Source organism: Hippichthys cyanospilos, chromosome 1, assembly GCF_059441005.1.
Source record: "Hippichthys cyanospilos isolate Australia breed blue-spotted pipefish chromosome 1, RoL_Hcya_1.0, whole genome shotgun sequence".
NCBI classification, from domain to species: domain Eukaryota; kingdom Metazoa; phylum Chordata; class Actinopteri; order Syngnathiformes; family Syngnathidae; genus Hippichthys; species Hippichthys cyanospilos.
Genome location: NC_142369.1, coordinates 34,134,294 through 34,206,382, shown reverse-complemented (window position 1 = coordinate 34,206,382; position 72,089 = coordinate 34,134,294). Strand labels below are relative to the sequence as shown.

The 72,089-nt window shown below is 38.7% G+C and overlaps 1 protein-coding gene across 1 annotated transcript; it reads right to left on the bottom strand.

Moving 5' to 3' along the window:
- Positions 1–25,542: 25,542 nt before the first annotated feature.
- Positions 25,543–56,581, bottom strand: LOC148430195 (protein crumbs homolog 2-like). The gene is made up of 13 exons (XM_088427316.1): positions 56,444–56,581; positions 46,624–47,319; positions 45,535–45,730; positions 41,957–42,096; positions 41,083–41,268; positions 40,869–40,982; positions 36,380–37,333; positions 35,621–36,159; positions 35,149–35,314; positions 33,965–34,826; positions 32,227–32,343; positions 31,884–32,010; positions 25,543–30,743 (listed from the first exon to the last, which is right to left on the bottom strand). Exons 1-13 carry the CDS (start codon positions 56,511–56,513, stop codon positions 30,522–30,524), a joined length of 4,389 nt encoding a protein of 1,462 aa, XP_088283442.1. The 5' UTR covers positions 56,514–56,581; the 3' UTR covers positions 25,543–30,521.
- Positions 56,582–72,089: the final 15,508 nt, after the last annotated feature.

The following is a 72,089-nucleotide window of genomic DNA, read 5'->3' as shown; positions in this document are numbered from 1 at the left end:
GGCGTTTTTTGGTCCCCTCTTTATATCATTTTTTTCGCATTACATCAAAAATCCTCCTCAAACATGGCGGTCTGTGTGCGTGCGTGACTGCAAGTCACTTCACGCTCATACGTCTATGCATGCATCACCACCTACGTCTATAGAATGCTGGTCTGCAATTGGTCCGCCTCACGACTCCCTGAGATACTGGTCTGCTATTGGTCGGCGTCACAGAAGCAGTAAGAAGCTGGTAAGCTATTGGTCAGCGTCACGGTTTCCAAAATGGCGAAAGGTTAAAGCTTTGTTTGCCCGTGAGTGCTTACAAAAACGTATTTATAGTGCATTTAGTGCTTAATTCAAACTTGAATTGGTTAGCCATGTGTTCCAAGATTGCTAGTGATGTTAAATAGAGAAGTAAGAAAATGATTAATATGGAAAGGAAGATGGAGATAATCAAGAAATACGAAGAAGGCTACACTAAGCTATCCGCACTATGGTATATGGCTATAACAAGTTCTCACAATCCTCAAAGGTAAACATTTTCTTGTTCTTCTTAAAAATATTTAGGTTATGTAATTGTGTATATTATATATCATATATAAGTACCACTCACTATACTATTTCGATAACAATTCTTAATATGTATTTACCATTTTTTAAAATTCTACCTGGGGTTTTACACGCATTTGCTGTTTTACATAAGTTTGGATTGTCCGCCATGCGACAAATTTGCATTACAATCCCAACTGCAGAGCGGATTAATCTCATAAACTGGGGGCCCACTGTGTGTGTGTGTGTGTGTGTGTGTATATATATATATATATATATATATATATATATATATATATATATATATATATATATATATATATATATATATATATATATATATATATATATATTGTACACAACCCCAGATTATCGAGGAAAGTCAAGCCATGCCATACTCGTTAAGGCAGATTTCTATGGTGAAGAGCATTTTTGACAGAGTAGATTTTTTTGCTATTCTCTCTTGGTTGTGGCTACCGGTATGGTCAGTGGCTAATGGCCAGGTGCCCTGACATTTTTATGGAATGAAACACCATCTCTGAGCTTTTTGTGCCATTTTCAGGTCAAACCTTTAGGTCATTTCCTCCTAGTTTTTACCAGTCATTTTTTTTTAGCAAGTTGATGGAAGGTAATGACTTAGGAGGATGGCTGTGTGTGCAAGTGACCATGTCATCTCAACTCAGTGACAGCATCTGTAGTGGTCGGCCTATACTGCCAGTTAACAGGCAGCAGCCAAATACGTGGTTCAGGAGTCAATGTGAGGTGGTCTCTGCACTGACTGGCAGGACACGTTGGTTTGTTAGGGAGATTTGTCCGTGCCACAGATCTCCTGTCTGCCTGTTCGTGGCACTCGTGTCAATTTGCACACCGTGCATATCTCTCGTCTAGCTGACAGGTGAGCAATGGAATGATGCTCCTTCCCCCTAATTGTATCCCGCAGTCCAACTTGTATATTGCACAGATGCAGAGTGGTAGGGCACTGTTAGCCTACCGGCCAGGCCCAGAGCATCCTCCCCAACATGGAAGTAATGCAAGGTGAGAGGGTCAGTCGCTCTGTCATCTGGTTGTCTCCATATTGTGAAGAATGACAGAAAACAAAACCAGGTATATATTTTGAGCATTCTGCAAACATACATGTAAACAGAAACACCATACATAACAAACAATAAATCAAACTGTGATTCCATTAAATCCACAGAGAGGTACATAGATGCCCATGCATTTATGTCAGGGTAGCTTTATTCTTTGGGGAATCTGAGGATCTGCTTGAGCATGCGTGTGTGTTTTCGTGGGGGTAATTGTCAAATTGTCCATCACTGAATTCCCCATAGAACTGTTTATGTAAATATGGTCCACACAATTTTCAAACAGTATGCATGATGAATGGATAAAAATAAATGCTACAAGATTCGAAATGCTCTCCTTATTCAACAAACAGGGTTATCCAGTGTACGTGCATGTGTGCGCGTGGGTTTGGGGGGTAGATGAGAAGTAGCTGTTGAGGTGTGCCATTTCCTGGCTCATGGAGGCCTTGGTGCCAGATGCATGGGGCTGGAGCTGCTTCCTGCGGGCAGATGCCTGCAGTGCTGCCTCCATGATCCCAGCTCTGTTCCTGTACCAGCCCTACAGTCTGCTTCATGCCTCTGGGGGGTGTGGTGTCACAAGTAGGGGGGTCGCTGAAGGGAGGGGGTATGGGATAATATACTCATGAACACAAATCTCTCCAATGTATCACACAAAGCACATATTACCGAATGAACAAAGATGCACATCCGGTGCGTTATATTCACATAACAACTCAGAGGTTCTAAAATATTCATTAGAGCTCAGCCACACATCTTCAAATACAGTATTACATACCACCAATACCCCCCCGCAAAAAGTCAAGGCCATAAGGTGCTATGCTGTCAATCTTGCATATTTGTGCATATTATGGAGGCTTGAGGAAGTATAGCTCGACCCAACAGGAAGGGAATGCCTATTTCTTCACATCAGCTCTTCCTTGGTGTGAGTAGTACTGCTTTCATGACACGCGTTCTTAGCCCTGGTCTCTTCCATCATATTTACCAGCACCACACTGGCATCCAGAGGCCATCTTGAGTACTGCGTGCCTTCAGCTATCGCGTCAGCCCTCTGGATCACTCTGCTATCAAGTCTAATAATATTAGACCAGTAATTAGTCACAGCATAGCACAATAAGATATGTTGGAAAAACCAGAGTCCGACGGTGCGCTGTCTTTTATCATCATAGTATGTGTCTGCACCCCAATTTGGAAACCTGGAATAGTGGAGGTGTTTTAACTAAAGTACAAGGTACAGTGGTACCTCTACTTACGAGGTAGTCATTCCAGAAGTAATTTCAAAACGTGAATCTTTCATAATTAGAGGCACTTTTTACCCAACCTAATCCGTTCCAAGGCCTCCCCAAATGCTCCTAAACCCTTTAAATAAATATTATTAAATTATAAAAATGCATTGTAAACTGTAACAAATACATTTTAGAACTCTATTACTGCATAATAATCTAAATATATCATGTAAAGAATAATTATTTTGAAAAAAGTGATTCAGTGATTCAGGAATCATTTACAAGCCCATAGGAGCATATATATTAATATATATTTTTTGAGCATGTAAATTTACTTAAGCGTAGTGCTTCCTGTGTGATGTCATTACTAAAGTGCTAATGATGTTACTATAGACAAAATTTTTCCGCCCAGGCTTTTTGTAATTTTTTGGAACAAGAGGCGTTCATAAGCAGAGGTACCACTGTACAAGATATATTAGTTTTGAATGTAGTCTTGAGGATGAGAATTAACCACTTAGAAAGTATGGGTTCAAATTCAAAAGCAGGAATCAATTTTGTTGGTGTGAATTGTATAATGTTATTTTATTTTGTCGTGTTACTTGTATAAAGTTTGACAACCATATTTGTGTAATTAAGAAGATGATAATTAAATAACAAACACATAAATAAATAAATTACACACTCAAAAAAAGCTATACAATGGGTTCGAAACAAAAAATTCCATAATGTTTACGTAACTATAAAATTGTGGTGAAATGGTGAATGTTGTTATTAAAATTACAATGACTTGAGTGGCATTTATTGTTACTTTAAATCAATGCTTAGTCTTATTTCTTCAAAGAGGAAAAAAAAGTCACATTGATTCCAAAGTCAGTGACACTACATCTTGGTTGTTGCTGCTAGTCTCAAGAGGCTGTCCACCCACTTGATTGCAACCAACATTGCCAAAGTCTCCCTCATAAAATCTGTAGGCCTGAATACATACACCATCCCCACCATTTACGCAAGGGATGCGTCTGAGGTCGTTTTTGAGAGCCACTTCCTCAGGCTTGGCTAACCAAAAACTCCCATATAGTCTCTTGATAATTTTGTTGCTTCAAATGAAATATTACCAAATGATCTGCACATTATTATACTGTATGAAACATGATTGAGTTGTTATACTGCTTAATGAACTCATAATTCTCTAAAAAACTAAGGTTGGGCAATAAATTAGCAGAGGTGGGCGCTTCGTCAGCAATGATGGACTGTCCGTCAGTCTGTCAGTCGGTCTGTTAGTCTGTCAGTCAGACTGACGCCTGTTTTGCAGACGGACTGAAAAATGACAAGAATGCTAAAAAAAAAAAAAAAAAGCAAAACAAATAAAAACGGCGACTTAAAAATGTCGAAATTGCAATTTTCATCCACCATTGTAATAGTTGGAAAAGGTATTTCATCAGATGTCTATCAGACGTCCGTCATATGTTCGTGAGCCTGCCACACCTCTTTTTGGTTACTGAAATGTAGTCAATGTGACAATAGTCACTTTACAGTATGAACAAACAGTGTAGAAATACAGTATGTTCAGATGAGTAAATAGACTAGATTGGTTCAATTTACGACCTATCATTTACAGTTATAACACAACTAATTTTACCTGAGATTTATTTGTAATTGATCCCTTTCTTAATGCTGATTTCATAAACCAAAACTCATACTTTGCACAATCTGGCTGACCAAAAGTTAAAAGTAATGTTTAGAATTAAGTCTTGAGATTTGTTGTGCTATTTTGCTTTTTAAATATTTTTTCCATAAAGATATTTCTTGCTGAAAAGAGCATTCTGGGATGCATTTCCAGTGCAACGTGGTCATTCTTTCAAGTAACCAATGGGTGCAGAACAAATTTGCATTATTTCTCTGATTGGCTCTTGACCAGGAAATGCAAGATAGAAGTTTTTAAATTTCCTAATTAAAGATGTTTCTTTTTAGTAAATTCAAACTCAGCAATACTTTGTTTTACTTGTATTTGACATATGAAATTTAGATAAGTTCAAATGAAAATAATATATTTAAATTAATTTAGCGCATTTAAGCAAGTTATTCACAAAGTTGGAATGCTGTAGCTAGTTTTCGCACAAGCTTTGAAGTTTACATTAGAACTTATTTACAGTTACGATACATTATTGGGCGGCATGGTGGAAGAGTGGTTGGCACATTTGCCTCACATGCAGAAAACCTACAATTTCTGGCACCAGCATACCTGTGTGGCGTTTGCATGTTCTCCCCGTGTCTACGCATGTTTTTCTGGGTATTCCAGTTTTTTTCCCACATACATGCTAGGTATTATGAACACCAAATTCCCCCTAGGTATGTTTGAGAGAATGAATGATTGTTCATCTTTGTGTGCCAGGCAATTTGCTGGCAACCAGTTCAGGGTATACCCCACCCACTACCCGAAGAAGGCTCGAATAGGTTCCTGCATGCCCGTAGCTGATGAAATTGAAGGATACCATATGTTATACTTGTGTGGACATTTTACATGTGATTTATTTTTGAAAAATAAGAATAAATTGGATTAAAATCATAATTGTCCAGAGTGAGTGGATAAAAATGAAGAGGTTTTATTTTTGGGCCATATCCCCCAACAATGCACTATGTAAAATACAAAAATACAACCCAAGATTATTTACAGAGCTCTTTAAAACACAATGATAGATTTATTAATGTGTCATACATATGCTATAACATTATATATTTATTGAGTATGCGCTCTTCATTCAAATATAAGAGAAAAGCTCCCTTTTACGTTGGCATTTGGCATAGAGGCACACTTTTATTCCTGCTTTTTGCACAGTCTACACAGGTGAACACAATCTACACTCAAAAAATGATGACTGAAGCATTCACAGTTGAACTGTTGGCGATGACTGCCTCATCGCTAAATTGAGTTTAAAGAAATCATTTTGGTTGGACTGCTGTTTTTTTGGATTGCTAATTACCATATTCTGTGCTCAAAATTAAGTACAATACAAGCTACATAAGCAATGTATGAACATTAAACAATGAATGAGACATATATATATATATATATATATATATATATATATATATATATATATATACAATTAAATAACATAAATAAAAAATATAGAAAGAATTTATTTACCATTGAGTGCCGTGACAGCTTCTTATGACCATATTCCATCGTGAGGGTAGCTAGGCTAGCTTAGCCTTATTCATTTTTCTTGATTATCTCCAGCTTCATTTTTATATAAATCGTCTTATTACTTCTCCCTTTGACATCACTAGCAATCTTGGGGCCCATGGCTGACCAATTCAAATTTGAATTAAGCACTTAAATGCTCTATAACAGTGGTCGCCAACCCCTGGTCCGCGGACTGGTACCAGTCCGTGGATCAACTGGTAACGGGCCGCGTGGGCTGCACCCGAAATAATGTTTTGGAGATGATTTAGTTTAATGCTACGTGCACACTGAAAGCGAACGAGGCGAAAAAGCGGAGAGTTTTGTATTGTAGTCAATGGAGTTTGTGCTACTGGGCACGAATGTGCGTCGGGCGATGTGATGGACGTGAATGGAGCGACGCGAATGGCCGCGCAAGGGTACAAGAATCTAAATTTCGCCTTTCGCGTGAAGTTATAATTTTTTTTTACTTTTTTCGCGTTTCGCGTCACCGCAGCCAATCAACTTCGGGAACATTCATCAGCTCACGCAGGGGGCAGGAATGAATCATGGCGGCCACTTTGCGATCACCGGGAGCGATCCAACACGGCCAGCTGAGCTTTCAATACAAAACAGCCAAGCAAGAGCACTCACCTGGCTTGTTGAAAGGCAGAAGCGAGAACTTGTGACAACTGGTATGTGCAGCGTTTGCTTCACTTAACAGCTGTTGAACCGTAGTTACTGTGCTAAGCTAACGATAGCGCAGCATTGTCAGCACAATATTTAGCACGGTCTCAGCCACTTGATTGCAACATTGAAACTTTTGGTGCCGCCTCCTGGCCGCTGTTGATATTATATACATAGTGAGAAGGATGATGTGTACTTTAGAGCAGCCAGCCCCCCCGGTCCGCAGTATAAGTCTAAGGCGTTGACCGGTCCATGGTGATTAAATGTTTGGGACCACTGCTCTATAATAACGGTTTGATAAGCACTCGCAGGTGCACAAAGCTTTAACGTTCCGCCATAGCAGACCAGTACTTTGGGCTTCCGTGAGGCTGACCAATAACAAACCAGCATAATAGTGACGTAAGCGGTTACGCGTGTATAGCCGTATGAGCCCGGAGCGACTTGCAGTCACGCACGCACACTGACCGACATGTTTGAGTTGTAGTTTTTATCATAATGCAAAAAATATGGCGTAAAGAGGGCACAAGAAAATGCTGCAGACAACATTGTAAGCTGAAAAAAAATGCAAACCAGGGACATCTTAAAACGAGGGTCCACTGTATATATAAATATATATAGCTCAGACATCCCTCACCCCTTGACATCGCCAGGCAGACTTCATTTGTGCCTGAGTCCGAAGGCGCTGGGCATTCGCTTGAACAGTTGGAGGCTTCTGTGCAGTGTGCAATGGCATATTTTGTACGGGCCCATATTTTTGTTCGACAGCTGCAATAGCCAATCCACCCATAAAAATGCCTTCAAGAAACCTCATGTAGAACGTGACGTAAGTGGACGCTTACTGCAGGAAGGCAGTGCTATACTGATCCACCATGTTTAAAGGTGGAAGTATTTAAAGGTATTAAAGGAAAAACATGTTGCTCAACCAGTTAACCTTTTAAAAAATAATAAAAATTAAGCCCACAATGGCTAAAGAAGAGCAAAACGAAAATTGGAGCGACACGACTTTCAGCATTGACGTCCATGTCAATACAAAAGGATTTATTATTGGAAATGAAACACGGAGACAAATTCTACAAGCAAGTCATAAAAGTCTTTCTGAGGAAAAAAAATATAAGAATGGATTTTGTATTGAAATAACTTCCGGACAGCCGTTTTGGGTGATTTAATATGTTTTTGTCATTTTATGTCATTCATATTCAATTGTCATTTTTGGTTAGCTTTTTGTTGTGGGGTTATGTTCGTGTTTCTGTTCCACTCGCACCTGCCTCCATCGTATGTGTTCTTGTTTATTTGATTTGGTCCATCTGTCTGGTGAAACTTTGTCCAGTTTTGCTCCTGGTTCGGTCCTCCCTCAACTTCCTTTTTTGAGCGACATATTTTGCAGTGTTCCTGTATTTTGGGGGTGTCCTTCCTGCCTCCTCGCAAATCACCATGCCCAGACATGACACTAAATGTTGTATTAAATATAAATATCTTATATTAAATTTATAATTTAGCGTCCAATCTTGTTAAAGCTTGCCTGCTCTTCATGGACTTCATAAAACCTTGTGGACAAATACTTTAAAATTATTACTTATTCTAAGTTTTGCCTCATAGAATGCTGTTTTAATTGTTGATGCGGGTTTATTGATGTTTAAATGCTGAGAAAAATAGCCTGCGCAGCCCAGTAATGCATAAGTGTGCGGGTATTGGGTCTATTCACTGAAGGCGTAAGTGTGAAATGTACATTTATTTTTTCAAATATATATATATATATATATATATATATATATATATATATATATATATATATATATATATATATATATATATATATGAAAAAATAAATGTTAGGCCAACAGAGAAGGCCTTGCTAGATCTGCCGGCCTATAATGGACAGCTCTACTGTTAACTCCTGGAATTCAGCCAGCCGCTGAAATTGACAGAATAGTACATACTTTCTGAATGCATCAATTGTGTGGTGAACTTGATTTCATTGTTCAGTCTGGTGTGATGCGCTGAGTAAACTAACTGAAAATAATTCTATGATCATTATTTCTGCAGGTTTTTATTGCATACCTTTATGCATTCTCCTGTTATTTCATGCTGCTGAGTGGCATTTTTGTGACTTCAACTTGGATGTTACCTGCGCAATTACATCATCATCTATTATATAGATGAGATGGTGTCACTGACAGCCCCATGGGTTTGGCACAAGTACAAAAATAAAACGTTGTCTTCGTATTCTTTGGATTTGTCTGGAAGAAGAGCAAAATTTTAAAAATCATTTCTTAGTATGTGATGAAAATAACAAATAGAAAATGAAGACCATAATGTCCACTAATTTAATATCATGGTAACATGCTTGTTGGCAATGGGACCGGTCTGCTTACGACTGTGGCGGCTGTCTGAACCTGTTTGCCCATGTGGGGGTGAAATGCTCATGATGAAGTGATTTCCAATAGGTCTTCACCTCCTCTGCTGTTGTTGGCCTGCGGCTCCTTCCGCTTTCTCCATCTCTGTGCTCAATCAATTGACTAATACTGCTGACCAGCTCCCACAGCACACCGCCAAGGGAGACATGTTATTGGATACGTGTGTGTGCGTGTGTTTATGTGTATTAGCCTATATAATATCTCCAATGGGGAAATCTCACACATTAGATGGAAAAATATGTAACAGACTTCAATTATCATGTTAGTTATGTGGTAAAACTTTGCTTGAACTGGACATTTTCTTTCTCCATCAACCTATGCAAAATCTGTTTACTGTACTACTTCACACAGCGCCCAAAGTGAATGCAAAACAATTTTGGATTACCCATCAGTCGATTTCAGGGCCCATTTAGGCAGCCATCCATGCCTATGGGCAATTTAGTTATCAGTTAGCCTCCAATGCATTTTTTCGGAATGTGTGAGGAAGCTGGAGTCCTCAGTGAAAACACAAATGGCCCAAACGAGGCCTGAGTTTGAATCGACCGAGGCAAACATACAGACTACCCACTGCTTTCTTCCCCAAAGCCTTTTGAGTGTAAGATGTCATTATTTAATTTGTTAGTCACAAAGCTAGAGCTGTATTTCCATTTTTTGATTTGTCATCATTCATCCACAGACTTGCTTCGATTGAATCGTTTTATTAATTGAAAAGTATTCAGTGTATGTTGCCTTTAACAATGCCTTTATTTACTTATTTAAGTTTGAACTGAACGCTGACACAATAAAAAATAAATAGCCGACTTTGGCTATGTCGAGGAGGTAATGTGTGTGTGTGTGTGTGTGTGCGTGTGTGTCTGTGTGTGTATCATAAGACTTCTAATTCTGACAGTGCTCATTGTTGCACCTGCACTCACTGAAGTGAATATTGCTTAAAGCTGGAATTATGCACTTTCGAAGAGGTCTTGTATTTAATCAATTTTTTGCTTGTAGTAGATTAGAATAAATGGCTGGTTGAAGAAAAAATGTGAAGGACTTTTCGCTGTCTAAGATTTCTTGTATATAATGTATGATTGCTTGTAGATTAGATTTAGCTTGTAGATTTAGAAAGCAATTTTTCCAAGGACCCCCATTGCACATGTTTGTGGAAACAAAACAAAAAAAAAAAAGTCAAAAATAAGTGCCCTTTTTTATCCAGCAACATATTCAATTTGACAACAAGTATATACCTTTCAGCTGTACAGAAGTTTAGAAAATAAAAATTGCAAATTCCACACCTCCTTTTAACAAACCGGGTCAATTTCCCCTTAAAGGTTGCTGCCAGTAATTTAGTCAATAACAGCATTCTAAAATAAAATGGCGCTTCAGTTTTGTTGGCTTTGTAGCCTCATTAGCAAGCAATAGTAGACACAAAATGCATTTTGACAAATTTAAAAATTATTATCTTTTTTAAAAATGTTAAACTGGTTGAATTGATTGCTTCATTAAAGAATCAGGAATACTTGCACATTTTAATACAAAATGAACTGAACACAAATACATATTTTTGAGCAGTAACCCAATGTTCTAGCCTTTCTCAATGTGACAATGGCTTCTAATTAGGTAGACTCAAATGAGTGTAACTCTTTTTTAATTTAGTTGTGTACAGCTCACTTGTTTCTTTTGTAAAACTGGAAAGAAAAGAAAATACACCAAACATAACCCTGGTAAGTCACTTAAGCAAGCATTATATATCTTACTAAATATACACGGATTGCGTGGATTATATTAATCCTATAACTGAATTACAAATTATATTCCTTTCAATACGAAATGTTAATTACATGCAAACGAGTATTATCAATGCAAAACATTTGCATACCATCCTTCCCTATCACAATGCACTATCAATAGCAGACAAAAAACAAAGACGAAACCAAACAAGGCACAAATCTGTAACTTTTGTAACTTAAAATTAAATTGGTTCGAAAACACCCAAATTATTTCCCTGACCCCACTTTGAGATCTACTGTATTAGAATACATGGCTAATTAAAGAATATAAAGATTTTTTTTTTTTTTTTTTTTCCTTTTGGCATTGTGATTCCTGAACATTTGCTGAAAAGTATTCCTGGCTTTTGGATCTTTTGCTGTTGTCAGATCCATGAGGAGAGCTTTCCTTGGAGACCAAAAGGTGCCTGCTGTTATGACCACAAGTACATGTGTAAGGTACCCACCCTCGGGAGTCCATCACCTGTTGTTTGATGCTGGAGATTAAATATCTTAATTAGGCAGTGAGTGCATATAATGGCACACACACACGCACACAAACACACACACACTTATTCAAACACCTCTTTTTACAACTACCTTGGCCTTGGTACCTGCCCCTTTCACCTTGAAACCCCGTGTTACGAACTTAATCCGTACAGCGGCTAGGCTCGTAACTCGAATTCGCGGTATGGCGGGCAATTCAAACCTATGTTAATTAGTGAATGCGTGCAACACGTGCAAAAACCTTAAGTAAAAACATCACGACTTTATACACATATTAAAAATTAATATCATAGTAACATAGGCTCGTGCCATCTAGCAAGATGAGGGAGTTTGGCCAATAGCATATCGGCATTTCTGTGATTGACGTGACGCCGGCCAATAGCATATCGGTATCTCCGTGACTGCCTTAATCGACCAATAGCATATCGGCATTTCCGTGACATGTGAGAAAAGTTGTTTTTGTCGATGGAGCAAAGTGAAAAAAATTGTGCGGACACACTGACCGGCATGTTGGATGGTTCGTAAGACGAAAGGTTTTTGCGTAAGAGGGGGACAAAAAAACGCCGCGGTTCACGCCGTAAGATGAAAAATACGTAAAACGGGGTTCGTAAACCAGGGGCCCACTGTACTCACTTTTAAATGAAGATATTTACAACAATTTGAATACTGTGAGCAGAGTACACATTTAAGATGTAGATTATTTGTCATGACAGTTGATACTCTCTTGTAATACAGCCTTAGTGTTATTTCTTTATTTTGGAAATCTGTATGTGCTCATATTGTCTTTAAAGCCACAGTGTGTAGAATTTAGAGCAGAGGTCACCAACGTGGTGCCCATGGAGACCCCAAAGATCACATGAGTAACCCGTTGGCCTGTTCTGCAAATAGCTTACAAGAGTTAGAACATTGGTGATTTTCTACGTTTTTACAAACAGTTATACATATATTACATTTATACTACATATTACACTTGATTTACACATTTACTACGACTGTCGCTTAATTATTGTGAAAAATCATTAACATGATTGGTGTCTTCACAGCCCTTTGTATTCCCCAGTACAAAAGAAGTAGCTTAATTTCAAAAAGGTTGGTGACCCCTGATTTAGAGAGATGCAGCTTGGGCAGCACATACGAGTATAGAGTAATAAGATCGCTGTCAAAAAGATGTATACTTGTTGCACCATTCGTACGAGTACAACACACGAGACACGACTTTGTGGATTTCATTCTTAGCATTCGTGGATCTAGATATGCAAATTAAGATGACGACACGCCAAGCTACCACGCAAAGTCAGTCAATCTGCGAGTTATTCGCTCCACATGTGCAGACAGCAGAAAAAAATGGTCAAATTGAATGTGAACTGAAGGCCAAACAGAAGCTTTCAATAGCTCATCAGGCTTCAATCTCAAGAATAATGGACACTCCTACAAGACACGTGATTGGCTCCCGGCGTGACCATCGACCAATGAGTGCAGGATAGATTACAACTCCTGCTCAGGAATTGTGAACACACGCCGAGTACCAATCACATGTCTTGTAGGAGTGCCTGTATCCCTCATGTATAGTAACTCACAGATGCTTGTTAGATAGACACGAAGGGAGACCAGGGGAGGAGTGTCTGTCCCCCTCATGAAATTTAGTTAGACGCAAAGGCATAGGAGTGCCCGTCTCCCTCATGAAACTTACAGTAGACGCAAAGGGAAACCAAGAGTGCCCGTCTCGCTCATGAAACGCTGCACCGGGGCGTTGTAAATTTCTTACCTAGATTTCTTTTGTAATGAATTTGAATTTCAAGTGTAAACTCCGATTGTTATAATGTTTGGTTAGCTACAGGCTCTTTTCTAATTAGACTTCTAGGGAATGCTGATAAACCACAGCTCACTGTGAGATTACAGCCAAAGGGATGGGATGGGAAGGGAAGGGATCAAGTCAAGTCAAATATATTTATAAAGCACATTTAAAAATATCATAGTCAACCAAAGTGTTGTACACAAAAACGTAAATAGAAACATAAAAACACACAAAACACACCTACAATCTAAGACACAGATGGGACAGCACTTGAGGGAAGTCCGCTTTCAAGGCATATTAAACAGTAGTTGCTGTGTAAGGTTGAATAATTTCAGATATTTGTCTTAAATATGTAAAGTATAAATACTTGTCACATTTAAAAAAAACTCAGATACCCAAATATACACATGCATGAAAATTTTGTGTGTGTGTGTGTAGGGATGAGGGGGTGATGGTATTTCACGGATTTTCACTTAGCACAGGAGGTTCTTGTCTCCATTGACCACGAAAAACAAGGGATTATTGTCCTCTAAATCTCACTCTTTTTAAAAAAAAAAAAATAGAAGCAGTGGTATGTAAGAAGACTCGAAAAGTCGTTTCTATTCAGTATTATAAAATAATCATGACTTAATTAGGAGCAGTTTGTAATTATTACTGTTCATAAAAGCAGAATGGATGAATGTAAAAAGTATTCATCAAGAGGCAAACATGGTTTGGTTATTTGTTGGACATTTATTGGAATTCTTCAATTTGGTTTGCACTCCACAGGTGGTTAGTCTTCATTGATATCAACCTGGCAAGACAAAAAACAAAAAATATGCACCTTCTTGTTTCTCTCATGTATACAACTATGATCTCAACAGCAAGACATGCCCCTCCACCTCTTTCCATTAACAATCTACATTACCAAGTGGAATTATTTTCAGTATTTTCAGGGAGGGTTTACTTTTAATACTTGGGCTGGACAGGTAAAATCATATGAAATATTTAAAAAAAACTGTTAGCAAAAAATCTGCACATTATTGACACTATGTGCACCAGCCTGGTCCCAATTCCTCACAGATAATGGGGGTCAACTGTCAATATATTGTTGAAAGTTAAATAGATACCATAAAATAGCTTACAAAGCTGTGGGGTAGTACCTCTGGTTTCTCTTGGAAACCACCTTTAAACTTACCTCAGAGTTTTTTCATCAGCTCACTGCACCTGTGTTTGCCGCTCCTGCGGTTCGAAGTAAACTAGCACCTGTGTGCGCGCAACCCTTATTCAGCTTCTGATTGGCTCATCAAGCACCATACCAAACGTTAGCCAGGGAGTACCAGCCACTTAGAGAGAGCATAGGGTGGGTCACGGCTTCACCAAACTTGAGGGAAAAGGCTCAGTCTGGCAGTTGCATATTACTGAAAGGTGAGCATTGGGAGAGGTTAGAAGGGGCTTTACGCAATGCTTCCTGAAAATAAAGTGGGTAGTATACCCTTCACTACACCACCGGGTGGCCGAACAGAGTATTTGCCGACGTTCAAATGTCTGTCAAATCGAAGCCACAAAATTTTCAACCTGTTATTTTTAAGGAGGAAATTAAGGAGTTGTAGAGAGAGGTTTTTAGCTATGGCACTATGTGGAGCAATGCCAACAATCTCTGCTTGCTTGTTCCGAGAGTTCCTGGGAGAGAGACTGCACCTCGCTCTCCTTCCATTGCGTTGTTTCTGCCTCGTCCGCTATTGCATTGTATTGTTTTCGTTTTTCTAACCTGTTTCTCCGTTTTTCAGAGCAGAATTGTGATCTTGGTAACTTGTTTGTCATGTGCAGGTTGGATAAATGCCACCCATCCGTTCAGACTAGTCGTTGAACAAAAGATTGGATATGGATCGTTTTCAGGTTTACATAAGCGGTCTGTGTCGTATTTGGATAAAAAATCGTATCGTTGTCATTCACACTGCTATTAAAAAATCAGATGAAGTTCCCATAAATGGAAATTGTGTTACTTCAGAATGCTGTGTGAACGTAGCCTTAGATGGAATTGATGACGGTTTTGGGGCCATTACCAGTGCATTACCATGGCATGTGTGTGTGTGTCTGTGGGGGAGCGTGTTTGCGTGTGTGTGCGTGTGAGTCCATGTGTGTGCATGTGTTGGGAGTTAGAGCTGAGAGGGTTTCCCCATTTCTGTTGTCATCAAGCTGGAAAGAATGTCTGGGCTCCAGTCAATCTCATCATCACCAAGCTGTCAGTTTACTCTAAAGTCTAAACACTCCACTCAAAAGTTTCTTTGCATGTCACACTGCTGAAGACTTTCTTTCGCCTTCTGTCAATTTGCCTTTTTAACCATTCATCTTTATCCTTACTGTCTTTATACTAAAAGGGAGTGTGTGAGCATCATGTGTATGTGTGTGGGAAGAGGAGGTCACCAAGGCTGGCAGTAAAGACCAATTTTTCCGGCTTTAATTGAGACATACTGTCAAGAGTGACAAACACATTTGCATTTGGTGTGTTTTTCAGGATGTATTTTATCCGACTTATCTTCACTCTGTTAATAAGCACTACAACTCTCGATGACATTTTTCCGCACGTACGCACACTTGAATAATGAGTTGTTCAGACTTCTTGTCTATCCAGACTAATTGGAAAATATATAAAACAAAGATGTGGAAAACCCTATATGAGGGACTTGCATATTGAACTGTCAGCTTGATATATTGACCAACCAACATTTTCACAACAGTGAGAGAAAATTAAGAAATGTTAGTGAACATTTATAAACCATTGCCCACCTGTATTCCATTTCTGCTGTCCTCACATTGTGACACATTGACTTTGTTAAGTAATACAGCCCGCAAATTAATGTAGAAAACAGGTATTTTGTACTCATAAGGTAAAGGAATGCATGTTAATGTAGTAAGTGAGATAAAATAAAGAAATATATTATTATATTACCAATTATATTGTACAATTGCTGACAGCATACAGCAGAATGTGGCGTTCACAAACGAACACATACTTTAAAATGGCTTTTCACACTGAACAATGGTAACCGGGGCTTTATAGGAAGCCATTCAATCACCCAGCCCCACACCCTCACTTCTTCTGTCGCTTCTGGAGGAGTGTCACCTCATTATAATGACATCATACATAAGTGGGGTTTTATCCCTGGAGTAAGCGTGAAAAAAAAGACTTCTTTTGTGCTCACTGCCATGGAAGGGAAGAAATTAGAACATCACAAATCAAGGAAGGATGGACTGAGCATAGTAGCAGGGAGGAGAAGTAAATGACAAAAGTTTGTCGGAAGAAAAAGGGGCAGAGGTGAAGAAGAGGAGCTACTGGCATCTTAAACTTGTGACCAAATAGAAATGAGTGGAGCCAAGCATGATTAAATATATGTTGATAGCTTTCGTCAAAACATCTCAGGTGCAGTCCACCCGTCTACTGGCGATATGTATGTGTATATGCATGTATAGAGTTCTTTTTATTTGCTTATGTTCTAAAAAAAAAAAAAGGAAACATAAAAAATACTGAATATGTGTTTTTAGAATCTTCTTTATGCTAAAATGAAGCAATTTTTGAAAATTACCAACATGACTAGCCCATGTCATTAGAACTTACACTGTGTGCACGAGAGGTGGGACTCTTTGAAAGTCTCATGATTCGCTCAATTCCAATTTGGGGGTTTTGAATTCAGAAGTGATTTTTGATTCAAAATGAATGTCCTTCAAAATGATTCAATTCAATCAAAAATGATTTCTGCATGGATGTATGCTTTTTTACACAAAAAAAAACATGTGGATGACTGCTTCTCTTTGTAGCGAGCTGTAGATTGTATAGCTTTTGTAGTAAAATGAGATAGGACACAAATAGTGTAATAAGATGTATTTAGATGTGAAGTTGAACTTTTTTCATAGAAACCAAATTTCATACATCTATAGTAACAGTCTTAATCCTACTTTCAAACAACTATCATTAGAAAGCTTCTGTCTAATTAATTGGCTAATTAAGTAGTTGCAGTCACTGCAACAAATGGGTAAATCTTACAATAAAATCATCATTAGACAACTACAATGAATATTTCATTGGAATTTACAGAAATTTATTAGAAGTTAAGAATTGAATTTCAGAAATTAATCAAGAAGAACTGAAATGATAGATGGGTGTAAGCTTGTTGATGATGGTACAGGTTTTTGCTGTTTATATTAAATATTATTTCCATGTTTCTTAAAGCTAATTCTTCCACCAATTATGATCCCTAAAAAGAGCACTTTCTCACCTTACCTTTGGATTTAACTATTCCAATACCGACTAATGACGCATCAGTGCGAGCATCTGCAGATTCAGTAATCTTTTCAAGCTCACTTCGACATGGTTGCAATGGACAGAGATCAAACCCGCAACCTCTGGATCACTTTACCACTGGTAGTTACGCTGCACCAAGTGTGTACATGCGCGCGTGCAACCACGCAAACGTCTGTGCATGTGTGTATTCTATTTTGGGCAGAGGGATCCTCGCCTGCAGGTCAAATTAGTTTCATGAGAGATAAAGCCTACTCAAGGGTACACATTATCATTCACTTGACATAGTCACAACAGTTCTCACATTAATCAGTAATTCATCAATAAAATACTGTATTTTTCGGACTATAAGCTGTGACTTTTTCCTCATGATTTGAGCCCTGCAGCTTATAGTCCAGTGCGGCTTATCAGTTGTTTTTTTTTGTTTTGTTTTTTTGATAGCCACCAGCAAGCAAATGTGTGTATCTATTCGTGGTTTCAATTTATGAAACAACTATGAAATAGAAAAAGAGTTTTAAAAATCTACTATTAAAAAAATATGTCGAAATTGAATAAGAGAATGTATGAAATTTTGGGTAAATTTGTGACGTGTACATTTTATATACAGCACATAGTATATATGATTTTATTTACGTAATATTGATTTCATGTAAGAATTATGTGCAATGTGTTTTTATATTCACTAAACTAATCTATCAAACAAAGGGAGATAAAAAAAATGCCCTTGAAGTATAGATTTTAATTTATTTAAATGACAGTATTCTGTTAATGTTGAAAATATCCATGCATCCATTTTGTATAAATATGGTGGGACTAAACATGCAGGCATGTTCAGTCTGTTAAAGAGAGGATATTGTCTGCTGTTGGCAGACAATTACAAAAAAATAACCAAAAAATATTATAAACTTCCATGTACAGTACTATCTTTTTTCAGGAATATCTTATTTTATTACCTGTACCACTTATCCATGCCAAAAATCATTTTTTTGCTCATATTTTGCCGCTGCGGCCTTTTTATCGGTGCGGCTTGTAGTGCGTAAAATACGGTATACTTGTTAATAATACTTGGTAATACTTGTTATATTTTAAATTGTGTAAATGGGCCATGGACAGTGACTGGGCCATGGCTTGGTGGTTGGCCTGCGCTGATCTAAAGAAAAGGATATTTTTGGAATGAATATGAACATGCTCAAAAATGTGGCTTTTGCTCTTATAATCTCCTTGCTTTGATATTAACTTTTCAATGTAATCATGTTACTTTTCTAAAACTTCGAAATTTGCTATTGGCATTGTCTTTAAATCTGGTGACTTACCTTCCCTGCATAACTACAGCCAACTAAGCACTCCTCAGGCTATTTCCAAAATCGCACAAAATCGCCCATCACACTATCTCCCCCTCTCTCCACACCTGCAGTTTGATTTTTGATCCAAGCATTTCACTGAAACAGCTACATTCCTCGCTGTTTAAGAAATAAAATACAATAAAATAATTTCTCAAGTTGATACTTTTGCTTAGCTTTGCCTTGTTTGAGATCCAGTAAACATCCACAAAAGGACACAAAAGGACAATTTAGAATGCTGAAATGGAAGGAGAAAGCCCACGCAGGTACGGGCAAAACATGCAAGCGACACACATGAAGCCGGAAGCGAACCTAGGACCTCTGAACAATGAGGCAGACGTGCTAACCCCTCTTCCACTGTTTTGCCCAGATCTTTTTTCAAGTCCAGTAATAACTCAGTATAATGGTTGTTCATAGTTGTTATTCTACTTTTGCCACTGAGGAGTGAACGCTATTGTTCAACACTGTACATCTAGAAGAAGGGAACAAGAACCTATGATTTTTCACACTGCAAGTTTTCACTCATTAGGCTTGCCCAACTTGAATACATTGATTTCTACTTGGCATTTTCACATTTCATCTGTCTCGACTGCAAACATGTCAATGTGTGGTGTATGCTCGAACCATTAAGTCTGGAAGAAGCTCTAACACACCAGCTATCATTCCATATTGTATATAGCCGCTCATCCTCACTAGGGTAGCTGGCTTGCTGGTGCCTAGCCCAGTTGTCTACGGGCAGTAAGCGGGGAACAACCTCAAGTGGTTGCCAGCCAATTGCAGGGCAGTTCTAATTCAATATTATCATAATCACACATTTTGTCTTATGAGGTGTATCTCCAAGTGCAACATAAAGATTTGTTTGTATCACCCTGTTAAACTTTATCCACCGCTTGTTTTGCCTTTATGTACTCGCAGGAGGAGATATACAATGTTAAAACCGCTGCTTTTAAACCCATCCAGAAAAAGATGCAAAATGTAAAACTAACTTCTGTAAGTCACGATTCACTAAACTGCAATAATATTCTTTAAATATAATATACTCAAAATATACAGCAGTGTCTCTATTTACACTCATCTTTTGAAATGAAAAATTCTATGGAGTAAGATCGCTGTCAAAAAGACGTACAGTAGTATGTGTGTTTAACCATTCCAAGTATGACTAAATTGTGTTGAGTTTACCAATAGAAAACTGGAGAGTGCATAGTATTATGAATACATCTTTTGTTTGCACTGTGAGACACCACCAAATTCAAAGTAGACTTTGAATTCATGCATGAGATCCTTTGCATTTGTGGATCTGGATATGCAAGTTATGAAGACGTCACGGGAAGCTGCCGGGCAAAGTAAGTTGATCTGTGCATCGAGACTGGCGCTTATATGAGCTTTCAATAGTCAGGCTGCAGTGTAAAGACAAATGTATCCACATTAGTAGTGACGTACAAATAAGGCTGTTTTTATGGCGTTATGTTTGTGCCACAATCGCAAGCGCGCAAAAACAGATTTTGACTGCAGAAAAAAAAAATATTATTAAAAAAAAATATATATATATATATATATATATATATATATATATATATATATATATATATATATATATATATATATATATATATATATATTTATATATAAATAAATTATTATTTTAAAATCATTCAAAGAAACTTTAAATTGGTTCGTAATGGCGGCGTGGATGAGTCGCAGATTGACTTACTTTGCCTTCTAGCTTGGCATGACAGTCATCTTCGTTCGCATATCCAGATCTGCTCATACGAAAACAATTCAAACTCAACACATTTTAGAGTTGTACTCATTCAAATTGTTAAACACGCATGAATGCTTTTGACAGCAATCTTAGTTCATGAAATTTCGGATACAAAACACCACTTTGTAAAAATGTTGTCTCTTGTTACAATGTATAATATTGAGACAGGAGACAACAGTGGTCGCTTGAACAATACTGCACTCTAAAATATCTTCACAACCCACCACATCTCCCCTTCCTGCTGGAGCATACCATTAAAAGGGGGATAATACAACAATCCATGCATCCTTCCATTTTCTATAGCCGCTTTTAACCCTAACCCACAAGCTTGCTGGTGCCTATGGGCAGTATGACAAGCCTGAATTTGTTGCCAGCCGATCCCAGGCCACACAGTGACAAACTGCCATTCACGCATCCAATCACACCTAGAGACAATTTAGTATGTTCAATACACCTCCCATGATGCTTTTGGAGTGCTGTGAGGAAGCCCACGCGGGCTCTGGGAGAACATGCAAACTCTCGTGAGGTAGATTAGAATTTGGGTTCCTGAAATGTGAGGCGGACGTGCTAACCACTGAATAATACAACAATCCGTACAACAAAAATCTATAATTGTGATCCTCTTTGTTTCCCTTAGAACTTTAGCTCACTGAATCCTTTGTCACACGCTAGTGCACATCAGTAGAGCATTAGGTACAACTTTTTTTATGAGTTTTTTGTCAAAATTTTAATATCTCTCAACTGTTGAACCTGTGCCTTCTTTATAGTTCCCTATCATGCCTTTGCTTCTCACTCACACTTCTCTTTGCCTAACCCCAAAAGAAAATTAAAATAAGTTGTAACATACTTAATATGATGTACTTTGGATTCCATGATCATTATGCCCTAATGTAATTCCAATATGTATTTGTTACAGATTTTGATGCATATTTATATATTTTAATTACTGCATTATTCATTGAAAGTGTTTAGGTACTTCTTAGAGGGCTTGGAATGGATTAGGACAGGGGTGTCAAACTCATTTTTATCATTGCCCACATTGTAGTTACAGTTTCTGTTGGAGGACTGTTGTAGTCCAATAAATGTAGTATGATCATCACACATTTCCCTAGTTTTGAAAGACGGAATACAATACTTGTTGGTTATGAAAAATTTGTAGAAGTTGAAGACAGCTTGCAAATTTATATTTTTAGCCAGTGACTTAAAGTCCTAATTGGCATTTGGCAGGCCACGTAAAATGAGGTGACGGGCAGGATCTGTATCCGTGTTAAACACACATGCGTCTTTTTCACAGCAATCTTGAATTTCTCTTCTGTTGATAAGGGTAAAAAGAATCTAAAAAAAAAAGTCATGTAACAAAATTACAAAAAAGATGGCTATATCATCTGTGTTGGCTGTAATTTATTATTTGTTTAGCGATTTGCTTCATGTTCCAATTGTATCACTTAATTTTAATATAAACATATACTGTTCCTGTCATGGCATAAAAAAAAAAAAGCTAATCCTTGTCGAAACCCTGTTAATTTATCGTATCTATTTTAATTGACATAACTTGGTATAGTAAATTAATTTTAATGTACAGTACTTTTTAAAGTGTTTAAAAATCTTTAAAAAATCTATGAGGGCCATTAAGCCAAGTTTGTTGACATTGAGTGAGACATATTTTTGAGCACCATCGCTAGTACTGAAAATGTGCTTTTTGTGATATTTGTTTAAAATGTTGTGAATTGATACATGGTTTTTAGGCTGGCTCTTACATCTGCCCATGAAACTGCTGACGAAGATTTGCTTTGTGCTTTTTAAAAGGAATAAATACACAATACATGAGGCTTTGGCAGACAAAGGGACAAATCCAGCTGGTGCAGGTGCTGGAAATCTAAGCAGGACTCAAAAACGTAGATGAGAATGATGTTTGAGGCAAAAGACAAACACCTGAGCTGGACACAATTGACAACATGACACTAAAAGTCGGTCTGGCAGCAAGGTGAAGTTCAAGACTGGCTGATGTAGACGGGTCATTATGATTAGTCGCACCATGGTCCTGTTCCAGCTGGTGTCACTCCCCCCTCACGCACACAAACACGCACACACCCACACACACACACACACACACACACAGGTCTCAACTGGAAGAGGTAGGAGCGCAATATTGTGAATTTCACTGTGGGTATATGGAGCAAATATATATATATATATATATATATATATATATATATATATATATATATATATATATATATATATATATATATATACAGTATACCTCAACTATGACACTAAACACAAAATGATGTAAATTCTTTCAGCCTCTTCCAGCAGCATCTTTTCTCACACATTCAACCCCCCCCCCCCCCCATGTTCCACCCATCCTGTCTTGATCCTGTCTCCTCAGAAGCCCAGGCAGCCGGATCATCTCTGTCTCTTAGTGTCAATTAAAAGTGAAATATCTGCATTTGTCAACATATCATTTGCAGGTGAAGGGGAGGGCTGTGATGCACCACTGATTTGTCGGTCAATCCCTGACATGGGGGCGAATACCGAGGCACCCATCTCCCTCATTAGACCTGGAGCTGGCACTATTGATAGCTGGGCGGCCAGGAAGCTCCGTTCCCCTCTGACATTATACTAACTGGAGAACAGGCCTCATCTGTCAATCCTCTCACTTGCCAGCCAGCGATCCAGTAAGGGGGAACAAGGGGTACATGGGTGGGGGAATAAGTACATGAGTGTCGCTGGTGCACTCTCAAGGCATGGAAGGGTGAGGCAATAATGAAGTTTACAGGCATTCAACACAATATCACTACATCTCGTTGCGTTTAATGGAAGACAATTTAGTGTGCTGACAGCATACTCCTGAGTGCTTGCCTCGACTTGCTTTCTGGTTTCCTCACACATAATCAGGAAACATGAATGGTTATTTGCATTTGTGGCGAGACAAACAATGGTGTTTATATTGTTTTCAGTCAAATTTGCAATCTTCATAGGTTTGTGAAGTTTGTACTAAGAGAAAAAGAAAAAGAACTAATAGTTACCTCGAGGTTTTATCTTGGCTTTTAATTGAAGCAGTCAAAAGAAAATGACGCTTTCTAGACTTCCCTTAAAACAGGGGTCACCAAAATGGTGCCCACAGGCACTGGGTTGCCCCCCCAGAATCACAAACTGGTAGCCCTTCGTATTACTCAGTATCAAAGAAGTAGCCCTCAGTTTTAAAAAGTTGGTGACACCTGCTCTATAAGATACTTATTTACAGAGGTAGCCAAAACCATCATTGATCGATGCCCAACTTTCGGAGAGTGCTTCTGCATTTTTGGCTTTATGATTGTGAAACCAGAAATGGACCTAGAATGTTTGTTCGTACTGGCCCGGAAAATTGCATGTAAATCTGATTCAGTCAGTGCTTAAGTCCGCATTTTTTTCAAGGATTTGCATCATAATGGGGGAACTTTATTCTTTAGACAACAGGCGCACAATCATACACACAATAAGTAAGCGCAGACGTGACACAGGCTGATTGATCATCGACAGCGTTGCAGTCAGATTTGGATGCAGTTTTTCTGTTATAAACCATATCCATGTTCCAATTGCAAACAGAAATGACAATCACTATTTCTTTATTATTTCTTCAATGTGATGTAAACATACATTTCATTTTGCTTAAACAGAGCAACATTTCCAAAAACACATATTGAATGACGTTTATTGTTATCTAGTTTTGGGATTGATCATTTCTGGTGGACAGTAGCCTCTTTACATTGATCTACCCACTTAATGAACTAGTAAATCTTAATGAACGCATAACTAGAATCTTTCTGATTTTGTACAATGAGTTAATGTGGTACTGAAATTTACACAACATGAAACCAAAATACTTTGGAATAGCCCTCCAAATTTTGATATCACCACCATATTGTACATAACTGAAGGAATTACATTATCCTGTATTTTATGTACGTATATAGGACAGTGGTGACGGTTTAAAACTGTTGTGTATCAGAGGAGTCAGAAGAATACATCAGAGGGACAGCACTTGTTAGAGTTTTAGGAGATAAAGTCAGAGAGGCCATGCTGAGATGGTTTAAACATGTCTGGAGAAGTGAACAGGAAAAAAAAAAAAAATATATATATATATATATATATATATATATATATATATATATATATATATATATATATATATATATATATATATATATATCACAGGATGAAAACATGAAGGCACTACTAGCATCTGACCTCATCATACAGAGAAGGCAGACCCGAGCAGTCCCTTTAGGCATTTTACAAGGAGACTTACGGAATCAAAATACCTTCATAAAGATATCTTCAGGAAGTTCATAGGAGAAACAATACAAAACAGAATGGGAGTAGCACAATGGGAAGGTTTATATGTGTGTGTGTGTGGGACCAATGAGAAAAATACACAACATCAAAACACAGCATCAAAATGACCTGAATGATAATAATTCAGCATCTCAACACACACAAAACTGGAAAACATGAGCACATTTGAAGTGTGCCCCATGCATGTATTCCGTGAAACTGAGGGTCTTGTCCATGAACTGCTTGATTATGTTGGTAAGATATTCACAACAGTAGCAATTTGTTCAAAGATGACTCCTGGCGACATTGGCGATATAGCAGCAAGAGGTGTGTGTGAGCTTGTTGTATCGTGCTTCATTAGACCAACAATTTAATAACTGCAACTGATTTAAAATGTGTTCTTTTTTAACTAAACGAACAAAGAAAAAGAAAAAACACTCACACAAAGAAAAACTTTTTTTTTTTTTTTTTCACATATTGTCCCTGACTTTTCTTTTCTTAAATATTTACATTAGACTGGAATAAAAGACTCCACACTGATATGCAACTACGTACAGTGCGGGTGTGTATTTTTACTTCCAAATTCTATATATCCAGAAAATACTCTCTGAACAAAAAGTTCTTTCTTGTGTTCTATCTAATAAAGGAAAGTGTGGCAGTGAGATAAGGTATAACTACGATAGATCACTGTAATGAGTCTCTCAAATACCTTTTACTCTGAATTCAGTATGTCAGAAAACACAGGTAATGCAGCTTACATGAATACAAAAACAAAAACCCATTCATATCATATATACATATCTTCATGATAATCGTATAAGGCTGCCCATGGAATTATGTTAACAGCAGTTCTGTACAGATCGGTCTGTTGAGTCAGTGTGTATATTCAAAATCTTCCTTCAATAGTCAATTTTAGATACCTTTGAAGATAAAAATCAGCTGAATGAGTTCTGAACGCTGATTTAGAGGTTTAAGTCCAGCATACATTATTTTTCGAACAATATGCAGTTGTCTATGTCATTCAAGTTCCAAGTTTGTTAGTTCTGTTTTCTTTCACATTTTAACAGTTTATGGTGGTGTATTTGAATGTTAAAACAAAATAGTGGAAGAGGAACTTGTAATATGCATGGAACAAAAACAAACAAAAAAGTGACCTTGAAAGGCTCAAGCCAGGTGATGAACATTCATTTAATCAAATTGGGCTTGCACTACATAAAATGGGGTGATCAGTGGCTGCCCCTCTCAATGGGTCATGTAATTGTTGATAATTGGGAGTACTTCGACTTACTTATCATAAACATGTCATCACAATATGTGCAACCTGTTATAACTGTTACCGCATTTCTCCGTGTACAAGTCGACCTCGTGCATGTCACCTGCTCTTGTATTTTGATCTTGAACGGACAAGTCAAGCTGTCTTTTCCTTTTCGATATTGGTCAAAGTCCACCGAAAAAATTATGCACACAGCCTTTTGACAACAAAGAGGCAATAAGGCGGTGCTTGACAAAAGTGCATTTGATAGTGCAAACGCGCTAAAACGAATGCATACCATATCGAGTTACAGGTATATATCTGAGCATTTTAAGCCTTGTAAATGATGATATTTCATATTTAGCGTTCTAATTAATGTTATTCAAACACAGATATGTGGAGAAAATTGGTCTGGTTCTGAGTTATGCTGGTATAAATCGAACCCCATAATATGGGGGTTGAAAATGAGGAATAACATTTGACTTGTACACGGAGAATTACGGTATGTGCCTATTCAAACGCTAAATCTCATATTCTGGTACCATCTAATGTAAAAAGGAGTTATAATGACACTTAGGTTGGAACATGCTTCTTTGGGTGTGATGACCACTAAAATTACACAGCCTTGATTTTCATTCATATCCGTTTTGTTCAATGGTCAAACAATACAAAAATCCGACGTAAAACGGACACAAATACACACACAAAAAAAATCCAGTGTCATTTTAGTTGTATTTGAAACAATGGCCCCGTTTACAGCTGCTTAAAATAATGCATTTTGATTCCTTCAATATCAACTGGAATATTCAGTATTTTTAACATGTGCCTTAAAAATAATATCAGTGTTCTATGTCTTTTTTAATGTCACAGTCTAAAAGTAAAAAATATAAAACACAAAATCCCTCAAAATGCAAAACGATGTGTAAATTCAAATCCTTCTTAAAAAAATACTCATTCCAGTTCAACCTCCAACAAATATAATTTGACTTTCACTGTTATTAATAAATTCATATTCAATAATAATGACCATTCACCTGTGAGTACCTTGATTCTTTACTATCAAAATATTCGTGTGGCAACATTGTGCGGCGGCATGCATGAAGGTTGACCACGCAGTGTTTACAGAAAAAAAATATGTTTTAGCATGTGATTCAAATCAGGGTTGTTATCAGGATTCTGTGAAGCTAGCAGATGAGCTAATCATTTGAATCAGATGTTTTGGTTGAAGGAAAATATCAAAATTGTGGCTCTCGAGGAACTCAAACGACATTATTTGTTGCATGTAAAAGTGTTACACACAAAAGGGGCAGAGAATATTGATGTTGATTATTTTATAACAATACTGCTTCACAGTTTTAGATTTTGCAAATTATGTCTTAAAATGATTCCTGCATTATCTGCCTATGAATTTGTTTCATACTTTGTCATTTTAGCTTGTTTCTTTTAATACCCTTAGAAAATTAGCGTTCAAGCCAAAGAATCAAGAATTGTTTGTTCATAGCGCAATTAGAAATTTACGTTACCCATCATGAGGGTGAAAACTAATGATACTTTTTACAGTGTTTGTTCAAACCAGCGAAGCATCAAAATAATATTTAGGATGCTTGAGATCATTTACCACACACAGTATTAATATTTAGTGGTCAGTACTAAAACCACCTTCATAAAATATGTTGGAGCACAAAAATGCCATCTATTCCTTTACAAATTAGACTGGGGCAGCTTTTATAAATTTCAACTGTAATGATAAAGAAAGTGACGAATACAGTATATCAATTAAAATTGTATTTTGAAAGTCATATATATATATATATATATATATATATATATACACGTGTGTGTGTGTGTGTGTGTGTGTGTGTGCGTGTGTGTGTGTATACTAAGTGGGGGGAAAAAAAACAATAGCCGACTTTTGCCAATATAGTGTAATAAATAACTTAAGATAGCTGCCCACTTAAGATCGGGCTGGACACATGTTTTAAACCAGAGGTAAAGACACAATATCTGCAAGCAGTTCTTTCTTTCTGATGAAACCATATACTGTAATCATATTACTGTCATATAATTTGACCAATAATGACAGTCATACCTGGAGGTATTTCATTTGGAAAATCCATTTTTAATTGATTTCATCAATTAAATCATTGTCACTAAGGATAAAAAAATATATCCATCGTAAGATTATTCTAACTTTTAATGTGATCATGCTTTTCATAGATCCCAAATTAATTTTCATGATTTGCAACATTAATTGTGAAAATGCTCATTTCTCTTTTTGGATGGATATGACATTCACCCTTTTGCTTAATCGGCTATAGTGTTCCTTTATTTGGGTTGTTGTAATGATGGTCCATCATTATCACTCAAGCTGTCATTACCGTGAATGGCACTGAATGGCAATGAACACCTCGTTCCGTTTTTGCAATAAACCAGACTGGTGAGCTGAATGAGCTGCTCACTTGGAGCTATTGCATGTTTCTAACGCTATAACAATTGTCATACATTTATGCAATTGTCACAACAGAGTTTAAATCCCAACAGGTGTAAAGTGTGCAGCTCACAGGAATTCTATTAAGCTTTTTGTCTTTACTGTTATGTAAGTAACGTATTTGAACGGGTCACCTTCAATAAATCTGCCAGTTTTGACAGAATTGACTTAACAATCAATGCCTAATATTTGAAATCATGAACTCATTCATTTCAGAGAATCTGACATTTTCAAATAGCTACACGGTTTTGATCATTTTATATACATCAAATATTCCAAATGTAAAAATCCATCCTTTTTCCCAATCGGCTCATGACATCCTGAGTTGAGGTCCACAGCGCCCCATCTCCACTATACACACTGTTAATGGCGCACTGCTTCCCCCTCCTGAGAAGCCAGAGAGTGGACCAGAATTTTCTCCAAACTTAGCCAACCGGGAATGCCGCCGATAGGCACCAACCTCCTTACAGCCACAGCTCTGACCGATCGCCTCAACAATGGAGATGGGGAACATGGTCCTCTCTGACTTGATGTCCCCTGCCTCTCCTGAATGTGGGAGAAATTCCGCTGGAGGTGGGAGTTGAAACGCCATCTGAAAGGGGACTCTACCAGACATTCCTATCAGACCCTTGAAATACTTTTGGTTCTGACAGATCGGACTGGCATCCTCCCCCACTATCGGTGCCGTTACACCAGCCAACCGTTAAGTTGATAGCTCCACCCAAGTATCGACAACATGCGGCCGCAAATGCAACGGCACAATCACAAAGTTGATCATCAAACTGCGGTCTTGGGTGTCCCACTGCCAAGTGCACATATGGACACACTTATGTTTCAACACGGTGTTTGTTATGACTCTCTTATGAACAATTTGGTTTCCCACTGCTCTCAATCATACCTCTCCAGGTCTCACTATCATTTCCCAGGTGAACATTGAAGTTCCTCAGTAAACTGAGGGAATCCCCACAGCACAACCTCAAAGGACTTCAAGGATGGCTTCTCTGTACTGATGTTCGACACATAGGCACGATGAACCCACCCAAAGGTGGAGAAAGACCACACAGGGGTGAATCCCAACTTCCAGGCGCCGAGCTGGGAGGTGTAAGTAAGCCCACACCCTCTCCGGGTCTCTCACAGTGAATAACTCCAGAGTGGAAGGGAATTCAACCTCTCGAGAGAGGACTGCTACGATTATGTCCAGTCGGAACTTTTATGCCTCTCAAACCAACTCAGGGTCCTTCCCAGCCAAAGTGATGATATTCCATAGAGCTAGCTTCTGTAGCCAGGCATCATTCCGCCAGGGTTACCACCCTTGACTCCACCCCTTGGCCCCTCCCACAGACGGTGAGCCTATGGGAAGGAGGACCCGTATTACCAAATGTAATCATAATCTTCATTCTGCCGTTTTACATTCTTTTATATCCAGCAGCAGAAAAACTGTCCCGTTCGAAAAAAAAAAATGTAATTGACAAACATACTTGTCGATGGCAGTGAATGAGATTAACAGAGAATAACTTTCTGCTGTTTCAACATGGGAGACGTTTAGTGCAAAAACATTCTAAATTAGAAAAGAAATACCAGCATCTATGTCATTACTGATCAAATTGAATGACAATGACCCATAAAGAAAGTGGTTTCATCAGCTGATGAATAAATTAAAAGTGTTCTCGGTCTGACTCTCATTCTTTCGAATATTGAGATTGTCTTTGCGACTTTTCACATCTTTACACACGTGTCATGTCTTCTCTTCTTATTGCATTTTACCTTAGCCAAATCTGAAGCTTCGACATCAGTAGTTTTCCCGGGGTGGAGCATCAGTCGTTTTCTATAAATCCATCAGACACTCACACACCTGTTTTGGGCACAGGAAGACCCCTTAGAGCATAGATATTCTGCTCTCTGCTAGTTCCACAGCAGTCTCTAATAGGAGGCTGCCTCAGATAAGCCTCTCCTCAGGGGGCACTTTGAGGACGCTGCCCATCTCCAACCTGGCCCCAGCCACCTCCTGTGAGCTGGGGCTGTAGGTGCCCTCTGACTGACGTTTCTTCCGGGCCGTCATGATGAGGAAAAAGATAACTAGGATGGCAAGTAATGCACATAAGGTGATGAGGGGGATGGTCACCACCAGCCAAGGGATCTGCTCCTTTTGCTCCTTTTTCTGCAAGTGGACATAAAATTAGTATTACCATTATTTTACCACACCTCTCATATTTCAAGGGAACATGCAGTATTTTATGAAGGTGTAACACAAAGACTTCTGGGGCATCAAACCTGTATTGCAGAGCAGTGATTCAAAATCTAATTGTCATTTTGGTTAACATTGTCTTTTTATTATTATTATTATTATTATTATTATTATTATTTTGTGAAGATACACTGAATAGACTAGTCATCAAGGGAATGTGTAGTTTTAACAGGGAGAACAAGATCACAAGGCTTTGACACCAGTTAGAAAGCTGCATTTGAAAATATGTAATGTAGATAATGGAAGGAATTCACATATAGTATTTAAAATATTTACATTAAGAAGTTATACGAATATTGAGAGAACCATGACATTTTCAAAACCTTTGAATTGAGTTCTCCTCTACAACCCTCGTGAAAAAAAAGCAGTCAAGATGGTGGAGGGATGGTTGGGTGTTTTTTTGCCAGCCAACATTGAACAATGTCATGGAGAGGGGAAGGCAACCACATAAATTTAAAATATCATGAAAAGTAACTGCAACAAGATATCAACTTGCATACGTTATGTTGATGTTGACTTGAAGACCACCTTCCATTCCTATTGAGCATTTGTGGGAAATTTTAATAAAACATTTTTTTGGGGGGAGGTCTGCTTTCAGGAAATCTTTTATTTATTTAGTCAGGGCAGTTCATATTAATAAAAAAAAGTACAAGGGACTTATGCATATAAACACATCACACCAGCCTGTAGCCACAGGTCACTTTCTGTCCATTTTCCCCAGGCTGATCACAGAAAATAAAACAGAAAAAAATACAGATGGAAAACGCACAATATACAAAGTAATGGAGGTTATTTGAGAAAGTATTAGAAGTCCAGGTAATGATTAAAAGGCTGATTTTCATGATAGTATTTTTTTTTAGTTCTGTTTAGGTTTGGCATTCTCTGATGCTGAGCAGTACAGTGTTGGGTTTTCATATCATTAGTCATTGAGATGTAAGATACCATATAGTGGCACAGAATTATAAAACAGCTTTTAAATACTGTATATTTGGCAGGAAATATTCAATGATTAGCCACGTTGGTGAATTGGTGTGAAAAGATATCATTACTTACGTTGCTCTCACACATTGTGCCGCTATAGCCTGGCACACATACACACTGGAAGTGGTTGAGTCTGTCTAGACAGGTGGCACCATTAAGACAAGGACTCGACTCACATTCGTCTATTTCTGTCTCACACCTGAAAGACATCAGCAGGGCTTTAAGACAACACAACGTGACACACACCAGCAAACACGTCTCCTTATCTTACATGATGAGACGGCTTAAACCTGTCTCAACAGCATGGATGGCGACATTTTTTATACCGAGAAAAAACGGGGGCTTTAACCTCAGATATACAAACAGTAAGGAATGTGACTGCACAGTAGATGTACGGTGTATGTGTGAGACTCACCTGACACCTGTGTACCCTGGCTTGCAGGTGCAGTTGCCACCAGTGTCCCCGCCTATGCAAACCCCTCCATTAAGGCACTTTGTTTTGGCATCGCATGCCACTGGAGGAAATCGCCGCCTTTTGGGAGCAGAAATAGAATGCAAATGTCTGTCTATCTTGGTGCTTCATGATGGGTGAACTTATGCATCTAATGTTTAAAAAAAATGCAGTATAGGGGTGCCGTAGTAATAATTGAAAATAAGTGCCAAATGTTGTTCTTTGCCACTGTGTAAAGGTCAGTGATTTTATTTCAACATGGATGAGTCTTCTTCAAATTTGCATAGTGATCAGAAATTTTAGGGCAAATATATTCCACACCAGCTTGGGGTTTTTAGCTACTAAAGAGAGGATGTTAGTGAATTCAATGAAATCAAACTAACTCCTGCATAGTGGTGGCATACCAGAGTGGTAAAGAGGTTTCTTCCCCTATTGGATAATATGACTTAGTCAAGAAACACGTTTTCAACAATGAATAGAGTCTAGACAGTTTGTTTTTTGTTCATCTTATAACAAACTGATTCCACATTGGCCCACATAGACTCAAAACTAGCCCCATTCGCTGCAACAAAATAAAGCTGACAATTTCGTATGGCACTGAAATGGTTTCCTATAGCACAAAACTGCTTGTCCTCTACTGTGAAATATGGCTAAGTTAACATTAAGACAATAATAAAAATGAAATTTTAATAAAAACAATGACCAAAAATGACACTTGAAAGTGACTTATTTGAGTCTTTCTTTGGATCAGGCCTACGGCTTTAGTCCTCTACATGATCATCTCTGTACATGCATAAAGATATGGGTTAAGTGCACATGTTATTGTTTATACATCTCACTATTAAAAGATGGATTTTATTCAATGATACATCCAACCATCAAATTTCTATAGCTAGGGTTTAGAGAAATGTCGCCTGCTCAGAAATTGTCATCATTTTTTGTTTGAGTTTAGGCTCAGTACGATTCTTCAGTACAATAGCACGCTTGGGAGCTATTGCAAAAGTTCAATATGTAATAAGAAAAAAAATCCCTGGTCGTGAATCCGCGTAATGGAGAAAAATCTGTGATGTGGCAAATCCACGATAGTGGAGCAGAGAAGTAATGAGGGTTCACTGTATATAAAAGTAAATATGCTGGGTTTACCATCATTTACCACTATCAAAACCACCATTCACACCTAGATGACATGACTCAGATCAATTTACACCAGGTCTTCCCCCACCCTAAAACTACAACGTGATTACGCCATAATTTGGGGGAACTGTATGCAGGACAAACAAACAAAATCGTATCCATCCGTAATCTTGACCACTTATCCTCGTTACAGTCGCAGGCATGCTGGAGGCATGCTATTGCGTTTAATTAGACTTTTGTAAAAAAAAAAAAAAAAATGCACAGAATGAGTTCTTGCACATAATTCAACAGTTGTTCTGAATAAAAATCTTTACGCGATAGGATGTTTCACTAGAAAATAAAAATGAGAATGGTGGCTCATGCGTTGAGAAATGTATTATCAAAATATATTAGGAATACCTATTTTGCAAGGGTCCGTATATTTTGTCCATATAGCCTCAGTAGTTTTTGTCTTTAATGCGGTTAGGAGGTAATGTATGTGCTTCTACTTCTGTGGCATACCCCCACATCATTGAGGTTGCCAATCCTTGCTCTAAAATTATGTGTATGATAAAGATGAGCAACTTACTGACAGCGTTTGCCCACGTATCCAGGAGGACATACACAGGTGTGAGTTTCCAAAGTTTCCACACAAATCCCCTCATTCAGGCAGCTAAACTCCAAACAGTTGTCCACTTCTTCCTGACAGTTTCTCCCTATATATCCAGGCTCACAGTCACATTGGTAGTCTGCCAGAAGGTCTTTACATGTCCCATAGACACAGGGTCCAGAGGCGCACTCATTTGTTTCGGCTTCGCATAGTTCTCCCTCCCAACCTGGATTGCAGCTGCAGTTAAACTCATTAAAATGGTCCTGGCATACACCCTCATTGAAACATGGCTGAGAGTCACAAACTGGGGCACCCTGGCATCCCAAACTTGGCTCATGTCCACTCAGTCTGGAGAAATGACTTGTCTGAGGGGCCTCTGGTACACTGAAAATCGGTAGATAGATTCCACCAACTCGAACTTCCCCCAAACATCCTGAATATTTCTCCGCCAGCCAAATTTGGGTATCATTAAGGAAGTTAAGGTTGCCGCCAACTCCAAGGCTACAACCCGCTGTCTTCCCATCTACAACTAGACGCCACCGGGACACCAACTGTTCAGGGTCCATCATGGTCAACTGGATGCGATGCCACGCTCCATCTGCGATGGTCCTGTCGCTAGTAAAAGCAAGCAGCTCTGCATCTGTCCCAGTGTCCATTTTGACCAGAAGTGTGGCATTAAGGAGACCCAAACAGAATACCTCAGCTTGGTTCTCGGCCCTCAACAAGATACCGTTGCTGTCTCGTGTTCTAATGTCCATTGTGATGTTTGTCACTGGGCTCAACAGGGAGTTGTTGGCAAAATACTCAAGAGCATTGTCCTGGAAAATGGCTTCTGTCAGACCTGTGGGAGGCAAAGATAATGAGTTTTAGAAGCTACAAAATAATTGGCTTCTGTGCTTTGAGTTGAGATTTTACACATAGTACAGTATTAGGTTTGTGGCCTTAACGGCAGAGGTACTTTCTAATGTATTTGTCCCCATTCTGGAATCATTGACCAGTCATTATTTTTCATGCTGACAAAAATTGCATTGAAAACTTTTACACAATGTCCCGGAGGATGTAAACGGTATCTGATTGGTAGGTTATCTAACACTGAACGTTATATGATGCTTTTCTGAGGTGAATTTTATCTTGAATGAAGCCAATGGCATAAGATGACTCACACTCATAACCATCCCATAGGTCGACACACTGCCCTCCTTCAAAGCAAGGGTTTTCGACACACCACACACGTTTCTCGCACAGTCGTCCTGAGAAGCTAATGGAGCAGTCACACTTGAAATCATTCCAAGTGATCTGACACTTTCCACCATTGGCGCAGGGCTCATTCTGTGTAAAGACAAACACAGGGGCATGGATTAGATGCTCACTTGTGAAATCTCTAAACCAAGATGACTGCAAAGGTTCACAAGAGCTGCAGAGAAGATTAGCGGGTAACAAACAGATCAAAGGGATTCTCGACCAGATCAATGTCAGTTAGGTTGAGGCAGCACAGCACAGCCCAACTGTCAGAGTGCACGAAAACATTGCGACACAACTTCCTCTTCTTCTAAATAAAAGAAGCAGTGCAAATAGGGGATGGGGTTTGCTTTAAAACTGCCTTGTCGGCATCACGTTCTAGTTTTAATACAGTACCTTGCATGTATTGTCACTTTGACATCCTGGCAGAACATTCTTCTCTGCAGTTGCTTGATAAACCACCTCATCTTTATGGTCCATGATGAACAAATGCTTGTCATCCAGTCGAATGTCTTGTAGGCAGCCCTTAAATTTTCCACCCCAGCTATTCACATGTTCATCTACAGGGAGCCCTCCAACATACACAACGTCCCCTGCTTCTATGCTCACATTCCCTATGGTGCGATGGTTCCCCGCCATGGGGAAGAACACATGACCATAGTTTACTTTTATGGTCACCAAATTATTTTTTCCATCTGTGACATACTTAGTCTCTGACAACAGTGTGGTCTGCGGGCTGTAGATTGCAACAGTAGATTCCTTTAGGTAGATTGTCAGGTAGGACCTTTCGTCTCTGCGAAACTGCATAAGAAGGCCATTTTTTTTAAGAGAGCGCATCAGAAAGGAGATGGTGAAATTTTCTCCGTGGGTTTCGGTGATGTTGAAGGCAGCGTAGCTTGTAGTGTTCTCGTGACCAAAGGTCCAGGATGGGTATTCTACAAGGCAACGTTTAAATGAATTCATTATTTAGTATATATGCATGGGATGTATTTATGATTTGCTTTAAATTGCTTCAGGAATGAGTAAAGCTGTAGGCTTGTCTGCTATAGGAACTAATCAGGAACTTAACTGCCTCTGGTTCCATTAGCACAGAGCTTCAACTTATTGTTTAGGTAAATTCAGAGAGCTTGAAAAGCAGGAAGAAAGAAACCTCACCTCTTTCGCATGTGTCTCCAAAGTATGGCCGGTGGCAATGACATTTGGCCACAACCCACATATCGACGCAAAACCCAAATTGTTTGCAAGGGTCGTCGTGGCACAGGTCTTCTTTGACACATTCCAATTCCAAACCCATGTTCTCCTCTCTCATTAGGTCCTGAGGCAACAACAATTGATGGTCAACTCGAAGGTCTTCCATGCAGCCAATAAAACTCCTCCCACTTAACGTGAGTGTCAAATATTCCTTTGGTGCTCCTCCTACATATAGCTGTTGAAAGGAATTTGACTGAAAGAATATCAGATGGTTGTACACTTGATTTTTCACCTGACATCCTTCCTCACAACCAGGTCCATCTACAACCATAATCAGTCTCTCGTCCATAGTCACCGTGACACCATACCATTGTCCGTCATTGACTGGAACTGGATAAATGACCTGTAGCAGTCTCCCGGACTTTAACCTGGCCCGGAGTGAACCCCGCACCAGCTCCAGGGAAATGAAGTGTTCCATGGTACCACGGTGGTATAACAGCATGTCAGGTAAAGTGCTCCTGAATCTTAGCTGCATATGGAGTCCATAGTTGTGGTCATCAGTACCTTTTCTTGCTCTGTTTTTAGAAATGGGCAGTTGCATGTGAACGTAGCCCTCTGAGTTGAAGGAAAAGGTCGTAGAGGTGTTGCAGAGTTCTCCCGTCCAGCCTGGCCCACAGAGGCATGTGTAGCTATGCTCGCCATAAGCTGTCAGCAGAGGCATGCAGATACCATCGTGCTCACACTGGTGTTGCTGACAGCCAACCAGGAGAACATCACAGTTGCGCCCACCCAAAGGCTCTTTATCAGGTTCTGGTTTGGGACAGTGACATATATAAGAGTTGGCAGCATCTTCGCACGTGGCACCATTCTGGCACGGATTGCTTTCACATTCGTCGATATCCACTTCACAATGTGCACCTGCATGAAAAGAACCACAACTTTAGTCATTCATACTTAAACAGTGATCCATCAACACTATCACTCACAATGATCACAGAGGGCATTTTCATATATCATCAATTAATTTAATGATGATGAGCAAACTGAAAATCAGACAACATGGACCACTGTGCTGGAAACGGGTTGATCCGACTTCCTTAATCAGATGCAGAGACAAGCTTGCCTGCATGCCGCCTTGTACTGTAAGTAGATTTGTTTGAGGCAATGCAATAATTTGTCGTTTGGCAGATGAGGAAACTGGGATAGAAAACATCCATTAGTTGAATGAAATCCATGATATTCTAAACTTGGCTTTGCTGACTACTATTATACATGCTAGGTTGTTACTGTTAGAACATCCGTTGCTTTAACAACCCAAAATAAAGCAGAAAAGAAAACCATTAAACTTTTGAAACAATTCTAAACTCATTGAGCCCTAAAGCAGTTTGGCAAATTGTGTGTCAAGGCTATCTCTAATACAAGCACATATCGTTATTACAATATTACCTATGTTATAAGTGCTGTACCATGCTGTACCTGTCAGCCGCCACGGTCCACAGCAGAAACAGAGCAACAGCAGCAAAAGCAGTAACCTCCTTCCTGTCATGTTCCGATGAGTTAACAGTCAATGCACTCTCACTCTCTCACACTGCTGGATGACACAAGTGGCACAACTGTGGCTTCTCTGTCTTTTTTGCTCCTTAAGTTTAATTAAGAAGTGTCTTTACTCCTCCACTATGTTGCATGCAAGCATTCTGGAGTGATTACAAGGCAGCCCTGCCCACCTTTTTTTCCCCTCCTCCATCCTTCTATCCCTCCCTCCTTCACACCCAATGCTCCTGACTGTCTACAGCCCATCCCAAGCCAAGTAATAAGCCTCCAGCCTCCAGCTGCCTCCTGTCAGTATTTGACAGGAGGAATGCATTCCTGATTCCTGCATTGGTCTGTGGGTGCCGGGTAGTGGCAGGTGTTCCTGAAACCGACCTGCAGAGGGTACTACAGGCCTATATCTGCATGCAAGCTAGTCCGGTAAGGCCAACAGAATTAAAGTACGCATGCAAACACACACGCACACGCAGTAGCAAACACACACTTTTATCATATTTATCTTCAAAAGAAGCCTCAAATTTTATCCTCTAAAATTCTCTTTGTCCGTGATAGCCATGACCATTCCACTAGACAGCAAAAAAAAAAGATAATTATTGGTTCAATGCAGAAAACAGTGTTGTATAGGGCATCTTTCGACTGGAACAAGTTACCCTGTACACTACAAATATTAAATGTTTCAAAATTAGCCTCAAGGTTGAGCTAATGAAAAGCGTTTTAGGTTTTTAAATGTTGTTGTTAGTCGCTTTATCATCGTATTGAGCATTTATAAATGGATGCAGCCTATATTGTTGGTTTTATTTATTTATATATGTCTCTTTATTGCTTATCAACATTGTATTTTATTTTTTGATTGATCTTTTCATTGTTTAACCTCATATATAAATTTGTAGTAATGGACCCCAGGAAGATTAGTTGCAACCAAACATATTTTCAATTGCATTGGAAAAGTGAAAAGAGGTGAAGGCCCGTAATGTTGACTAGTTGCCAGCAAATCGCAGGGCACACACAGATGAACACCCATTCATGCACCCAATCACACCTAAGGACAATTTAGTATGTCCAATACATATACCATGCGTGTTTTTGGAGAGTGGTAAAAAGCCGAAGTGCCCAGAAAAAACCCAGATGGGCTCGGGGAGAACAAGCAAACTCCACACATGAATGTACGTTGGCATTGGGCAATAATATCGATATATCGAAATATTTCAAGATGGAGTAAAAAACATGCATATTCCAATACACTGCATATCAATTTTGAGACACCGCATGTTCATATTTCCTCATATATCATTATAACAAAGTACGTACTGTATTCGATAAATAAATTAAAACCATTCATTTCTTCATGTATTTGGACATCTTTTGGGAGTGACGTCACAGATGTGCTGTCTTTTGCTCATGGTTTAAATAGCAGAATGGCTGACCAAGACAAAGTCAAGTAGGAAGTTTTTTGTAATAAGAGGGCAAAATCTTCCATTTAGAAACATTTGGCCAAAAGAGAAAGCCGGACAACACTATCATGGATGAAGGCACTGTGTGTTTTCATTGCAAACAAACTGTGTTCAAGGAGTGGAGCGACCAATTTGACAATGCGCATGTGATAACACCATCCAGGCACAACAAGCATGAACGTGCTAACCACTCTTCAGAGATTTGCCAAATAACGGTCCGCGTTCCAGATCCAGTGGTCTTTTTAATAATGGTCACTTGAGATGACAGGCATTTCATATGCATCTTTTAATTTTCTTTTTCATGTCATGTATCCATGCCCACTCATCACTTCAAACGTATTGTTCAAAAACAATATACCCTGTATATATTTACTAAAATGTATTTAAATACTGATAAACGTCCTTTTGTTTTTCAGCAGATTTGAAACAGGCTTCTAAGAAGCTTTATTATAATCCCCCCTCCCCCCCCCCCACCCCCCTAACAATTGCTTTCTGGTCCACGTTTAATACCCAAGTTGAACATATGGCACCATTTATTGGCTTTGTTGTTTTCTGTTGTCCTCCAGTAACCATATGTGCCCCTTTCTGCTGTGGCCCTTGTGTCCTGCTGATACAAACTTGTTATTAGCAATTAGTATATTGCACCCTATTTTGTTGGAGCATTATTTCATCTAAATTCCAGAACCAATGTTCCATGTTTTCATGCCGACATTTGGTGCAATGAATGGCTGAAGGCTTGTAGCGCTCTGCTTCTGGCAACATTAATATCAATCCAGGGATTATGCGCCATGTTCGTGTTCTTTAAAGGTTTGTTGCAACATTTCACACTTTTTTCACTCACAACTGCCACCTCTGGCCAAAAGCCTAACGGTAACCTCTCTACTCGAGCATGGTGCATGTGTGAGTTCATGTGCGAATTTAAAGCAAAAGCTGGACACAGATGACTAACTCAAATTCAAGCAAAAGTAGAGCCCGTTGTGGGTTTCTGTTGATATCCAGATCAGTGATCTGCAATGCTCAGATGCTGGTCTGATTCTAATGTTGATTCTCATGCCTTATGGTTGTCAATCATGCTCCACTTTAGACCTTTTTGTCATGCTTAAATAACCTGTTTGTTTTTATGTATTTATTTTTTTCCCCAGTTTCCTCTGCATTTGAGCTGCTGGAGTTTGGACTTTGCTTAAACATGGCACCTTTTTTATTTCTATCCCAATTGAGGGAGTTCAGCTCATGTGCAATGTTTTACGCTAGGCTACGTGTCCACAGAGATGAGCATGACGTCACCTTCCACTATCTCCACCGAATAAACTGTGGAGTGTTCACCACAAAAGTCTATGAAATCAATGAAAATCTTTTGAAAACAAGGACACATATTGTATTGGTCAAAAACTTTAGTTCAGACTCCAAAGGTAAAATTAATGTGCTATTATTGAGAGTGATAAAAATGATCCTACCTGTGAAGCCATCAGAGCACAGACATTGATACGAGTTGACTAAATCCTGACAGCTTCCTCCATGCTGACATGGAGCAGACACACACTCGTCCACATTGACAGAGCAGTTTTCACCTGTAAAACGTGTCCACATCACTTTGCTGACAAGACAATGTGTGTGTGTGTGTGTGTGTGTGTGTGTGTGGGGGGGGGGGGGGGGGGGGGGGGGGCTTACCTGCGAATCCAGGTTGACAGTGACAAATGAATCCAGCTGCTTCTTCATAGGAAAAGTTGGCTGCGCTGAGCTCAGGAAGCACCCCATAGTGCTCAACATCTGAGCGCTGGAAGCATTCACCATTATTTTCACAGGGGTACTGCTCACACTCATCTTCATCTACCTGGCAGTTCTCTCCACTGTAACCTGAAACCATGAAGAATAAATCAATTTACAAAACCATGACGACTTCCTGTGTAGAAGGCAGTGCTCCTCAAATATAATTTGCTAAGGCCCGTTTATCGAACACTGTATAAGTTTTGTTTCATTGTGTTTCCTTTGTGTTTCTGTAATAGCGTGTGAATCTGAGTCATCTGGTACTATTATGTATTGTCCAAATGTAATCCATAGTTTGAAGGTGGAATGAAGCAAAATCAAAACCTTGGTTAAAAGTACAACCTGGATCATTCAAATATTACAAATGTGATTATGAGCAAATAGTAAGGCATTTGCATTCACTTCGAGTGGGGTGGCTTTTATTATTACCATAATCTTACAGAGATGAATACAGAACTGAGTTACCGTTACTGTTTCCACAGATCACATAACCCTACTCTTTTGACCCCTTCTGACCCCAAAGTATTTCATTCTAATATTGATGTAGATTTATGTGTGGGAAACGGCAGTCTACAAATTTATTAAGCCAAATTAGCCAGAATACATTATTATTTTGCATGGCATCATTTCATGCTGTTGGTTGTGAAGTTCCATTATTATTAGTTAACAACAAATGACTAATGAAATATATGGCAAAGAAAACTTTTGTAAATTTTTTTTTTTTTTTTTTTTAAATGAACAAAACTCAGCTGCAGTCATAGCACAGAAAATGGTATACCTGGCCAACAAAGGCAATTGTACTGGTTGATCCCCTCCAAGCAAGTGCCTCCATGTTGGCATGGACCTGAAGCACATTCAAGAATATCCTCCTCACAACTGTGACCTTCAAAGCCGGTCCCCTCACAGTCACAAATATAGCTAAGAAAAGACAAGACACATGTTGATATTGCTGGTGCGATCTTGTACAACATAAATGTACAGTATGAATGATCATTTGTGTCCTCAGGGCTACTCAAGTTTGCTTGGGTTAAGTACGATTACTTGCAAATAAACGACAAAAATATTCAGCAAATGCATTGAATCAAAATATGGAGGTCAACTTATTATATTGCATTACATTGAAGTGGTGGTTCCTAACCTTGTTGGAAGTACTGTTTTATGTGCACAAATTTGTATTTATAATTAAGTTGATTCTTAAGTTCCTTCTTATTTTTTTGTTTCGTTCAGAGGTGGGCAACTTACATTTCCTTGTTTGTCAGTGCCCCGCCCCCTTTCTGTCACATCGGTCAGTCATATTTCCAAGCCATACAAAATTGTGAACGCCGTCAATCCATCGGTGTATTTTTTCCCAACCTCCCGCAAAGCATTTAACCTTTTTTTTTCTGTTCCGTCTTTCGTCAAACGTTGGTCTACTTCTGTTTGCGCCCATACCAATATTTTTTTCTGTTTTAGTACTTACACTTAAAGTTAACACCATGTCTGTGGTTCTATAGTTACACTGCAATTGAAACACTACCTAGTAATATATGTGTAACACGAAGGCTATACAGTGATCCCCCCTACTTCGCTGTTAATGGGGGTTGTCAACCCCCTGCAAAGTCTGAAACCCGTGAAGTAGGGTATCAGTTCCTAGATTTCTTTGTACGCCCCAATATAAACAATCCTTTTGTTTTGTATTTTTTGCGTATTTTATTTCCTTTCTCCTATTATTTAACATTACATTATCCTTATTAACATTATTAACATTATTGTATATTCATTAAATAACTAATATTACTTAGTTTGTTGAGCATTTGTTCTCAGGACTGGTTATCTGCACCAAGACTCCGGTGAGAGAGTACGCAAGTCATCACGTTGAACTTCACATTTATTTTGGCTCATGTAAGGTGTATCATGTAGTATCTGTTGAATAATAAATCAACAACAATCTTAAAGTCAGTAAACTAACATATAAACACTTGCCGAACTTTAATCTATGAATTTACTGTATTTTTAGCCTATTAGACATTAGCGGGTTAGCAACAACTACTAACTATAAAGTGCAACCTCTACACAAACGAACACATAAACAGAATAAACACTCATCGCTTACTAAACATAGGCAGTAGCGTGCGTTATCAACATAAATGATAATAAACTATAAATATGAGCTTACGTTGTCATTCACTACGTCACCGTAACGAGCTGAATGATGCACAGAGAACGTAAAACAGGAAACGGAAATGAAACGCGACCCAACAAATTAAAAGCATTCCTTTCAAAATAAGATAACAAACGTCATAAACGCTAACACTTGAAGAATTCTTAACACAGTTATTAACTAATATTACTTAGTTATTTGATGAATACAGTATAATGTACCTTTTTGCTGTTTTCATTTTTTTTCCATTTTGCGCATTTTTAAACTATTTTTTAGTTTGAAATATTTTTAATTTTTCCTGGAAAAACCTGCGAAGCACTGAAACCACGATATCTGAGACCGTGAAGTAGGAAGGATCACTGTAATAGGCTATAATACACCATCAATACCGGGGACAAGAGTGCAATTAGTAATCATGTCCACTGGATGGCATTATCATGCTTTACATGATGTTCAACTGGTTGATGTCGGTTATCATCTTCATTAACATTTGTCTAAATTTCATCTTTCACATACACTACAAGTGAAACGAAGAATTGCTGAGGTTGAGTTTACTAAAAAAAAATAATAATAATTAAAAAAACAAAGGTTTTAATTAAGGAATAAAAAACATCTAGCTTGCATTTCCTAGCCAAAAGCCAATCAAAAAAATTAATGCATCCTAGAATGCTCAGCGAGAAACCTAAAACCAGGATTAAGAAAGGGAGCTACTAAAAAATAAATCAATGGAAAAAACACCTGTGTTATAGCTGTGAATGACATGTAGTGAATTGTACCAACCCAGTTCATTCAGTCAACTGAACCTATTTCTCCACTGCTTGGTGGTGCTGTAAAGTGACTATTGTCACACTGACTGCTGGCTGATTGTAATTTGTAGTATCAAGATGCCGCAATACAGCAGCTAAACCTCCAAGTCAGTTGAACTATATTACAGTAAGCAAAAAGGGGCATGGCGGGCTGACGGACGTCTGACGGACATCTCATCTAAAATCTATCTCAACAATTACGACGAAGGATGAAAATTGCTAATCTGATATTTTTAATTTGCTGTTTTTGTTTTTTTTTTTTTTAAGCATTCCCGTCATTCATCGGTTTGTCGGCAAAATGGGCATCTGTCAGCGATGGACTGACGGACAGTCCGCTGACAAAGTGCCCACCTCCGGTTTAGCTATATCATTTCATTTCCAAATAGTTACAGAATTACAACTACAAATCAACTTCGAGTGTAAAGTAATAAATTAGACATTGATGGCACAGGAGTTTGTTTGGTCCTCGTCTCAAAAAATGCTTTATGCTGATTAGGGGGAACTTGGCCGGGAAAAAATAAATAAAAAATCACTGTGGGCACAGTGAAAAAATGTTAGAAAAACCCTGTATTACAGCATTTAACTGATTCATTCATACGTCCCCAGACATAACTTACATGAAACTCATGTTTCTCATCCACTCAGCTGATCTGTGTTAAGTATTCCAGTACCTCTAGTCATCCAATGACTCATTTAAATGGCAGAGAGAAATTAGGTTAATTCTTATCCGCAGTGAACTCTACAGTGGAGCTCATGTAAGGCTACACTGGCTCAACATTTGATTCGCATGTATAAAAATAGGACAACAGACTGAATATGACCGAGACTGACCATCAGATTTTGCTGATAATACTTTTTTTTTTTATTTTTTTATGTAATTGTTTTTAATGTTGTTATTACCTTATCAATGTTGTCCTGTGACAACAAGACAACTACTACATATTGTAAGAGTTCCCGTTTGATTTAATGGTATGAGGAATGTTTTAGAGCTTTTTGAGACTTTCTGAATTAATCAAATCCCTCAATACAAATTTAGATGACATGCTTGTTTGGTTTCTTGACAATATACATTCGTTGGAAATAAGACACTGAGCAGCAATTGATAACACGCTATCAACAAAAAAGGTTAATCATGTGAACCACTACACTACCAATGACCCTCAATCAATTGTGTTTCACCTTTACTACTGTATGAAAAAGTACAGCACGAGCAACTTGGAATTATTTGGAGGTCTGCATACACCAAAACATGTCATTGCATATCTAAAAACCAACACATTGCTGATATTTTATTTAAATCAAACTGAAATTGAAGACCCCTGCTGGTTTATTTAAAACACACACACACACACACGACAAAAACAATGTTGTAAATATCGCGTTGGTATGTTGCGTGTTAGTGAAACATACCTGTTAACCCCATCAATGCACCTTCCATCATTCAGACACGGCATGCTGGCACATTCATCAATGTTGGTCTCACAGTTTTGACCCTCGAAGCCCTCTGCACACTCACACGTGTACATGGCAACATAGTCTCGGCAGGTAGCGCCATTCAGGCAGGGATGTGCTTCGCATTCATCAATCTCTACTTCACAGTTAATCCCTAAAGAGATGGCAGTGGGCCAAGACATGAGATTGGAAACACACTTAATTTATCTTTGCTCACCAACATTCAAAACAACAAGAAAAGATTAGACACCAGCACCACAGTACACTAAGGTGCTCAATCAAAAGCAGACGTGTATTTTTATTAATGTAAAAATGTACTATTAGGGCTGTCAAAGATATAATATTATATCTATATATATAATATTATATAAGATGTATGAAAGTCATTATTATTCATTTATGAAAATTATCATTTAAATTAAACATTTTTCAACTGGGAGGCGGTCCCAGGCACGACCTAGGATACACTGGAGGATTTTTCTCGGCTGGCCTGGGAACGCTTGTAATGAAAAGTAAGTTTTTTAGAGTAGAAAAGAGTAGAAAATGTGTGTGTATTGTGTGAGTTTGCATTTTCTCCCGCTGCTTCCTCCCAGACTCCACAAACATGCATGGCAGGTGTATTGGACATACTAAATTGTCCTTAGGTTGATTGAGTGCATTAATGCTTGTTCGTCCCTCTGAGTCCTGTGATTGGCTGGCAACTAGTTCTGGGTGTCCCCCAACTAACTGCCCGATCTGCTGGGATAGTCACCAGCACACCTGTGACCCTCGTGAGGATAAGTGGCTATGAAAAAATGGATGAGTGGTTTGGATGCATGGATGGATGGATGGATGGATGGATGGATGGATGGATGGATGGACATAAGGGTGGCTTGGTGGAAGAACACCAACTGCCTTACAGTTCAGAGTCCCACGTTCAGCGCGCCCCGACCTTCCTGTATGGAGTTTAAATGTTCTCTCCAAGCACTCCGGTTTTCTCCCACACACCAAGAAAAGTACTTATAAATCAAGCTTTTTTTTACAGAACTACATTAATCTGAACCCTACCTTTGAAGCCTTCAGTACAATCACATCTGTAATTGTCCACTTCATCCGAACATGTAGCGTTATTTTGACATGGTTGGGAAGCACACTCATTTATGTCCAAGTCACAGTGGGAGCCTTGAAATCCTGGCACACAGAAACACTGGTAGCCATTGACGCCATCTTTACAAATGGCACCGTTTTGACAGGGCATGGACTCGCATTCATCGATGTTTTCTTCACAGTTGGCTCCTTGATATCCAGCATCACACTCACAAAGATGTCCAACGTCAGGAATGTCAATGCAGGTTCCACTTTTGTGGCATGTTTCTTCTGAGCATGTGGTGACATCAAACTCGCAGTATTCGCCTCCAAACCCATGAGGACAGTGGCATGAATAGAAACCGATTCTGTTGACACAGTAGGACCTGATACCTTTACAGGGGTTGCTTTCACACTCATCTATATCCTGGGTGCAGTTGAGGCCTGTGAATCCATCCGGACAGTGACATGTGAAATTGCCAGTTCCAGGACTGCTGGTACAGTTGGCGCAAGGTGCCAAGATGCAAGCGTCATACAGCTCGTCGCAATTTTTGCCCATGTACCACACTGGTCCTTTGGGACAAAGGCAAACATAGTCACCCAGATGCTCGAGGCATGTGGCACCGTTGTTGCAAGGTGATGAGAGACACTTGTCGGCTGCCGCTGTGCACAGAAGGCCTGCAAATTGAATGACATAATGATACTGAGGATTTATTCGCACAATTTTATATGCGATACAACATTACAAATAATACACTACAAACAGTATCTATGAAAAACTGGACATGTCGAAGACTACCTAACTGAAACTAATTATATTTCATGTCTCAATTGAACTTTATTTACTGGAAAAAGCACTTTCACAAGAGTTGAAACCAAAACAAGTTTTGGCTCGTTTGCGGGTGTGTGTTTCAAAGATGTTGTGATCACTGTGTGCAAGAGGTCACACTAACTATTTTGAAAAGCTGTAATTTCGTCCATTGGCGCGGAACCTCCAATCTTATTGAGTCATCTCTCTCGCTTTGGTGACACGTACCGCCAAAAACAGTGGAACAGCACTGACATTTTCCACCCAACAAAAACGCAGCTACTCGTTAAAGCACAAAATAACAAATGCTCTTAAGTCACATCATTAGACTCAAGCATCTACAGTACATTTTCCTTCACTTTCAATGAGCAATAAGAAAACTGTGGTTGTTCCTATAAGTGAATGTCTCATCGTTTGGTTATGTATGGACCCTCATAAGCTTTAGCTGTATTAGCACGTGGCTTATGTAGGGGGCTACCTGTAACTCTGACCTTTCAAGGTGCTTAGGAACCAATCTGGTAATGAAAGGAAAAAAAATCTTATCTTTCCTTCTGACTTAAGTCACGGCAGATGGTGTGAAAAGTAAACGTATTAGATAACTAAAATTAGCATATGTCCATGCAGTTCTGTCTACAGAAAATACCAGTGGCGGTCTGTGCGTTGCACACTTTGGCCTTCAGTGACTCGGCCCCCTCAGAAGCGCACATACGCATTACTGGGCTACACAGGCATTTAAATATCAATAAACCCGCATCAGCAATCAAAACTTGTCAATATATGTGATACTGCCAGATCTTAAAATAATTAATAATGAAGTTTTATGAAGTTTTATGAAGTCCACCATGTGTCATGTTGGTGCGGAATGTTGGCAACGGATGTGGGAAGATGAATCCAAAATGCAGGGAGGCAAAATGAGATGGGCTCAATAGAACGATTTATTACTCGCAGAAGCTGGGTGAAACACAATGCACTAGAGCTACACTAGAGCCGGAGCACGCTCATGACAGGTGACACAAATTACACTAATGACAGTCGCCACAGAAAAACAACACGAACCCAAAAGCAAAATAAGGCAAACTCCACAAAATAAAGTCACAACAGGAAAAATCCAGACAGAACGTGAGACCAAAAGCAGGCAAGCTTCAACAAAATTGTATGCTAAATTACAAATCGCACTTAAATATAAGAATATCATTTTATTTTTTTACCACTAATTGAATGTGAACAAGATAAAATTACGAAAACATATTAAAAATGAAAAAAAATAAATCAAATGCTTGACTCACCAAAAAAAGTGTGTCTCCGACTTCTTTCAATATAAAATCTATTCTTCCTTCTTTCCTCAGAAAGACTTCAATGACTTGCTTGTAGAGTGTCTGTGTTTCATATCCAATAATAAACCCTTTTGTATTGACATGGACACCAATGCTGAAAGTCACGTCAGTCCAATTTCCGTTTTATTCTTCTTCAGGCATTGTGGGTTTAAAAAAAAAAAAAAAAAAGCAAATGGGGGCGACATGGCTCAGTGGTGGAGTGGTCGTCTCCCAGCTGACAGGCTGTGGGTTCGATCCCCGACCATCCAGACCATGTTGAAGTGTCCTTGAGCAAGACACTGAACCCCCAATTGCTCCTGATGTTTGTCATCAGTAGATAAATGACTAGTTAGTGTAAAGCGCTTTGAGTACCTAAGGTAGAAAAGTGCTATGTAAGTGAAAGTCCATTTACCATTTAAATTTTCTGGTAAATGTCAGCGGTCCATGCCTAATGGTCGTTAGCTTAAGGTTGAGCAACATGTTTTTTTTTCCTTTTTTTGTTGTTTTTTTTTGTTTAATCAATAACTTTATTTAACTACTTCCAACATTAAACATGGTGGATCAATATCGCACCGCCTTCATGCAGTGTGCATCCAGTCATGTCACGTTCAACGAGAGGCCTCTAGAGGGCGATTTTATGGCTCATTTGACTTACAGCTGTCTATTAGACATTAGGGCCACTGACATATCCATCTGTGCTTGCGCAGAAGCCCGCGCCGTGTTAATGCGAATACCCTGGCTTCTGGCGAAGGCAGATTTCACACAGCGTACCGACACAAGTTGGCTAAATTAGAATTGGCCAAAAACTCCAATACTGAACTACAGCACTGCAAGGAGAGTAACCAAATGGATATAAAATTACATGGAAAGAACAGAACATGGAGAATATTTTTACATATAAATTATATATATTTAGAAAAAAAAATGTAAAATGAAATTGACTTTTATTATAGTTATTATTTTAGTTTAATATAGTTATGATAATATCAGGTTATTTTAGGCTAGCAGAGAAGGCCTTGTTGGCCTGGACAGCCCACCACTGGAAGTAACACACACAAGGGAAAAAAAAAAAAGTACTGTTTGTAAGTGTCGGGATAAGATCAATGTAGGTAATGGTAACTTTAAACTATAAATGCATTTACTGATAACACAAAAACAACAGATTCCTCTTTTTAAGGTTTGGTCCAGTGAACAAGTGAATAAGTGGCATTTTTTTATAACGCAAATAAAATCTTACGACATTGTCTATCTGCACTGTATTGGTTACTGATTTAGGTCAAATGTGGTGTTGTAAAGACATCATGCTGTAATACCTGACAGGGAGTCTTTAAAACAGTATTTCTATGAATTGCTTATATAAATCTGAAAAGGCATATTAGATTCAAGTTTTGATTTTACCAAAGGTATCATAGGTTTACCAAGAGTAACCCATCGCCCATCAACATCCAAAAGGTAGCTGTTTCTGCAGGAAACTGTGAATTTGGTGGTTTGGTTAGGCTTGTTCTGCTTCTTTAAAGTCACATTTCATGATCAATACAGGATAATTACGGCTGCAATGCATTTAGTTTACAGTTTGCAGTTATATTGAATTGGATGGTTAAAATAAGAGTTTTTGTCTACCCAACCCAGGGATAGACTCCAGCTCAATCACGACTCTGATGAAGCAGTATAGGAAAAACATGAAAGATTAACAACACATTGACAACACCACTTTGAAACCTCCCCCGTTTTGTCCAAGAAAGGTTTTCCTCTTTCAAAAGTGGTTAATAGTTTGTCTTGAAGTTATTGTGAAAGGCGCTCAATGGCATAATTCAACAAATAGGAGCTGGCAAGCCAAACATCAGAATACAGAAACAATACATCCATACTGTTTTCCACTAAACACAAACATGATTGATTTTCCACTACTTTTACCCATAGTCTAATGTTATCACTTTTATTAGCTACACCGCTTCACATCAGATCCTTGCGTGCACTTCTCATGCAGGACACATTTCAAGACATATACTGTAACTTCAAAGATTAGGTTTTAATGTGAGTGGTGTAAAGGAATCAGTGGGGCTGCAATATTTCACGAGTAGATTGAATACCGCCTTGTGTGTTAATTAACTTGTGATGAAGGTGTTGAATTGTTTATGTTTCTTCCCTCTTATCTCAGCCTGAAGCTTTCAAGATGTGTCATTTCCTTCCCCTTGCATCATCTCTTCACATCCTCCTGAGCCTCCACTTTACACAGAGGGTGAGATACACATCTTTAAATCATACTAGAGACCACCCCGTACACCTGTACAGAGGAAATCTTTTGGAGTAAGATATACTTTAAACTGCTCCACTTGCATTATCATTGATCTCCAGATTAGAGTCAAGCTGACAGTGGCTGCAAGGATCTTTTCACGCTACACCCCTCCATCCAGACCCCATCAAGCACTCGCACATTCCAAGGCGATGATAACAGCACCTCCTAAACATAGCCCAACCCCCAGAATCAAAGGGCACGCTGTAGATCATGGTTATGGTGAGACAAGCTTGATCCGTGGCACTGACTGGTACCACTATATCAGCTCAGTGATAACACTGAGAAGAGCTGGTCACTGCCAGCAGGTAAAAGTTGTTTGGCGACTGACACTGTCCAGACGGCACCGTGTCCCTGCTAGAGGATCATTCCGCACTGCTATGTAGAACTTTTTCCCCATTTTGGGTGTATTTGCAGGTCAACCCAATGTGAAATGAATACGGTAATTTGGCAATGATGATCGACGATGTAGTAAAGGGAAAGAAATAGGGAGTGGGTATCTTCTTTGCAACTCTGACTTGATCTTTCAGGGAGACTTGTTTGCTCTCCAGGATTTCTGGTCTGGATCAATGTTGTCAATTCACCCAGATGAATCCATTACGACCTTGCTCTACCTTTACCTTGCATTACCAGTGCAGCATGCCGGTGGTATGTTGGTGATATTTCCATGCCGTGGACATCATTGGCTTAATGGAACTGATTATCATGTATTTATAGACGATGTGAAGATTGATTTTGTTGTCTATTATTTACTGCTTATAGTATTATCTACTCACATTTCCCCAAATGCATCATTGGATGGGGCATTTTCTTGAGGCTATACAATGGCCAAGTCAATCACGTTGGGTCAAAAAAAAACAAAAAAAAAACATTTTGGGTCAAAAAGTGGGTTGCTCCACTACTTGGGACAATATGATCAAACTTTCTTTTTGGAATGTTTTTGAGGCAAAAAACACGCAAAATGACCTTGTTTTTTGTTGTTTTTTTAGTTTGTTTTTTAAACGAAACAACCCCTCAATGTTGGGTCATATTTACAAAATAGCAAATTGATTATCAGATTGACCCAAGTAGTAGGTTGCTCACTTTTTTCACCTAATTTATTTTTTTTAATTTATTTTTTTATTTTTTTATTCTGAGTGTGCCTTTTCACTTGTTGTAGACGATGGGAAAATACTACAAAAGCCACTGAAGGCATTTTCTTTTCAGGCCTGGCACAGCATCACCAAGGATGAACGTCAGCATCGGACGATGCCTACACATTCCAAACTTCAAGCTGTAATTGACTGTAGTATTGATGGAAAATTGATTTAATGTCAATTTTTCCCATTACATTTGGGACCCAATCCTGTCAGGCATATGCGTGTTCATATAAACTGCGCTCACTAGGTTCGGATTTAAATATAGTGCTCATTCATTTATCACTGGAGTTACATTAAAAAAAATACTCACAGTAGGTGAAATCCATGAAATAGAGGGTTTTTTTTTTTTTTTTTTTCAAGACAGTCCTCACTCGCAATACGAAAAAAACTATGGGTCCCAACAGAAATGTTTGGAGTCCCAAAAATTGAGCAATAAAAAGGACAAAGTTTGTCTAAGGTTCAAACTGCATTTACAAGATGTGAGCAAAAAACAACAACAGATATTAACAAATGTCACAGTAAAATATATTTGAAACAGGATGAATCTTTAAGTAGCGTCCGTCATCATCATGTTCATATCACAGCCACTGATATAAAATTCAACTTTGGCGAAAAGAATAAATAAAAATGAAAAAAAGGGCACTTTTTACTTAAAGTGTTTGTTTGTTTAGTTTCATCATGTTTGATTTGTTCCTCTTGAGGTTCTGAAGCGTTCGGTTTCCGCTTCTTTATTTTATGGCTCATTGTTACCTGATTGTGTAATATTTGACCTGATACTAAAAAAAATGTTGTCGAGTTTCCTTTGTTTTAGGCCTAAATATAGCACTTTTTAGAAGGCAGTTTTGATGGAGGAAATTTACAAAACAGATGCCAGAATTTTTGTAAGGACAAACAAATCCGCTATCCAATGTTTCTGTGAAATATACCATAATTTGAATGAATTAAAGATTTGCCGCACAACTTGATGGGAAAAATGTTTTTTTTTTTCCTCCTGAAGGTAGACCATTTGAGAACCACTGCACAATCCATAGACTTGATCTGTCTACTAACGTAAGCTTGATGATGCAAATGAATGCGAATGAAATGGTTGGCTTGAAAAAAGCATACCATTAGCTAACTTAGCATGAACTGCTCCTGGAAGCGTGGTTGTAATAACGATCTAGTCATCATCTACTTGATCATGTTTACACGCCGTGAGGCTCGTGGGGTGAAGAACATTTATGTAAACAAAGGTGTTCTTTTTTTTCTCGATTGACTGTTTTTTTTTCCGATGAAATTAAAACAAACATGGCAGGCAGAGTCGTCAAAAATGATCATAAGTCATCAAGTTTTGTTGAATAAGGAGTAGATGGACAAGGATTGAATTTTTGATGTCAAAGGCACACACGTTGATTTGAAAGTATGTGTCCCTGGGCAAAAGTTATGATTTTTTTCATTTGATGTCAATATTTGATGTGTTTTTTTTAGTTTGTTTTTTTTAGTTTGTAGTATTGTTTTTTTTTGGTAATAGTTTTTTCCATTTGTGATTTTTTTGTTGTATTTGTTTTCTTTGTCTTTGTCATTTATTACATTAAATATATATTTTCATTTTTTTACATTTATTGTAAATGTTTAGGGCTGTAAAACTCGTCATTAAACATTTTCCTTCATATTCCTCTGTTTAAACACTCTCAAAGTTCTAACCTTCAAAAATGGCAGGCAAAAAAAATGCATAAAAAATTCTGTGAAACAGCAGAGCCATGAAAGGTGAACCACATTAAAGCAATGGAACAGTGTATTCACAAATTAAAGCTGAAAGTTTGTAGTCCAAGTGGAAGTTATTCGATGCATTTCAGCTCCATGTTCAGAGCCAAAAAGATGAAAATATTAAAGATGACCAAAGATTTAACACCTGACTGTATTCATATGTGTTCACAGTTGTAACTGAGCACTTGTCAAACTAACGATGGTGTACTGTACTTCGGTCAATTCAGAATTGGAGGACATTTTGGCTTCAAAACTCTTGTAAAAGTAAACCTTCACTTTTTTAATTTTCTGCTGCATATTCATCAGTAATAGGTGATCAATTATCATAGGCTTGAATAGTTTACAAATCAATGGTATGAGTCAATACATGGTTTTTTAATAAAATAAATAAACTCCAATCAGTAATAGTGTTGCAGGATTTGCTAATCTGTGCTAATGTTAGCTTTCTTTCAGGAGTAGAAACGTAGAAAAGTATTTGTTTGGCTAGCTGTTACTGTGGACCAAGAGGAAAAACTTACTATAATGTAAATAAGAAAAAAAATGTCTTGTTGTTGTTGTTGTTGTTTTTTGTTTTCTTTGGGAAGTGATTCGTGTTATTTCCTGATTTCCTCTTCCTCTTCCTCTTCCATGCAAACATTTTTATGGTTACATGTTGTAGGACATGTTGTGGGACATACATCCAATAACAATTATTATTTGAAAAGTTCCCACAGTGTCAAGAAACAAATGGTTATGACATAAAAAAATAAAATAAAATAAATCAATTGAAATTCCATTTGAACTGTTTCAATTGAGTTCAAAATGAGTGGGACAAGAAAAAGTGTAATCTTAGGGACCTCTTTATCATATTTACAACTAAAGATAACTTTAGATTTGGTCTCGGGACAAGTAAGTTTACTGAGAAACTACATATTTTGGTATCTTGTAAGTGGATTATTTAAAATGTGTTGGGTGGGATGTAAAATGTCCTCCAATTCTGGAATGACCAATATCCTCTGTAAAATTTGTAATGTAAGTACTGATGATGTAATTACGTCGGTAAATATAATTACATTGGTAGAATATATCACAACCCACTTTAATGCATGGTGATGTTCACTGTCACTGCAATGGAATCAGAGACAAAAGAAACAGTAGTACCGTGACAGACAGGGAGATAGCCGCCAGCCAAAAAGTTGAGCTCTGAGCTATTTTATTCAGCCACTGGCAGGTCTTCTGGGTTCAGCTTTGTGCTCTAAAGTACCCCCAGCAGGTGGCTGCTTTGCTTTATACAAAAATGCCCAAATCCTCTGACTCAGTCACGGTTACACATTGAGTCAGACAATGGCATGCGTGCTTTTGTTCCTTGTGTAAACTGCATAGTCAATGTAGTTCCATATCTAATCTTGTGTCTGATTTGAATGATGTGACATAATGATATGGCAATGCATTTAATTCAACTTCATTCATTTCAGGTTTACATTCAGTATTTTCACGTAGAAAAACAATAATTTCTGACACTATTGTTGCTTACTTTTTGAGCATTGCATCGAGCGTCATGTATCTCTTTTTTCCTTCAGAGCACATTCAACTTGGATTAGTCAGAGTTTTATGCTGAAAGGATCTAATGCACCTGTACTTGACTGAGTCATCTGCAGAAGGCAGCCATAAGGGAAGGGAAGGTCCTAAGGGAAGAGGGAGGTTTGTGCTTTGTACCCTCTTTCCTGAAGGCTTTTCTTGTATGTAAGATTGTTTTTATGTGTACCCCATCAAACCTTTCCAGTTGTTTTGTTTTAGCAGTTTTTTTCTCACAGTACGCTTTACACGTAACATAACCAGGGTTTATTCATCGTTAATTCCTTCATAGCTGATGGTGCCAGGTCACTAGCCATGTGCCTTAATTCCCATCACCACCCCCATTTTACACTGAGACAAGAAAGAAATGTGCTGCAGTGCAGCCGGACGCTCAGCTCGTTACCATGGTAATCTTTAACAATGCCACCCAGCTCCCTGCCTTCGATTCGCCACCGTTTAAATGAGCTTCAGACGCTGCACACAAATGAGGGTCACGGGGAAAATGGGTCAGCGTGGTATTCAAAAGGTGGAGAGGTCGCCCAGCAAAATCCCACCACCAACCCCCGCACACACCATGGGACTAGTGGAGGTAGTCCAGGGGATAATATTGCTAATTAGATGCCTTATTAATAAAATGGTTAAGCGGATGTTGCAAAAACTTTAGAATCTTTTGCAGTTACAACTCAAAGGCTTGAACTATCATAGTAAATTGATGCTGCAGTGGCTGGAGGCGGTGCATCATCGATGCATCCATGATGCTTCAACACATTTCAATTTCTGATTCTCTTAACGTAGGCTATCTTTGAGGACTAATGCACTATACGAATAAAAAGTACGATTATTACCAATGAACCTAAAATGACAACAATAAATTGTTGCTGCATATGCTTTGGAATGAAAATAAAACAATGATAAAAGTACATTGTGTAAAGTACATGTACACCCTTACCCAGTTTGAACATCATCATGGTGATCAGCAGGGTCCTCTGATGTCTGGCCCAAACTTTTCCTAACTCCATGGCAATGCAGGCTGCAGAGCTTTCCCGTCAGTGTCGCACTACGCTGTCACTCCTCAGGGTCTCCATCCAGAACACTTCTGCGCTCCATCTATGCTCCCAAAGTTAGCTGAGAGTGAGTGCCAGTTCCTCCATGTCTGGCCACTTTGGCCACTTGTGTCTGTTGTGTGCTGTATTTGTTTGACCAATTGGCATGAGTGCGCAAGTAGTCTCTCTGGGGAACAAACTGGGACAGAGTAAATCAGAATAATCACCCGAGCAGAGAGTGGCTGAAAGAAAACATGAAGTGGAGCTCAGGATTGAACTCCACCCACTCAGGGTTCGAAAAGCACACCTCTCTCTCCATTTTAACCTTTTGTACTTTTCATTTACTGTTTGTGTAGTATAACATCAGATTTGAAGGGAGTTTTCACCCATTTGCAAATTAACATTTTCCAGTACGCAGATTTAAAATCATGACAACAGAAATTAATTGCTTCTGAATACAAAGGATGCATTAAATATTATAGTTCCAAAACCATCACTTTTGAAGAAACAAAGTACATCCAATGTTAGTTGAGCTGTTAACATTGAAGAGAACTATATTGAAGAAGAAGACTGTTTCTTGGGACTCATTAATGCAAAAGGCTACCAGTGTTGATACATCCATCTGAAAGAATACATTTTTCCCCAATTAATGTTATTTGTACATGTACTGATGAATAATTAATGATGACAACAATAAGTTTAGTAAATTGTCACAATAATTAAGTAATAGATATACGGTACATCAATAGAAAAACGCTATTTCTGTTAACCTCTGCCCAAGCGGTCATTTTTAGAACATCCATCCATCCATTTCCGATAGCAGCTTATCCTAACAAGAGTCACGGAAGTGCCGGACCCTATCCCAGCTGTCTTTGGCAGTAGGGGAGACTGGTTGCCAGCCATTGCAGGGCACACAGAGACAAGCAACCATTCACGCAAACAATCACACCTAATTTAGTATGACCAATACACTTGCCATGCATGCTTTTGGAGTGTAGGGGGAAGCTAGAGTGCCTGGAGAGAACCCATGCGGGCTTTGGGAGAACAGAAAAACTCCGCACAGGAAGGCCGAAGCTAGTTGGATTTGACCCAAGGGTCCCTTTAACTGTGAGGCAGACGTGCTATTCATTGCGCCACCAAGCCACACACTTTTACAACATTTTTTGGAAATTAAAATGTCTTATTGCTGATTAGTCATTTTTAGAACTGTGCCACAGACAAAAGGTCCTTAGAAGCGACGTACCATCCATCCATCCATCCATTCACTGGAGTTAGAAGCGAACCTGCGACCTTTGCACTGTCACGTTCTGTCTGGGGTTTTCGGGTTTTTGGATTTATTTTAAGTAGTTCCTGGTTCATTTCGTCATTCATTCGTGTTGTTTTTCCCTGCATCTGCCTTTCTCAGTCTCGTTAGTTTTATCTCGTCCACCTGTTGTCCGTGTGCCTCTGCTCCTCTCGTGTTAGCCTATCCGGTTCCCCTGCCTCCTGTCCCCGTCCAGCTGTAGTGTGTTTTCAGTAATTAGTCTCCTTGTATTTAAACCACCGTCCCTCTGTTGCTTTTGTCGGATTATTGCACATATCGTCGATTCGTGTTCCCTGTCCCGCTGTGCTCGCCCTCCACTCTTCCCTTGTCGTCCAAATTTGTTTCGTGAGTTATTCCGTTCCTCATTTTATTTTGCTACTTTGTCTAGTTTTTTGTCCACCGCTTTACCTGCCTTGTTTTATTATTAAAAGTGCATTTTTGTTTGAGCACACCCTCTCCGTCCTCCTGCGTTTTTTGAGTCCCTTTCCCTCTTCCGCCTCACGTCACCATGCCACGACGTGACATGCACTGTACAGCGAATGTGCTAACCAATCAGTGTGCGATTGAGGGGGCAATTCAGAATCAATTTTTGATTCAAAATTGTCTCTGATTCAACAGATTCAATTAGATCAAAAATGATTTCTGCTTCAATCTATAGATGTGCAAAGAATCATCGTACACCTTTAGTCTGCAAGACAGAATAACAAAGGAAACAGTGCCTTTTTTTTTTTTTTTTTTTTTACATTGATTAAGTTTTGATTTGTAAAGAACATGTTTATTTTGTGAACATGCTGAAGTTTTGTGTTGTGTTATTTTCGGACCATTTACTTTCTGTTCTGTTTAAGTATTTGTTCCTAGTTAGCTCAATTCATGGGTGTGCGTGAGAGCGTGAGGATAGTCATGGTGTTGTTGTTGGTCTATTAAGAGCTGCCTTCCAACTAAACTAAATAGAAACTTTTTAATAGGAAGGCGTCAGAAATATTCATCAAGGTTTTGTCGTGATCGAGACCCGCAAAAGGGAAAACCCTTACCTTCGCAACCTATGGATCCCTGACGGTCAAACTCTATTTGTTAGCCGTGGAGTGAAACGTTGCATTTAAATTCATGGCCGTGTAACTTTCATGCATCCCACAAGTTTGCGAATTGTGACAACACTGTATATATATATATGTATATATATATATGTATATATATATATATATATATATATATATATATATAGCTCGTTAGAGCTTGTCCTGACCATATTCCCTCGTGACGGTAGTCTAGGCTAGACTAGGTTAGCCTTCTTGACTTCTTGCGCCCCCAGTTTACGACATTGATCGGTTCTGCAGTTGGACTAATGAGGCGAATGCAATTAAAACCCCAGGTAAAACATAAGAATTGTATATACATATTAAAAATTGGTATCAAAATAGTATGTAGTAAGTGCTACACACATATAATGTACATGTATACATTTAAATAACATCATGAATAAAACATAAAAAAGGATTTATTTACCAATGAGTGCTTCTTATATATACTATACAATCAAAGTTTGAATTAGCCACTAAAATACACAATAAATACGATATTGAAAGCACTGTCACACGAGGTCAAGTCTTTAGGCAGCCATCTTTGTGACCTCGTGCGCCGACCAATAGCAGACCAGCAATGTAGTGACGTAAGCAGGGACGCATGTATAGACTTATGAGCGTGGACACATCCAACATGGTGGTCACACATCCACACTGTTGTTGGATGTGGCAGGCGTACGGAGATGATTGTGCTTTTTAAAATCTACTGCTGAACACAGGTGGTGAAAGCAAGCCCCTTCAGTTTTTAAAATCATTCGGTTTTTGTGTCTTCCTCTTTTAATGTTGTCTTTGTTTCTGATTTGTAAAACCTTTTCAGTCAAGTTGTGAATTAAAAAAATGGTCAAACACACACACTGACCGCCATGTTGGCTCTGTTGCAAGGCGAAAGAAATGATGTAAAGAGGGGACAGAAAGACATTGCGTTCCTCTTTGAAAGTTAAAAAAATCGTAGACCGGGAGGGTCCACTGTGTGTGTGTGTGTGTGTGTGTGTGTGTGTGTGTGTGTATATATACAGTGTGCAGATAGAAGATAGAGAGTGGGTGAATGAGTGAGTGTGTGTTTGTACTATAAATATCCAAGCAGTTTTTTGAGGCAATGTGTGTTCACTGATGTCCACTGACATGTGTTTTCTGGTGCAGCAGCTCGGGCAGAGAGCCTACTTCAATGTTATCACTGTAAGAGTGCGAATTTTGGATCAGCGGATCGTCGCTCCGTAGTCCACATCAACACACACCCTCCCTGTCCCCCACTTTAGAACAGGGTGGAGGGATTTATTTGGTGGAGCCGACCGCGGCACCCACTTACGCCGACCCCCAACCCTAGATCTTAAGCCCAGCATTAGACTTAGCTCCACCCCGCCGCGTTCACAACAACAAAAAAGTTAATTAAACATCTAGAGAGAAACAGACGTTTGGGAGAGATGGGCATCCTCTCTTCAGCGCCTTCAACAAGTGAAATGTTAGTTAGTGGAACCACAGCGGTCCACATTCCTGAGAGAGAGGCTGCTGCATTCTATAAAGCTGTTACACAATAGAGAAATGGCGGGCAGACATGTTGTCTCAGCCAGGTTGTTTTTCCACACAGCAGGCCTGAGGAGGTTGATTGGGACAACGCAAACAGAAATGTGTTAAAAAGACACAAGTCCATTCAATTTAAATGTAATGTAATACTCTGTGTCATGTATGTGCTCTTCTTTTCGTTCTTTTAAATAGTAAATGAAGAATTTACAGACTTAGCTAAGCATCATGACACTGTTCACATGAATTAAGGTACCTATTCTTCTAGGTGGGCTTTTGGTCATTACTTGTGCATCACAAAAGAGCAAGTTCATTTTGCAAGAATTGACGCACTCCCAAACTATGACTCAAACTGACTGGCAACAATGAATGAGTGGTCCCTTGTTTTTTTAAGTGCAAAAAAACGTTGACTTTAAGAAGTGTAACTTCTGATATTGTGCAATTGTGGAGCCACTTTGAGCTTGACCACCAGTTACCATCTTGATTGAAACAAAGCAACCATATCTCCAGGTTTCAGTGTTTTTGATGAATTAAAACAAAAGATACATCCTTGGTTTTGTCGTATTTTCTTCCACCAACGTGAGTGACGTCATAGATCTGTTTCATTTACGGTTGAAGAGCACTGTCACCAGCATCTTATACTGGCACATGTGGCAAAGTGGAACCTGTGTGTTCGTGCCACATTTTGTGCCATCTGAAAGAGTATTCTCAACTGCAAGGGACATAATAGCACAGTGAAGGGCATGCTTGAAATAAAAAAGTGTGGCTGCTTTTTTTTGGGGGGGGTTGGCGTGTGCTCACAGATGTCAATGATGTGTGGCTCCTGAAAAAGAATAAATAGATCTTGTCTATTCTAATACAGTGGTTTACAGTTGCCGGTTTACAGCATCCCTGGCTTAAGTTTCTTTCACGTTATGTTGTGGAAGTTTTTTCATACCCTCTTTAAGGCATTTATCCCGCTTTACGATTAACATCAACAACTGTCATGACCTGTGGGGTTGGTTGTGTTTGTTATTTTGCCTCCCTCTTAAGGCGTTTTCAGGTAATTGCTCTTATCTTCTATTGGCGTCAAACTGCCTCCGCTGCAACACGTCACTACAATGCTGTTCTACTATTGGTCATTGTGATGAGATCACGAAGATGCTGGTCTGCTATTAGTGGGCGCACGGGGTCACAAAGATGGCTACCAAAAGACTTGATCTCGTGCGAGAGTGCTTTCATTATCATGTTTATTATGCGTTTTAGTGCTTAATTTAAACTTGAATGGATTATCCATAAGTCCCAAGATTGCTAGTGATGTTAAAGAGAGAACCAAGAAGTTGGTTTAAATGGAAACAAAATTGGATGATCAAGAAATACAAAGAAAGCTAAGCTAGCCTAGCCAAGGCTACCGTTACTAGGGAATATAGCCATGACAAGTGTCACTCAAACGTAAATAAATTCTTTATAGATATATTTTTTTACGATGTTATTTAATTATAGGCATATATATATAGGCATGTATATTAAGTAAGTAGCATTTATTATATTTTGATACCAATGCTTAATATGTGTGTATGTATGTATATAAATTTTATGTTTTTACCTGGGGTTTTACACACATTAACTAATTAACATAGGTTTGGATTGTGAATTCTTGTTACAATCCCAACCGTGGAACATATTAATCTTATAATCTGGGGCCCCCCTGCAATTTCCTTTTGCGTTTTTCAGTCATTGTTAATATATATGCCATAGATTTTTTTATTTTTACAAATATTTCCCAACATATCACAATACATATCACAATACACCTTTGCTGTATATCAATATTGTACATTGCAATACACTTTTAAAACACAATGCCCAGCACTAACAACTACAGTACAATACCAGATGGATCCACTAGCTTTTACATCCACTACTGAATTATAAAGCTATAAACCTACTGAGATGAATGGTAATGTGTCCACTCTTTGTGTTTTTTTTATTTGGTGAAATTAGATCTAAATTTCCATTATATAATATGTGTCTTGGCTTAAAAAGATGTGTATATTTGTTTATTATATGATTACAAAGAGAGGTTGTGCATGTTTTTTTTTCAGTGTCCAAATATACACTTCTTTACAAGATGGTCCTTCACAAGCTCTGTGAAGCGTCTTAACTGGCAGTCAACACTAATCCATCTATTAAATGGTAATTGGTTTTTATGGCGGTCTGTTATGGCCAATTCAGTTTTGTCAGTTCACAACTGCTAGTGAAGTTTGGTAAGTATGACGACTGTAAAAAGGACCTGTAAAAGTTCACTTTAAAAGAATAATTATAAATATTAAGCGCATAATTACCAAATCTGTCTATTCACTATCCATTACCTTGCACTTTAAATGTGTGCCTTTCTTTTTGTGTGTGTGTGTGTATATATATATATATATATATATATATATATATATATATATATATATTCCTCTGTGTGCCCTGCGATTGGTTGGAGTTCAGGGTGTCCCCCGCCTACTGCCCGAAGGCCAGCTGAGATAGGCGCCAGCAAGCCTGCGACCCCTGTGGGGATAAGCGGCTATAGAAAATGGATGGATGGGTACACATATATATATATATATATATATATATATATATATATATATATATATATATATATATATATATATATATATATATATATATATATATATATATAGTTTTTGAAAGGGATTTTGCTGTGGGTGCTCCAATCCCAACATTTCCTTTCATTCAGTAATCTCTCCCCCACCTTCACACAAACAAACGCTCACATACTCTTCCCTCCCTTCCCCGTCTTCACATTCATTCCTGTCTGGCCCCTTCAACAACAATGACTTTTCAAAAGAGCTCCAATTGCCTTGTGACCCTTAAAGTTCTCCACTCCCTCGCCTTGAAAAAAATAAAACAAAGAATGTTTTCACTAATCTAATGGTGAGCACAGGATTGTTATAGTTGTATCCATTGTATAGCAACTAAGAATAGTAAAAACAATACAAATACTTTTTTAGACAAACAGGTGCATTACTGCTCCTAAGCAGATGTGGGCATCTTACTTTTTTTTTTTGCGAGCAGTCTTCAGTGTCAGTGCCCCGCACCCTTTCCGTCATCGTCAGTAGGCCATTTTTTTCAAGCCGAACAATATTGTAATAATTCGTCTGTCAATCCGTCAGAAACGCAGAAACATATTTTTAATGAGACAGCACATATTTTTGAACAGGAGTCAGCAGACATGTTGTGACGTACTAGTCAGTGGTCACATCAAAAAGGTAAGGGCGAGAAAGAGTCCATTGTCGCATTATGATTATGATTGCCCAAGATAATTATTCTTACCTTTTACCCTTACAAATGTTGATGGGGCTTGTTCCTCTATAACATATATGATGAACTGCAGTCCTTGAGGGCCAGCATTCTGCATGTTTCCAGTTTTGTCTCCCAACACACTTGATTTAAATGATGAGCTTATTCACAACCTTTGCAGGAGCTTGAACAGGATCCGAATCATTTGAATCAGGTGTGCTTGGAGAAAGGGTTCGAAAACACGCAGGCTCTCAAGGACTGTAGTTCGACACCTGTGCTCTATAATGTCTCCTCCTGTGGATTCTCTGGTAAATCCTGTACAATTTGTCACAAGAGTTGCCTCTTCCTGGTGGATCTCCTCAGCATTCTTCACTATTTGTAATATGTTCTGCTGGTGGTTTGCTCAAATGTGCTCATAACAATATTATTCCTGCAGCTTGTACCACATTCAATAATTGTGGTAAAAATACTAGTAATGATAATGATAGTAATGATTATCATCATCATCATCAGAATCCCTGTGACTCTGAAAAGTAAAAGTACAAAAAATAAAAAAGTATGGATGTTTGGTTGGAAGTTGTAACGTTTAGAAGAATGCTGACTTGAATATATGAACCATGATGACGTCACCCATATTGGACCACAACGGTTCAATTTCACTATAATGAAATTGTATTGAGTTGATATCTGAACACGTTAATGTTAATCATAATGATTTGTTCAATTATTGTTTTCTACAACATTTCCCATCAATGATTCATAGGGATAGTCCCAAGCTGTTGTCATATTTCTGGTGAAAAACAATAACATTCGCTGAATATGTTTGCCTGGACCTCATTCATATTCACCAAACTTTATACTGCACCACAAGTAGGGTATGGCTGAGAGACTGTAGGTTCCATCCCCCGACCATCAAGACCATGTCAAAGTGTCCTTGAGCAAGACACTGAGCCCCCAGTTGCTCCTGATGCTGCGTCATCAGTAGGTAAGTGACTAGTTAGTGTAAAGCGCTTTGATTACCCAAGCTAGAAAAGCACTATTTAAGTCAAAGTCCATTTACCTAGGCCTGCTTATTGCAGTTCTAAAATCTAGTCAGGAGTGCTGCAGCTCCATCCAATTGGTTGCCCAAAATTCCCAAACGTGCTAAACTAAACTTTTCCTTCACACAAAAACGCAAATGAAATTATTTTTTATCTTATGATATAAATTTAAATGTAAATCTTTAGTAATATAAAAAACTGACAGGTATCAAAAGGTCAAAAAAATACTAAATATAGGTGTGTATATATATATATATATATATATATATATATATATATATATATATATATATATATATATATATATATATATATATATATATATATATATATACATAGATAGATAGAGAGAGAGAGAGAGAGAGAGAGAGAGAGAGCATCCTATTCCCTGCACTGATTTATACAAATTTCCCCCTGGGGCCAATAAAGTTAATTTTATCTTATATCAAAACTTTCCAGTAGCTGACGGGGTGGCCAGAGTCATAAAGGATGAGATTAGCCCCCCTGGCCACAAGCTAGCTCTGACCCTGTTGCAGAGAGTATGCATAATGTTACATTTTAGTTGCAGGGTGATAAGAAGCACCATAAACTCCCTTCAAATGTTGAACTATTATGGACCAGAGATGGCAGTAACCCTTAAAAAAAAAAAGAAAGAGAAAAAGAAAAAAAAAAGGATCTCCATGTGGATCAAGAAAATAAGTACAGACTAGTCACACTGTGTGGCTGGGATGGGAGAATGAAAACCTCAAGCAAGGCATAGAGTAAGGTTTAACTGACTGAAGACATGCATATGAATTCATTCACAATTTGATGCATTGTTTTTTTTAAACAAATATCAGACATGCAAATATGCAAACAACATGTGTCATTTTATAATCGGGGCTATTTGACTATCGAGGGGAAGAATCTATGCATTGATATTGATGAGGGGGACTGCTTGTTTGAAAATGTTCAATGAAAGTATCCTTTTTCTCAATGATCATGCAGAATTTGAAAATGACGGGCAGCCTGGCTTCATATGCTGCTTTGTTGGTGTTTGAATTAACAACTGGGAAAAAAAAAGCTCATATGCTCATTTGTTTCCTCGTTTTGTTCCAGTCGCCCTACTTTGGCACCTGTCAGTCATGTGCAGCGAAAGCTGTTTTGACTATTTATACAAGCTATTTATACGATCCAGGCAAATAAGCTCCTGCGTATGGACTCACAATGTGGCGGCGGGGAATAAAATCCGATTTTTATTTTTTTTTTTACTAAATAAGGGTTCGGTGAATGAGCATATGAAACTGGTGGGGTTCGGTGCCTCCAACAAGGTTAAGAACCACCGTTCTAAAGGATTACATATTATTTTAAAATGGCATGTGAATCCTTTCATATATTTAAAATATTGACTGGAAAGAAACAAGCCCCGCCTTCAATATGCATATTGGTGTCCTTCTTAATTCTCCACAAGGCCCACATTCAACATGCAAATGACTATCCTCCTCATTACTCCACTTCACTAAGCCCAATTCTGCATGTATGTTCTTGTGCGCCTGTTTATATGTTTATCTCGTTTGCTGGGCTTTATCTTCAAGTGATTTCACTGTGGCTATGGTCGTGTGTATTTATTCGCTTTTGTCATCACCTGGCATTCCTGCAACAGAGCCCGCCAAGTTGTTGACGCCCTCCCTCCTCCATGAGGCACAGTGACTGAGCAAGGTGATGGCGAAGCTCATCGTACTTGGAGAACCTGCCCACTCCTTCGGAAGCACTCATCATGCACAGGCAGACAAAGAAAGTGGGATCCCGCTCATGTGGGCTCGTCGTTTGGCCGGCATTTGATTCTAATAGCTTGTTCAAAAACCATTCGCGACAGGTCAGTGGGCTATTGAGTCTCAGTCAAGCGATTCCATGCATTTAAATGAAGTGCAAATACTGTACGGTGGTACTGAAGTAAAAAAACACTCCCAAAAAAAATTAAGAAAACAAAAAAATGAAATTGGAAGACTAAGAAACAAATTCATTTTACTTGTTGCATATTTTTTCTTGTTTGCATCCTTTTTCTTGTGTGCTCCTCTCTTGTAAGGTGTTTTTGTCTTTTTCGTTGTGATTACGTTTTTTTTTTTTGGTTGCTTAGTTTTTTTTGTTTGTGTGATTTACACTTCAGGGCAACCATATACAAAGTCCAAAATTTACGTCACAAAACCAGCTTCTTTCGAGCCTTGCGGAGGTAATTACAAAATATTAATTGAATTAATGTAGAGAAATGAATGTAGTTAGTTATTCACCCCTGCATGTGGTGCAACGTGACCTATAGTTTCATTCTTTACCACAATGTTTTACATCAAGCTGTTTCACACAACTACATTCTGCTGATGGATGGATGGATGGATAGACGGGCACCTCATTAGAATGATCAACAATTAATGTTCTAACAATTGTTTGGAACTGGAGGTAACTATATCAGTTCCCAATCCAGGCCATATTTAAAGGCAGAGCCCACCAGGCAGAAAAACGCAGGACCTTAGAGCAGTGGTTCGCAATCTTTTTCAGCAATGTACTCCTTGTGAAATATGTTTTAAGCCAGTGCAAAGCACCTTAAAAAAAGACTTAAAACATGCCATCAGTGTCTGATTTATTAAAATTTAGAACTTTTCAAACTTCATTTGTATTTGTATAAAACAATAATCAATATAAAGTATCCTCTTTTGGCTCATAGAAGAGATCTGTTATCAAAAAGAAAGAACTTAATCATGAATAAATATTTGTCCACAAATAATAATCAACATAGTGTCAGTGCTGTTCTAAAAAAGAAATAATTATATGTAAATATTTGTTCACAGAAAAATATTTCATATAAAGCATCCCCTCTTGGGATTACAGTAGAGCAGGGGTCACCGGCGTGGTGCCCGCGGACACCAGGTATCCCCCGAGGATCACATAAGTAGCCCGCAGGTTACACTAAACTTACATATTTACAACAGCTGTTCCTTAATTATTTTAAGAAATCATTAACGATCGTTTTTTTTTCCATATATATACTGGTGGCCCTTTGTTTTACTCAGTACCAAAGAAGAAGCTCTCGTTTTCCAAAAGGTTGGTGATTCCTGCAGTAAATATCAGCTATCAAAAAGAAATAACTTAATCATCAATAAATATTTGTCCACAAAAAATTATCAACACCTGTTCTCAAAATGAAATAATTATACAGTATATAAATATTTGTCCACAGAAAATTTTTAAGCATCTAGTGTCATCTTTTGGGATTTACCATAGAGATCTGTTCACAAAAATAAATTACTAACTTAATTATTAATAAACATAAAATTTGATTTATGAACTTATATTTTCCCGAAACAAGGAGTTTTGCATTTGTTTGTTTTATTTAAAATCGCGAGTACCCCCTGGAGTTCCTTCCAATACCCCCAGGGGTACCCATACCCCCATTTAAGAACCACTGCCTTAGTGCAAGTCATTAAGAACAAATTAGTCGGACAGGCAAAAAGTAAAAAAAATGAGATGAATACAAAGCAACGTAAACGAGACAAAGTGTGTGTAGAACATTACTGAAGACAGGAAATAGAACAGGGTTGCCAACAAAACTGTTAACTCAATCGGCCCAAACAGAAGCCAGAGGTGAACAGCCCAAAACGAGACAGAAATTCTGCGCAGAACAGCTCAAACCATGACAGGAAAGTGTGATGACTTCCAGTACTGCAGTTCAACTTCCTCAATAGGGTAATTAGCATGGATAGTGGGTGTTTCAGTAAGAGGATTCTGGCCTGTTGAAGCATCTTAAAAAGGAGCAGCATAAGATATACCTGATCCCTAAGATTTCTCATTCAAAATGACATTGCCTTGCTGTGATTCTTCGAAACAAATCTCTTTTGTGACTTGACTAATTGCCCTGGCTGTCTCTAATACCCGATTAGCACAATAAAGTGGTTTAGATGCCAACTGGGGAGTTTCTCACTAACAGTGTGTCTACACGGGGGTCTTTGCTGTATTCTGCCTCTGATGCTGCTGCTCAACTGATGTCAGAAGCAAAACGGACAACATACTTTGTTGATGTTCATGTTACAAGAAGAAGGACATTTACGGCTCAACCTGAGACCCTCCGTACTGTACTTGAGGCAAGTAGCTGCCTTCTTATCCAGTCACAGTTTCTCTCTCTGTATGTTGAAAGAGATTGTCAGACCTCAATCTGTCGTCTTACGCCCTGGCCTCCTGTTCAGTGTAATCTTGACAAAGGGTTAATAAGCCAGAGACGGCAAGCCCCAGCAGTGCCCCCAAGAGGGTCCCCGACCTTCAAAAACATCCTGCGTTAACCCTTCAGCGCCTCCGTCAAAACACTTCAAACCTGGCCTGAAGGATGCCCACTCAAATGCTCAAGTAATGAAAGGGATTTCAACTGAGCTCGAAGGGATCAAAGCAAACTTCCCCAAGTAATATTTGGAGTTAATCTAAGAGTAAAACAATGCATTCTGCTGAACCTTTCAGATCGTGTCTGTCTGTCAGCTTAAGTCTGCCATTACTACAGAGAATTCACAGCAGGGGACGGCAGACCAGACAGAAAAATGTTTTGCTGTTCTGGTGGAGCAAGACAAATAACACACACGCCCACGCACACACACACACGCAGGCACACACGTAAGGCTGTACTTGTGAGGACATACTACCTTGAAATAATGCATTTCCGAGGTCCGAACCCTTATCTAAACCATCAGAAATTATTTCCTAACCTCAACCCTAGCTCAATTCAAAACTATACTCCAAAAGCAAGCCTTGACTCCCAAAAAGAGGTCTGAATAAGTGAGTAATGGCCTAAATATCCTCACTTCTCTAATATGGCCTAACTCTGTCAGTAGAAAACCTAAAATTGTTCTCGCAAGCATAGGAACACACGCACGCACGCACAAACACGCTTGCACGCAAGTCAAATAAGGTTCCAATAGGCGCCTCCTCCGAGGACACGGTTCACCTGTCCTCAGAAAAGCTGTCTGAGCCCTCTCTTGGCACTGGTTTTAATAATCCATTACAGCAGAACGCTGTAAAAGTGACATTTGCTCGAATGCTGTAATTTGCCTAGTTACCAAAAGGTGGCAGCCTTGATACAATATTCACTTTAAATGACGTGTCTGCCATCCTCACAGACAGGATGATAACCAATAATTGCTGAGAAGTGCAATGCAAAATTTAAAAAGAAGGCTGAGCAACACTTTTATATTGCATGAAACAAATTTTCACTTCAGGCGATAAATTGATATGAGCAAAAACAAATATACATCTCCAAAAACAAATTAACAAATGCAGAAACAAAATCACATTTAAGAAAACACAAGACCAAAAGTGTAAACATATACGCATTTCTGAAAATACATTACCAATAGCAGAAACAAAAGTACATTTCAGAAAACAAATTACAAAGAGAATTTTTTTTCTACATTAGGATATGATGTAAGATTTTCATTTTTTTCCCCTTATTGATGATCGCAATTCCCCTTATGACCGAACGCGAAAATTCGCGTCGCTATGCACTTTCGTGGGGCTTTCTGTCGCTGTTGTACTTGTCCACTGTTTTGTCGCGTGAGGAGAGGGGAGTGGAGCGAGCTTGCTGTGCACTTTACGGTTGATCCGGAAAGAAGAGCATTGCTGAGAACTTTCACTTTTCTGGGATGTGACGGAGCCAATATTTTCACAATATTTCATTTTGCGTGTCCCTTGCTTTGCGGCAATACTCACCTGCCAAAAAATAAAATGTCGCAATCAAGTGGCCGACACCACGCTAAATATTGTGCTGACAATGCTGCGCTATCGTTAGCTTAGCACAGTAACTACGGTTCAACAGCTGTTAAGTGAAGCAAACGCTGCACATACCAGTTGTCCCAAGTTCTCGCTTCCGCCTTTCTACAAGCCAGGTGAGTGCTCTTGCTTGGCTCTGTTTTGTATTGAAAGCTCAGCCGGCCGTGTTGGATCGCTCCCGGTGACCGCAAAGCGGCTGCCATGATTCATTCCTGCCCCCCACGTGAGCCGTTGAATGTTCCCGAAGTTGATTGGCTATCGCGACGCGAAACGCAAAAAAAAGTTAAAAAACTTTAACTTCACGCAGAAAGGCGAAATTTCACTTCCCGTGACCGCACGCGGCCATTTGCGTCGCTCCATTCGCATCCATCGCATCGCCCGACGCGCATTTATCAGTTCCCATTGTCTTCCTATGCTCTGTATGCATTTTCCTCACTTGGCTGAAAACTCTCACTGTCGGCATTAGAGTGAGGAAGGCAGAGCAGAACTTTGTAAATCTCTTTCATCAATGAAACGCAATCTTGCCCAAATGCACTTTTTAATTTAAATATGTGTGGCCAAAAAGGCTCTGGGTTAATTGGTCTTCCATCTTGGCTATTCTGAGGGATGAGAGCATAAGGTGGCAGCTGGTAATCTTCCCACTCGTCCTTTAATTCCTCCTGATCCAGGTATGGTGCAAATCTGTCAGCCAACCTCACAACGTGGCTGTAGTCTACATTCTTTTTTGAGTCCAGCACCTCTAAATCACTGAGACCAGCCTATTGAAAGGGGAATTACCTGATCATTTGGTCACAACAGCCTCATAGATAGAACACACAGAAGAAAAGAAGATTGCTTCCTTTGCTGGTGTGATGCTTCGGTTGCTTTCATCAGCATCGTCTTTGAAGAGAGCCCTAGTACTCAAGCCAATTGCAAGTGTGCTATCTTCATGCTGTAGGCATCTGTTGGTAAAATCCACTTTTGTCAAGGTGTCAGCAGATTTCACATGCTCCATCACATCGCCAATCATGCATTCTTCTGTTTGGAAGAGTATGTTGAATAAATTGATGTGAGGTAAGATGAAACTGAGGAAGTGGAGTGTGAGGAGCGTGAGAGGGTCCTGTAGCCTATCATTGATTGATTCGACTTTCCCTGGCCTTTCAACAGCTAGGAAAAAATTTAATTCAATTATTTTGTAAGGCAATGGCAATTAGACCGTTGTTGACTTTATGCCATGAATGTCAGTAAGAAATTAGGATACAAATGAAAATCTTTACCTTAGCTGTCTATGAATCCGGGAACATAGATTTATTGTGCTCCGCAAGAAAATGGCAGAAGAGAATTTGTGCAACTGTAACTTTGTGGGACGCCACTGGATCAGCAGTAGAAATGAAGTTCTTGGTCAATAAGATGTGTGATTTGCTTTTTGCTACGTGCTTTTTGCTTGTTTGCTTTTTCCACGTGTCCAGCAGTTTTAAATTGGCTCTTCAGATTGTAAAATCCACTAGCAGTAACTTTCATATCCTTTTTACATGGAATGCAGAACGAGAACTAAGGACCT

Excerpts from the sequence above, each read along its gene's own strand:
- LOC148430195 (XM_088427316.1), bottom strand. The coding sequence starts at position 56,513 with ATGGAGTTAGGAAAAGTTTGGGCCAGACATCAGAGGACCCTGCTGATC. Across the intron at positions 37,334-40,868 it reads GTGCTCTGATGGCTTCACAG|GTGCACATTGTGAAGTGGAT; the intron begins GTAGGATCATTT and ends CTTTTCATGCAG. Across the intron at positions 32,344-33,964 it reads TACGTGGGCAAACGCTGTCA|GCGGCGATTTCCTCCAGTGG; the intron begins GTAAGTTGCTCA and ends TGCTCCCAAAAG.